At 42.8% G+C, this 68,150-nt stretch overlaps 9 protein-coding genes across 19 annotated transcripts in view; 5 read left to right on the top strand and 4 right to left on the bottom strand.

Moving 5' to 3' along the window:
* LOC105029856 (gastrula zinc finger protein XlCGF26.1-like) overlaps positions 1-4,012 on the top strand; it is a 6,738-nt gene extending 2,726 nt beyond the window's left edge. For both annotated transcript variants that reach the window (XM_020045019.3, XM_034294562.1), the window contains exon 3: positions 1-4,012. This exon is cut by the window's left edge and continues 234 nt beyond it. In XM_020045019.3, the coding sequence (XP_019900578.3) occupies positions 1-1,044 (1,044 nt within the window). In that variant the 3' untranslated portion in view covers positions 1,045-4,012.
* Positions 4,013-4,659: 647 nt separating this feature from the next.
* Positions 4,660-11,054, top strand: LOC105029848 (zinc finger protein 585A-like). Its single transcript, XM_010903406.5, has 3 exons — positions 4,660-4,757; positions 6,202-7,030; positions 7,253-11,054. Exons 2-3 carry the CDS (start codon positions 6,335-6,337, stop codon positions 9,950-9,952), a joined length of 3,396 nt encoding a protein of 1,131 aa, XP_010901708.4. The 5' UTR covers positions 4,660-4,757; positions 6,202-6,334; the 3' UTR covers positions 9,953-11,054.
* Positions 11,055-14,061: 3,007 nt separating this feature from the next.
* Positions 14,062-22,472, bottom strand: parn (poly(A)-specific ribonuclease (deadenylation nuclease)). Its single transcript, XM_010903404.5, has 26 exons — positions 22,271-22,472; positions 21,980-22,057; positions 21,719-21,798; positions 21,414-21,481; positions 20,691-20,772; positions 20,539-20,599; positions 20,245-20,410; positions 19,451-19,513; positions 18,975-19,013; positions 18,801-18,843; positions 18,599-18,679; positions 18,243-18,299; positions 17,872-17,949; positions 17,688-17,731; positions 17,514-17,556; positions 17,340-17,415; positions 16,922-17,032; positions 16,677-16,746; positions 16,514-16,569; positions 16,114-16,200; positions 15,943-16,017; positions 15,594-15,768; positions 15,304-15,437; positions 14,924-14,990; positions 14,525-14,670; positions 14,062-14,269 (listed from the first exon to the last, which is right to left on the bottom strand). Exons 1-26 carry the CDS (start codon positions 22,287-22,289, stop codon positions 14,226-14,228), a joined length of 2,043 nt encoding a protein of 680 aa, XP_010901706.2. The 5' UTR covers positions 22,290-22,472; the 3' UTR covers positions 14,062-14,225.
* A 778-nt stretch (positions 22,473-23,250) lies between these two features.
* LOC114828641 (oocyte zinc finger protein XlCOF6-like) lies at positions 23,251-30,434 on the bottom strand. 5 transcript variants are annotated; one of them, XM_034294351.1, is made up of 3 exons: positions 30,373-30,426; positions 25,837-26,505; positions 23,251-25,691 (listed from the first exon to the last, which is right to left on the bottom strand). In XM_034294351.1, exons 1-3 carry the CDS (start codon positions 30,424-30,426, stop codon positions 23,823-23,825), a joined length of 2,592 nt encoding a protein of 863 aa, XP_034150242.1. In that variant the 3' UTR covers positions 23,251-23,822. The 5 variants fall into 5 exon arrangements, with proteins under 5 accessions (XP_034150242.1, XP_019900589.2, XP_034150245.1 ...); XM_020045030.2 differs by lacking the exon at positions 30,373-30,426 and adding an exon at positions 27,271-27,336 and having other exon boundaries at positions 25,837-26,362; XM_034294354.1 differs by having other exon boundaries at positions 23,252-25,691; positions 25,837-26,362; positions 30,373-30,434.
* Positions 30,435-30,614: 180 nt separating this feature from the next.
* LOC105029854 (zinc finger protein 91) lies at positions 30,615-38,019 on the bottom strand. Its single transcript, XM_034294350.1, has 6 exons — positions 37,961-38,019; positions 36,723-37,727; positions 35,428-36,411; positions 32,980-33,954; positions 31,603-32,418; positions 30,615-31,140 (listed from the first exon to the last, which is right to left on the bottom strand). The coding sequence occupies exons 2-6, from the start codon at positions 37,548-37,550 to the stop codon at positions 30,637-30,639; spliced, it is 4,107 nt and encodes a 1,368-aa protein (XP_034150241.1). The 5' UTR covers positions 37,551-37,727; positions 37,961-38,019; the 3' UTR covers positions 30,615-30,636.
* A 120-nt stretch (positions 38,020-38,139) lies between these two features.
* Positions 38,140-40,342, bottom strand: LOC117594895 (oocyte zinc finger protein XlCOF8.4-like). The gene is made up of 2 exons (XM_034294355.1): positions 38,379-40,342; positions 38,140-38,231 (listed from the first exon to the last, which is right to left on the bottom strand). The coding sequence occupies exons 1-2, from the start codon at positions 39,543-39,545 to the stop codon at positions 38,220-38,222; spliced, it is 1,179 nt and encodes a 392-aa protein (XP_034150246.1). The 5' UTR covers positions 39,546-40,342; the 3' UTR covers positions 38,140-38,219.
* Positions 40,343-40,775: 433 nt separating this feature from the next.
* Positions 40,776-50,545, top strand: LOC105029846 (zinc finger protein 91). 2 transcript variants are annotated; one of them, XM_010903402.3, is made up of 11 exons: positions 40,776-41,170; positions 41,476-41,608; positions 42,623-44,044; positions 44,172-44,233; positions 44,365-44,641; positions 45,162-45,584; positions 45,886-46,724; positions 46,813-47,020; positions 47,220-47,495; positions 47,688-47,921; positions 48,422-50,545. In XM_010903402.3, exons 1-11 carry the CDS (start codon positions 41,162-41,164, stop codon positions 49,330-49,332), a joined length of 4,794 nt encoding a protein of 1,597 aa, XP_010901704.2. In that variant the 5' UTR covers positions 40,776-41,161; the 3' UTR covers positions 49,333-50,545. The 2 variants fall into 2 exon arrangements, with proteins under 2 accessions (XP_010901704.2, XP_010901705.2); XM_010903403.3 differs by having other exon boundaries at positions 40,777-41,170; positions 48,425-50,545.
* Positions 50,546-50,997: 452 nt separating this feature from the next.
* LOC105029844 (zinc finger protein 91-like) lies at positions 50,998-59,153 on the top strand. Of its 2 annotated transcripts, XM_010903400.3 has the most exons (6): positions 50,998-51,083; positions 51,346-51,526; positions 54,350-54,455; positions 54,833-55,690; positions 55,802-57,538; positions 58,252-59,153. In XM_010903400.3, exons 2-6 carry the CDS (start codon positions 51,518-51,520, stop codon positions 58,587-58,589), a joined length of 3,048 nt encoding a protein of 1,015 aa, XP_010901702.2. In that variant the 5' UTR covers positions 50,998-51,083; positions 51,346-51,517; the 3' UTR covers positions 58,590-59,153. The 2 variants fall into 2 exon arrangements, with proteins under 2 accessions (XP_010901702.2, XP_010901701.2); XM_010903399.3 differs by lacking the exons at positions 50,998-51,083; positions 51,346-51,526 and adding an exon at positions 53,281-53,776.
* A 2,141-nt stretch (positions 59,154-61,294) lies between these two features.
* On the top strand, positions 61,295-67,738 carry LOC105029853 (zinc finger protein 585A-like). Of its 4 annotated transcripts, none has more exons than XM_020045040.2 (5): positions 61,295-61,417; positions 61,720-61,882; positions 63,123-63,971; positions 64,640-65,959; positions 66,384-67,738. In XM_020045040.2, exons 1-5 carry the CDS (start codon positions 61,358-61,360, stop codon positions 66,722-66,724), a joined length of 2,733 nt encoding a protein of 910 aa, XP_019900599.2. In that variant the 5' UTR covers positions 61,295-61,357; the 3' UTR covers positions 66,725-67,738. The 4 variants fall into 4 exon arrangements, with proteins under 4 accessions (XP_019900599.2, XP_019900598.2, XP_019900597.2 ...); XM_020045039.2 differs by having other exon boundaries at positions 64,637-65,959; positions 66,387-67,738; XM_020045038.2 differs by having other exon boundaries at positions 64,637-65,959.
* Positions 67,739-68,150: the final 412 nt, after the last annotated feature.

Below are 68,150 nucleotides of genomic sequence, written 5' to 3'. Positions count from 1 at the left end.
GGGAAGAATTTAGGAAGCCAAAAAAGCCTGAAGAGTCACATGCGCATTCACACAGAGGAGAAACCTCACGAGTGCTCGGAGTGCGGGGAGACGTTCCGTCTTTTAAGAAGCCTGAAAAAACACCAGAAACTTCACTCCGGTGAGGCTCGAGTGACAAAGAAAGTCAGCGTCCTGCAGCCATGTCCTCACTGCAAGACGACGCTGAACTCCAAGAAAGAGTTGAAGGACCATCTGCGCATATACCACACTGAGAAAACCCAGCTGTGCTCTGAGTGTGGTAAGAGGTTTTCCAGCACCTACGCCTTAAGAAAACACCAGAGATTACACACCGGGGAACAGCTCCACCTCTGCCCTGACTGCGGGAAGACCTTCTATACCCAGGCCCACCTGATATCTCACCAGAGAGTCCATGCTGAACACAGGGATAGACCCCATGTTTGCCCCGTCTGTGGGAGGGGATTTACGGCTGCTTCATCTTTGAAGTCACACCAGAGCATACACACCGGAGAGAAACCTTACTTATGCTCTGAATGCGGGAAAAGTTTCAGAACTTTAGGACACTTCACAACACACCAGAAACAGCATGTAGAAGCAAAGCCTTCTTTCCCTTGCCCTACTTGCAACCAGTGTCTCTCAACAAAGCGCAACCTTGTGTTTCACCAGAGAATGCACACTGGAGAGAAGCCTTACCACTGTTCTCAGTGTGACCGACGCTTTGTTAATGAGCAGAAATTGAAAAGTCATCATCGAGTACACACTGGAGAGAAGCCATACCTTTGCTCCCAGTGTGGAAAAAGTTTTGCTCTTTCCCAAAATCTTAAAAAGCATCTTAGGGTGCATTCAGGTGAGAGGCGTTACAAATGTACGTACTGTGAGAAGACTTTCATTTCCTCATCTGGTCTGAAATCACACCTGCAAACCCACACTGGAGTAAAACCATGCCACTGTCCTGACTGTGGGAAAGGTTTTTCAGAGAAGAGAGCTCTAAAAAATCACATGCTCACACACAGTAGAGAAACTGCTCCGACATTCCAGTGTCTGTAATAAAGCACTCACAACACTTTGAAGAAACACCAGAAGATTTAAACTAAGGATGAAGATGTATATCTGCCACTGGTCTAACTGTAAGTCACTGTAAGATCTATTAAACTATTATACATTTGAAAAATGTATATCTAGCTACCTTCTTGGATGACAGCTGTTCAAGGAAGAAAGTGATAGTGGATGATTTTGCTAGACAACTTCTGTTCTGTCTAGCCTGAAATCCTGAACCAGTTTTGTGCTGACATTCCACACATTGTACTCTGCCTCATTGCCAAACGTAGTTTCAAAGCTAAACAGAATAACTGGTGCCCAAGCTTTTTTTCATCCACTCCCAGTGTCCTCTGTAAAAATTATTTTATTTATACCTTCACACTTGTGCTGTTTGATATTTTCTTTTAAAAGTGTATGTGCCTACTGGGTCCCTAGATTGTCTGCCATTGGCATTTCAGATGTTACAAAAGGTCAGAGCCAAAACACTTTCAAAGGCTGCCTTCAGTCACTATGGTTCTGAGTTCTCATTTATCAGTCATGTATAACCACAGGCTGAAGTCTGTTTAACTTAAAAAATAACAAATATCGACCAGGTGAGTTGACAGACGATTTTAATTATATACTAAAATGTATTACATTAAATGTATCTGATGTAGCATACATAGGAAACGTAAGAATAGCCAGCTACAAGTCAAACTCACCCTGGTAATGTTTTTTACGATTACAGTACTACTAGCTGGGCTAGGAAACAAAGCAAATAGCATGTACAGACGGCATCTCGCCTCTTTATCCCCAGAAAGTTAGCTAGTTAACCAAATTGGCCAATCGTTCTTGCCTGGCAATTAGTTATTGTCAATTACTAACAACAACATGAGGTTGTTCAAGGCAGCTAACATTTTCTTTGCTGGCAAATTGACGTTATTAGAAACTGGTAGTAGTAGCAAAACTTGCGAACAATGTCTGCTGGATAGATGTACAGTTAGTAACTATAGCCATGTCTGCTGTGTCAGTATAGCTAGCCACATTAACACAAATAGGGCAATTACTAACAACAGTGTGAGGTTAGCTAGGTAGCTAGCGTTTTAGTTAACTTAAACATTTTTACAGAAGAATTTCCACATCAAAGTTTAATGCATTTTGCTCCATGAGTTCCATCCATTGTGGATAGGCCTCTGCACCAATGTTCACCCTGAACGGCGTCCATCAATTTTTTTAAAATACAATTGTCTAGCATCTCTTGCTGCTTCATACACAAAATGAGAGTAGCCACATTTTGTCCAGCCTCAGTTATGTCTGATACGTCAAACGCATCACTTCCTGTGCGCGGGATAACATTTCCTGCCACTGCTAGAGCAGACAACTTTCTTCCTTAGGAGCAGTACACTGTATAGAGGTTTTTCAGATATGGGCTTGGGACCATATGGTAGGAATTCATCCACCATCCAGATTAATAGAACAGAGTTAATTGCATAAATAATTACGTACTTCAGCTTTAACGTTTTTGAATTGCACCATTGTATTTCATATAAAGCATTGTATATTCCCCTTGGGATTTAATTGGAGGATTTTAAGGCAAGATTTTGACCATGTATGGTTAATTAGGGGGGTTTTGAAATGAAATAGTCGAGGTTGTGGACTAGCAACGAGGCTAAGGATTTGGGGGGTTTGTTCATTGTGATCTCATAATGTTGTGTGTATAAGACTCTTCTGCTAAAAAAAACTCTCTAAATTCTGTTGTTAAGCTGCATTTTAGAATAGTTTCTATGCCATATTGATGAATGCCTGCCAGAGGAATTCTGAGGGGAATCCGAAATTGTTGACAGGTCTTTAAGTCCCAGTGCAGTTATTGTAATTCTATTTTCAAATCATCACTTTGTATAATAACTGTGTTAATTTAATTACAATGTATTATTAATCATGCGACCCCTCGAAATGCTCAGTATGACCATGTGGGTGTTACAAAAATATATTTTTACCCAGCTCTGATCGGACGGTTGTGAGGCAGACCCATTTGCACAGCTCTTACTCAAAACAAAGCGTCATTCTAATTTTCTCAGTGTTATTTCAACCTCATTGGCAGCTTTTTATGAAAGCAGACCAATCATTTTTTGTGCCCACTGGTAATTGGACCAAACCGATCTTTTCACAGCTCATATTGTTCTGAGCTGATCTGATTGTTGTATTGAGAATTTTACCAGAATATCTTCTGACTGCACTGGGCCTTTACCCCCCCACAACCTTAGCTGTGCTTTTTAGTTGTCTTGACAATATAATCTATTTAATTTATTTGGTTTTCTTTATTTATACACTTGATAAAGGCTATATACATCATCAGTGTGTCCACTTTGCTGCATTATTCTCTCATCCACTGATATTTTCCTCTTTTAATATATCACCTAATTCCTCCTTTAAACTTTTTGTGCGTCACAATATCTTATTTTGTTAGTAAAGTACCTTGTAGGTCATATATTTTATCAAATGTGTTTTAGAACTTTTGTTTTAATAGGAATGTGTTTTACATTTCATTTGATAGAATGTTTGTACGCTGATTGTGTGAATTCTGTCTGTACTGTGACGAACGAGGTTAAATTGGGATTTGGGAAGTGGAGTCCGACTTTCCAGTTTTATCTAAAAACAAACCTAAACTGCTGGCCAGTGGAAGTACTGGAGCTCATCTTCCCCTAGGTCTCATTTCAACCATAGGTGGTGGAGCTCAGCTCCTGTTGGCTCCTGCCCAATTTAGCCCCTGATTGTTTCTGTACATTCCGTTTTTTTGTCTGTGGCGAATAATCTGTTTATGGTAGTCAGATTCCTGTACATGCAGATGTTTTTAGCCAGCGCAGGTAATTCTGATTATCTGTTCTGTCTGTTTATTGGAGATTACTATTACAGTTGTTGATATGATGTCGCACATGGTTGTAAATCCACAACTTCATTTTGATATAACTGTTTGTTAATGTTTCCAAATAAAAATGTGTTTTTCAAATGACACGTTCTGTTTTTGGCACCCCAGAGTCTGGTTCGGATACTGGGTCATGAATTAGAATTCTGAATGTTTTTCGATCTTGATAATTTTTCTTTAGAGATTTATATATTTTTCCCAATTCATTCATTTTAGCATACAGTGTATTCCAAAGAAATTTACATATATTGATTTTAACATGGCTAGCTAGGAGAACCCAGACCCAATAAAAGTAAGTAATCCTTTCTGAATAGTTAACAACTTGAGTTTCAGAAGCCAGAACCTTTTGATAAGTTATTGTAGAAATTAGTGAAGAGAGTTAAGTCTTTGTGACTGAAAACATAATCACAGAATTTTACAAAACATCCTGTGTAAGCACGTAAAGTGACAACTGCTGATGTAAAAGGGCATTATAAAATACTGTTGATTCAAGTTAATTTATTTCATTCATAAATGTATTTGCACAGGTATTCAATTATGGTTTTTATTTTGCCATTATGCTTTACATGGCTAAATGAAAAACATAAATGATAAATTATTCATATCCTCAAAGAGGAAAGCCATCTTACTATTCTCAGCTCTTACGTCTGACGGTACCGATACCCTCATTTGTCCTTTCTCGGCGTTCATAGTTTCTGTTAACCTCGCCCCCTTTCATCTTCTCGAACGCGACCAGGGCCACTCGCAGTAAAAAAAAAAAAAAAGAGAGAGTAGGTGACTGGTACTGAGTACATCAAAATGTATATGTTAAATCGTGCTGGTAAGTCAAGGATTACGTTTCGGCCAACGGTCGTAACTGGTTATCCACATGATGTAATTGATAGTTAGGTCTACATAACTGTTAGCTGACAAACGTTAGCTCGTAAGCTAAACTGTGTTTTTGGACTTGTGGCTGAAATGTTTATAGCGCCTCATATGAACCTGAGCTCAGACGGATTCGAAAAGCCAAAATGTTCTTTACCGTTGGCAACAGTGGGATCCGTTGTAAATATCTGTAATCAGTGGCTTGCTGTTGTAATTTGTCTTTAGCTTTTAGCTAGCTCCTTGTTAAGATAGTTATGCTTCCGGGTTGGGTACTTTGACAATAAAAGTCCTTATTTTATTAACTCGTGAGGTGGGATATTTTATTATTTCGAAGGTCACAGGCATCCATTTGTTAGATCATTTCATATAAATGGTGTCATGATGTAACTATTTTTCACCTGACCTCAATCTGCATTCATAACCAGCATGTAAAAATCAAAGTCATCACGTCCTAAACACCAGTTGGATGAACATTTCCTTTAACCTCGATCGTTGAGGATTTATTCGCATAAATAATATATGGTGACATTTTTAACAAGTATTCAATTTTAACCCCGTTTCTGCCGCTCAAATCTTTAAGCAAACAACAAACGTGGGTTCCTTTCAAGCCAATCCCATGCTTAGGCTGCTGCATTCGTTGACAGTTAGTCTGTACTTCATTCAGCAGCGGTTCAGACCTGTGTAGACTCTCATTGTAAGAGTAGCGCTATAAATGATGTTGCTTTATTGAGGATGCCCACGCGAATTTAGTTTCCCATTTTTTAATGAACAAATATGTTGGTAAACATTGGGAAGTTCATAAAAATATCAGGGAAGGTCATCATGTGATAACTGGAGAAAAGACATGCATTCAGTTGCGATGTTGCCACAGTCCCTTTTACTTGCCTTGTGGTTTAGAAGGAACAGACATTGTGAGTTAGACTACTGGTCTAACTTGTGTGCTATGAGGTTTCAATGGGACACATGCTGAAAGTGGTTTGTAAGCGAGGTAAACTCTAAAAGCAGTTTTGTCCTCATTCACGTTTCATGGTATAGCTTATCAGCATTTATCAGTTAAATTATTTCACAGAATTAGTTTTACCTTTTATGCCATCAGTACTCAAAATAATATTGTTTTATTCCTGTGTTAAATGTAAGCTTTATGTACTCAGATCTATACATGGAGGTTTTCCGTACACATTTCTGAAGCAGTTTTTCACCCTGAGAATGTTCAACTCCCCTGAGAAAGGAATGGATTATACTAAATATTGCTTTGTTAAAAAAAAATGAAAAGCCTAAGTCTTGGTGTTTTAGGCTGGGTGTATGTTTTATGCGCCAACTTTAAAATAGCACAGCCCAATACGGTTAGGGTAAATGATTTACATTTTTTTGTCTTACACAATGTTCTCCTATTTCCACAGAGGAAAACAACCTGTAAAGGTATGCTACTGCTCTTTTGAAAGTAAGAACATTTGGTGCTCTGAGACTTGTGAATACCCACGGGAGTGGTTCCATTAATTTGTTTTTCAAATAAAAACATTCCAAATCAATAAAATGGACCGAGGGAAAGGCGTGTTGATGGATGAAATTGAAAAAAGCTTATGGAGTTTAACTGAAGACAATCTACGGTACCTTTGTCAGCAACACAGACGAGACGTCTCTGAGGTGAAAGGACTGGATCACCGCTCGTTGCGGCGTAAAATCATGGAGGAAATGTGGGAAAACACGGATTCAATGAAGTCAGAGGAGCAGGGAATGTCTTGGTTACTCCAGCTGAAAGAGGACATCAGACGGATACTGGAAGGTGGAAGTGGTGGGGCCTTGAATCCCTGCAGGTCCAGTAATAACAATACTGATGGTGGAGGCGCATCTGTAGACTGTGATGAACAATGGAAAGGAGAGGGAGGAGCCAAGTTACCTAGCTCACGTTTTGAGGCGGAGCCAGTGAGTCCTAGCCAATTGGAAGACGACGCTCCAGATTGCGACATAGAGGACAGTGATTGGTTACCTAGTAATGGGCTGGAGGCAGAGCCTATGAGTCCTAGTCAATCAGAAGATGACGCTCCAGATTGCGACATAGAGGACAGTGATTGGTTACCTAGCAATGGGATGGAGGCAGAGCCCAGGAGTCCTAGCCAATCTAACAACGGTGACACAGCAGATGACGAAGAATGGGACAGAGAGGTCAGGGATTGGATGGCTAGCGATCAGGTGGAGATATCTCCGGAGAGGAACACACCAGGGCAGAGAGTGAGTAATTATTTTTCCAACCATAAGGTGTTTCTCAAATCCTTCAGTGAGTCAGCACCTTCTATAAAATAACTTTAAGAAGCATATCAGAGTTTCTCCTTAGACTTTCTCCATCTATTTTAAGAAGGAGGTTGGATAATCAAGGAAGAGAGAAATGTAGAGTTTATTGCCAGGTAGGAGAGCATTTCCTAACCTGGCTAATTCTATGTTTGTGGTTTCTAGGACCAGTGCGACCTACCCCCCTCCGCTCTTCAGAAAACCCCGGGCAGTGATTGGCCAGACAGCGTCTCACTGCACGGTCTGAAAGGGCTGTCTGTGAGGCTGATGGACTGCAGGAAAACACTGGGGCTGAAAACGCGCCAGAAAACACACCCCTGTGTTCAATGTTGGAAGAGTTTTGCAACGGAAGACATTCTGGAGCGACATCTGCTAAATCACACAGAGGAGAAACAGAAAAATATGTGCTGTAAATGTGGCAAAGTGTTCAGTACGTTTTCCACCCTCACAAGGCATCTGAAAACTCATATCACAGAGAAATCTCACTTGTCGGACACCACATGTTCCGAATGTGGGAAGACATTCAGTACACATTCTAGTGTCAAGAGACATCTTTTAACTCACACTGGAGAGAAACCATATGTTTGCTCTCGTTGTAAAAAAGGTTTCAATGATCCAGGGAACCTAAAGAAACACATGAGGAGAGCTCATCCAGAAGATGAGGTGAATGTGGAGAGGCTCTACCATGAACCATGTTCCCACTGTGGGAAGATGTTCACCACAAAAAAGATTTTAGAGAAACACCTGGTAAGCCACACTGGAGAGAAACCTCACCAGTGCTTAGACTGTGGAAAGGGATTCAATGAATTGTCTAGTCTTAAGAGACACCTGAGAACGCATACTGGGGAAAAACCGTACATTTGCCCTCATTGTGAAAAGAGTTTTAATGACCCAGGGAACTTAAAAAAACACATCCTAAGAACTCACTCAGCAGAACACTCTGGAAATACGCGTTTGGAAAACAATCTTGGTTCCTTAGAACAGGATGAGCCTGTGAAGAAATCAGTCCTTCATCCATGTTCTCACTGTGGAAAGAAACTGTCAACAAAGACAAGACTGAAGATTCACTTGAAGATCCACACAGTAGAGAAACCATACATCTGCCCTGACTGTGGGAAAAACTTTGCTTTCCGTCCCTCTTTGACCAAACATCAGAAACTTAGTCATTCAGAGCACGGAGCAGTAAAATGTCATCCCTGTTCGTTCTGTGGGAAAGTTTTTAATCAACCAGGAACCTTGAAGACACATCAGAGAATTCACACTGGAGAAAAACCCCACCTCTGCTCTGAATGTGGGAAGAGTTTCTCTTTTCATTCATCTATGAAAAGACATCAGGCACTCCACGTGGGCGACAATGCTAAGCCACATGTCTGCACTGTCTGTGGGAAAGGCTTCAGAAGTTCTGGGTACTTAAAAAAACATCAAACTGTCCATTCTGAAGAGAAATCTCATCTTTGCTCTGATTGTGGAAAGACTTTTGCATCCTTATTCACCTTAACGCTTCATTCAAAAACACATCATATTGATGGAGATCTGTTCCAATGCTCTGACTGTAAACGGCAATTCCCAACAAAGGAAAGGCTGAGAAGCCACCAGAGAATACATACAGGAGAAAAACCTTTCCACTGCTCCCAATGCCACAAACGATTCTCTCATTCAAATAGTTACCAAAGGCACCTTCGTATGCACTCTGGGGAGAAACCCTTTGTCTGTCCTCTCTGTGGAAAGAAATTTAATGATTCTTCTAACCTTAGAACACACGTTAGAAGACATAATGGAGAGAAGTACAAATCACAGATCTCTGAGCCATGCCCTCACTGCGGGAAGAGGCTGGCTTCAAAGGCGGGGTTGGAGACTCACCTTCGGACTCACACCGGAGAAAAACCTCACCTCTGCGCCGACTGTGGCAAGAGTTTTACTTTTCATTCAGCCTTACGAAGACATCAGAAAACACAACATGTAGAGCATGTAGCAAAGCCGCATGTTTGTTCTGTCTGTGGAAAAGGCTTTAAAGAATCTGGAGCACTGAAGAAACATGTGTTGACACATGAAGAGAAACAACACCTCTGCTCCGATTGTGGAAAGAGTTTCAGGTTACTTCAGGCGTTGTTGAATCATCAGAGAACCAAGCATCAGAAAACAAATGACGACAATGAGCAAGTAAGAGAGAAGAATCCATTCTGCTGTCTTATTTGCAGCCAGGAATTTAGTTCAAAGCATAGATTGGTAATCCATGAGAGAAAACACACTGGGGAGAAACCTTATCAATGCACCCACTGTGACAGACGCTTTGCTGATAAGACCAATATGAGACGGCACCAGACAGTACACACAGGAGAGAAACCGTTCAAATGTGTTATCTGCGACATGAGGTTTTCTCAAGCGGCTTCTTTGATACGGCATCGCCTAATACACTCGGGTGAAAAACCGCACCACTGTACTTACTGCGACAAAAGTTTTTCTCAGTCAAACACGCTGAAAACACACATACTAACCCACACTGGAGAGAAACCTTACCAGTGTACCGACTGTGGAAAGCGTTTCACGGAAAAGAAAGCCATGAAGAAACACCAGCGTGAAACCCATGGGACAGGAACACATAGCAACGCACAAGTGTCAGAGGTGCACAACTCTGTGCTTGATAAAAGAACTGCATTGAATCAAGACAGGAGCCCCCGAGAGAAGTCTTTCCAATGCCCTGACTGTGGCAAGAGTTTTTCAGAGAAGAGCAGTCTTAAGAAACATCAGAAAACACACAGGGGAGACAGTGCCCCCTATTGGTCAGGGATAATGCAGAGATTGAGTCAAGACCCACAAAAGTCTCATACTGAATCAGATTCTGACCAAGATTGGACCTCCTTGTAAAGACTTTGTCCCCAGGTCTATCTGCTCTGCTTTAGCTGGCATCTATATAGTAGGTATTTTACCGATGTTGGAGGTGGAACAGCATGAGAAAGCAGCCTGTTTGGTGAATGGCACTGCCACTGGATGCACCCAGTCACATTTTTAATCATCCCATTATGCTTTTTTTTTAGGCTGGTAGAAATTTGTATTTACTTTAAAAGGGCTTCAACTTTTGTTGTTATGATTTGCTGAAATGTGAGGCACTAGCTACAGAATAATGTAAATGGTGGACTGCACATTTTGCTGAAAGTAACTTTATCAGGCCCTAATTTCAACACTAACAACAATGGGCTACGGAGTAGGCCTTCTACGTTGGTAGGCTCTGTAATATCACTGGATGTGTCACCAGCAATGTCACCAATAACTCCTCTAAATCTGAATCTCCAATACGGTTACAATTAATGTCACCATGCAGTCCTCCAGTATCTTTGTGTGAAGAGCTTGGTTAAAATCTGGGCTGGAGTTGAATGGTCAACGCTTAAAAGCTTATCCATTTTTAGATTTATATTTTTTAAATTAAATGTATAGAGAGGATTCTAAAACATGGTTACATTTGTTAATTCCATGGCTTTGACTAGGAAATTCTGAGGCGGAGCTATGCGCTATTCAAGGATAGCTGCTTTTTTTCAGTTTGTTGAAAACTGAAAAAAAAGCTCCATGGAATTCTATTCAGATTTCATGAATTTTTCTGTGTGTATTCCGATCTTAATAATTATAATAATGCATTTTATTTACATAGTGCTTTACAAGGACCCAAAGACGCTTTATAAAATGAACATGGAATAGAAACAAGAAATACCATCTAAAATTCAAACCCTGGTAGTAGCTCAGGCCTCAAGGTTCCTAGGGGGAGGTTTATGAAAAGCTGTGCTGTTATGCAAAGGTTTAATTGCATGGCCTTTTAAATTGAAGGGATGAAACTTGGAAAGACTTGAAAAGTGTCAGTTGTGCATCTACACTATACAAAAATAGAAATCAATATACGTTGATCAGCCATAACATTATGGTTTGTTGTGTTCCTCAAACTGTTCCTGAACTATGCAGTTTTGGAGATGCTCTGACCCAGTCGTCTAGCCATCACAATTTGGCCCTTGTCAAAGTCACTCAGATCCTTACGTTTGCCAATTTTTCCTGCTTCTAACACATTAACTCTGAGGACAGACTGTTCACTTGCTGCCTAATATATCCCACCCACTGACAGGTGCCTTGATAATGAGATTATAAGTGTTATTCACTTCACCTGTCAGTGGTCAATGTTATGGCTGATCGGTGTAATTTCAATAATTCTACATATAATTACATGCCAATGAAAATTGGTCAATTGAAATAAGTCCTTTAGGCACAAATCTATGGATTTCACATGACTGGGGATACAGATATGCATCCTTTGAGCGGAAGCATCCCTAAACATTCTCAATGAGTGACTTTGGGTGAGAATGCAGGCAATGGAAGAACTAGGACATTTCCAGCTATTCCAGGAATTTGTGTGACTGAAGAAGTGCCGTAGCAGAGGGTGTCCCAGGGCTGGCGTCGTTACTGCTTTAAAAGCAGAGCAGACCAAGCAGTTTGAGCCTTTCCTGGGACATCATGCAATACAGTCATGTGAAAAGGTTAGTACACCCCCTGGAAAGTTTTTTTTACTTTACTTCAACAGTATTGACAGATAAAGGTAAACTAATTTAACAAAGGACACTGAAAGGCTATATTTTGCAATCATCAAAACACCTAGCTAATAGATGGTGTTGCCCCTTTTGGAAGAAATATAACTCAATGTATTCAATTTTTAATGATCCAGTGGACAGTGTAATAATGTACTTGGAATTGCTTGGAAGTGGCTTTGTAAACTCCAGACTCATGGGCATCAATACTCCTTCTTCTGAGGGCCTCAGATTGTTCTTTTGATCTTGGCATCATGCATTACCACACCCATATGGTTATGACCAAACCAGACTTTCTCTATAGAAGGCTGGACCCTGCCCAAGTCATTCTAATCATTTGAGTCTTTAAACCATTTCATGGGGATGGTAAAGATGGGGGTGTACTAACTTTTTGCACAGCTGGTTTGAAAGTAAAAATAGGTTTCTTAAATATGGTTGGAACTGAGCTCAAATATTGGGGGAAAATAAAATAACATTCCAGGGGGTGTGCTTATTTTTTTCACATGGTTGTGCAGTAGATCCCCAATCCCAGTTCCATCATGCAATAAGGTTGTGTGGCCAACACTTTTCCTCCTATTATAATTAAGCAGTAAGACTGTAGGCAATGTGGCGAGTGGCTTGTATGCAGAATTTAAAGGGCTGTTCTGAAACATGACGCAAAGGATTGACATTTGCTGTGGTATATTGTGCAATATAATCGGTCAGACTTATTTCCATTATGAACCACTTACCGTTGCAATAAGAACTAAGAGGTCAGTCCCACAACATAGTTTTCAGCCAACCAGCATTCAGAATTCGAATCACGTGGCTTTTAATTCAGCATTAGAAATCTCTAGGCCTATTGTCAGATTGCATGACTGAATTATCCAAATCCTCTTTTTTTAGTTTTGGCCAAGCACATTTTATATTGATTCCTAAAATAATCTGTAGTGTGATTACATCCAGCTGTGTTACACGAAATAAAAATATCAATCAAGATGACTACCTTCATTCGCATAAACACTAAATTGTAGTATTTTTAAATGTCTACTCTGTCAAAATCCTACTAGTGTTGTTTGTACCTCAGTTTATGACACGTGCTTGTGTAAGCCCCTCCCCCCACCAACCTTTGCACTCAGAACACCGGTTTGTCCGATTTCTGGGTCGATAGATCTATAGCCTAGAGCTGGAAAACACGGTTTACGTTTGTAATGCTGTAGATGGAGCAAGTATTTAACCCAAATTCATGTTGAAAATAAAGAACATGAGTAACCTATTGTAAAGTGATGTAACGTTGCCATGGATATAACGTTTAGGAGATTTTCAAAGGATCACCGCGAAACACCCGGGTACTAAGAAACATTCTTTAATTTTTCCTGTTCGTAAGGAAATGTTTTGTTTTACATTTTCATACAAAAAAAAAAATAACGGCACACGCGTTCTTAGCGTTAACACATTTAGCATTGAAACAATCTTTGACACGGTTGCAGGGGTTAGGGAGAAACGACAGCGAAAAGACATCAAAATAATTTGAACAAAACGTTTTTTTTCCTTTTACAAAAGTAATAATACAACTACACGGTCTTGCCATGTGAAAACACCAACCACACGCCAAAACCACTTATTTTTCTAGTTCTATAACAATCGACACCCTATTCCCTTAATAGTACACCATTTTGGACCAAGCCCAAAGGGATCCGCACAGCGCGGTCGTATTAAGTAGTGCAACGTACAGGGCATAGGGTGCCATTGGGAATGGACATCAATGGTTTGGCGGGGTCGACAAAACCAGGGGAGGCCATGACTACACATTTTAAAAAGAGGACAATTATTTAGAACTACAATTAAAATGGTATTACAGCATCCTGACGACATCATACTAGAATCGGCTAAGGGGCACTGGGGCCTTACAAGCACAAAGACATTTAAGGGATCACAACGGAACGGGGCTTCGGGGAGACGTTAACGGTTAAAACGGGTTTGTAGGTGTGAAACGTGTCGAACTGACAGGCAAATATCATCGGCGGTGGTACTAGTTTGACCTGGCGTTCGGTGCTGCAGAAACGCACACACACACGCGATGAGGTCGCGACCGAGGGGCATGTCAAATCTGCTCTTAATAATGGAAGTGCTGTGTCAAGAACATATGCGTTCCCTCTCCATTTGTATCAGAACGGTCGTCTACAGCGCCACATGACAGGAATAGCATCTAGCAAATGTCTAACAGTGGTGGTCGGGGGGAGAACCAGAAGACGAGATGTCGTGTCCCAAAGGACACCATTTCTTATATAGTGCCCTATATTTGACTGACGCCCCAACAGGCCGTGCTGAAAAGCTCACTATACAGGGAATAGGGTTTCCATTTAAGACTTTCTTTTTAAGGAATAGTCTGCCGTAACAAATGCAGAGGACTTAGTCATGGCTGCTTATGGCTTTTTTTTTATATGGATTCTCTCAGCCAGTCACATAAGAGCAGTTCAGGCCCAGTTCCAAGCCTCGTCCGTGGTTGAAGGAGGTCAAGGGGCCAAGGGTAGAAAGTAGGAATCAAGGCGGTTGGGAGAGCACCCTGGATCGGAGCCGTCAGCCCACGTCCGTCACTACCACACCTGAGGAACGTCGAACAGCGACGTGGTCTCCGCGTCTGAGAGGACAAGAGGGAAAAACCGTCAGTGGACTTGTGCTTTTCTGTGCTCATGTACCATGTGACTGCCTGCAAAGGTCAACCTGAGCATTCGAAAATGACATGAATAAAATTCACCACTGACGGACAGTCATCTTGAAAATGTGTTGCTGTGAAAACTCTCCTTCCTTTGTGTACTTCCTGGGTGTTCCATGTACTACTGACTAAACGCTACGCAGCACATTTAAGAAGGCTTTCAAAACGGACACCACTCACCGTCCGTCTTCCTCTTCTTGACCTTGCGGCCCTTCTTGCTCTGATTGGCCGAAGGCTGCTGTTGCCAGGCGCCTCCTGCCGTTTCACTGGTTTCTTCCGCCGTCTCTTCCTGGATTGGACTCATGCTTGACGAGTCCGATCCAGACCTAGAAAAGGGGAGAGAGACGCGTCAGGCTCACGGAGTCCTTGGGAAACGTTCACATTTATAACGGTTGAGGTGTTACAGGTAAACCAGGGCTGCAAAGTCACATCTCTCTTTGCACTACAGTAGTGAACATCTGATTTTCCCGGCTGTCAAATGGCCCTGTGACCATCCCCCAAACCGGCAACACATATTGAACCATATTTCACACAGAACCGCTGAACAACTGGAGGCTTCTGCGCCAAAAGTGGACTTACTGGGTCTTCAGCCATCCTTCGGACGTTCGGCTGTCCACCACGCCAGCATATGTCCGTACACACAGCCCTGGACAGGACACAGCACGTTCATGACAGGACAAACACCACGTGTTTCATACAGCTGACCAAGAGTTCTACATACGCCGGGCCATGTTAAAGGGGTCGGACACACGGCACACACCCATTTCAAATTAATCACTTTATTAAAAACCAAACTGACATTTTATAACGTGCAGCCAGTTAAAAGGCCGCAGCTTATTAAGGTTGGCCAATCAAAGCAGCACTGCAGGTCAGACGGGTCGTGTGTAGCAAGTGACAAGTAACACTTCAGACTGTGACAAGTAACACTTCAAACATCCCATCTTCTAGTGTGTGCATACCATCAGTCTTTATCTTCTTGCTGCCCTGGTCGGGGTGTGTGTGAGTGTGTGTGTTGCCACTCCAGCCATCCGTGGGTGTGGTCTGAGCTTGCTCCTCCTGGATGGGACTAATGCTCCGCTTCCCTGAGGATGACCTGATAGAGACAAGAAACAGACATTTTTAAAAGCCCACCTGAGATTTAACAGACTGTAGCGGTAACCCGGGGTGACACAGACACTGCCTGCCTCGATGTCTCTGGGCTTTACACCACCAGCCTTTCAGTTACAGCCGCAAACACCGGACTGCCTACCTGTAATCCCCAGCGGCTGTCCCGGGGACGGGGGCGTAGTGTGGTTTAACCCAGCCGTCTTCACCCCAGGCCTGGGAACCCTGGGCCTGGTTCTCCCTGACGTGCCGTCTTCCCTGGAGGTACTCCGCATATGTTTGGATACGGTAGCTCTCCGCATAGCGACTAGTGTTCATCGCTAAACCCAGAAACCCCACAGAAGGGAGTCAAGAGGGCAAAAGATGTTATACCAGAATAATCTTTAGCGTAAAACTCATAACTCGTTTTAGGATCTTTCTGTGCCAGCATCACTGTTAAAGTAACACGGAGACCTAAGGCGACAGGCTGGGGTGACATCGAGCCAGGGACTCACCGATCTGCACCTGGTCCGTCTGACTCAGACACACGAACGCTGACGTGTCATCAATCCACGACACCTGGATGTTACCTGGAAGACATGAACATCAAAGATGTCATCAGAAAGCACCAAACACCTGGTAACGGCGTGCTACATCAGAAGAGTTGGTGTGTGTGTGTCTCATACCAAAGGCACTGAAAAGCTGGTAGAGGTCACTTGTCTTCCACTCTTTAGGAAACGTCACATAGAGGACATGATCCCTCTTGGGCTGGACTGGTGGGAGGGGAAAGAGAAGGGAATGAAATAAGGGAAAGGCCACCATTGATAAGACAATGACCCCTAGTTTGGTTAAACACTCCTGGTTGGAGGTTAAACCTACAGGAGGGAGGTTTCTCCAGGAACAGGGTTGGAGGTAAAACCTACAGGACGGAGGTTTCTCCAGGAACAGGGTTGGAGGTAAAACCTACAGGAGGGAGGTTTCTCCAGGAACAGGGTTGGAGGTAAAACCTACAGGAGGGAGGTTTCTCCAGGAACAGGGTTGGAGAGCCCTGGCGTATATGAAGTGCAATGGTTCGGTTTTACTCACGGTCTGGACCACTGATGTTGAGGTAGGGAATATCTATTATCCTCATTAGGAACAGTCTGGCAAAGAGACATGAGATGTCAATGTAGCATCATATGGCTTCATACAGCTGACAAAGGGTTCTACATACACCAGGCCACGTTAAAGGGGTCGACTGCAATCTTACTTGTTGAAGAAAGGTTCTATGAGTTTGGACCGAGCCGGGATGTGGCCTTTGGGAGGCGTCAGGAAAGTGCCTGGAGAACAAGAGAATGAGGAAGTGTGACACGGGAACGGATTACGGTCACCGACACGCTGGTTGCCACCAGTGATCCAAAATGGTCGTCCTTCCACAGATTAATAGCAGTTCTCCGTAGAAACGCTCGCCCGGTTTTAAAGTGACCTGCTAGTTTTGAGTGACGCGCCACTTACCTAGGTAGTTGGCCATGGAGATGAAGCAAAGGCCCGTGATGTAGGCATCGTAGCCTGCCTCGTGAAGCTGTTCCTGGGCAGTGTCATAGCTGGGAAACCCCCCTGCTGTCACTGGACCAGGGGGTGAGGGGACCGGGGAAGAAAAGATGGCAGGGGGCAGGGGACAAAAATTGAATTTGATAAAAGGGTTAAACACCACCATACCGTTTTGAAGCCATGACACAATTAAGTATATGATGCCTGAAAACAGTCCCTAAACACAGAAACCAACAGCTGTAGTCATTTAAATCATACAAAAAGGGCCATTAGATTAAAGATGAATAGGTCAGTTATCGTTTAAATACTTCCTGGCTGACTCCAGAGCGAAGGGGGCCGTTTCCCCGCCTTACCCTGGGATTAACAATAAGAGTTCCCTCACCGACTTTGGGGGGTTTGAACGGACTCTCCTTCAGCTGTTTCTGTAGCTCTGCTAGAGACGTGTTGTTGATCAACTCCTGGAGGTGTCAGAGTTACCGTGTTACATTTAATAAGTAATCGGACAATATTACAACAGGGACACTGTATAAATAAATTAATACAAAAAAAGTACTACCTTAAAAGGTTGGGTGGTGGCCATGAGCTTAGTGTCCAACAGTCTGCAGAGAAGGAGATCAGTAAGAATAGAACAGACGCTTCACCGTTCACTGGCTTCAGAACCACACATACTCATGGGGGCAGCAGTTAAGAGCCCAGACAGATGTACTAGTGTAGCAGGGTATGGATTTACCTGGGAAAGACACACTGAGTGACCTCTTTGAAGTCGTTCAGGTCCTGGGGGTGGGGGAGAAAGAAAATGGCGTCATGTGTGGAAACGTGCAGATTCCTGAGCATTCCGCCTGGTAGGATGGCAGAATTCCAGAGCATTCCGCCTGGTAGGATGGCAGAATTCCAGAGCGAATTGTGTGACGTACCTCCGGCAGAACACAGTAGAACTGATGGATCGTGTGCATTACGTCCAACAGCATGTTGTGGCCGACCACCAACTTTCCCTGGGTCAGGAGGAAACAAAATCACAGCAGAAGAAACCACTCGCTCAAATACTTCTGTTTTAGTGCTGAATTGAGAAGACAGTTGGCTAAAATAGTGAAACCTAAAACATATAAAAAAAACATTTTATACAGTGGGGTACAGCCCATGTACTGCTGCACCATGGGCTTGAATCTAACACACCCATTCAGCAATTATTTCACACTTCACAGCAAAAAACGCCCAAAAATATTCTTTAAAAATAAACAAAACAAAAAGGGGGAATGAGCTGATGGCTGTTATATGGGTAACTCACAGATTTGGAGATTGCGTGAATGACCCGGGAGAATCCCACCGCGTCGTTCAGCTCCTCCTGTTCAAAGAGAAAGGGGTCACGTTCACAGAGAAACAACTACTGGCTAAAGGGAAACTAAGACAAGATTCCTTGTGTCCCACATTTAAAAGCAGACCTCCTGATATGGTTTGTTCGGCAGGGTAAAAGTTGGGAACATTTCTAAAATACATGAAATCTTTGCTTTTTAAAGATTGTAGCGGGAACTTCGGCACTGTTCATTAGTTGGCTGTTTAGAGATTTTTGACCACTGCAAAAGAGAAATGCTCTTTAATATTTTACGTTGTTTATTTTAGAGGTTGGTGGAGACAGAAACCCACCTGTTCCCTCTCCTGTTTTTGCCTTTCTCTCCTCTTCCTCTCCTCATCGTCCACCTTACTGATCTGAATGTAGCGTTCCTTCTGGAATACATCACAAAGACACAGGAAATGTCCACAGGTTGAACAAGGCGTGGCTAGCTCTGGAACAGAAAGACATACTGAAAGACTGAGCCCCAGAGGAGAGATGGGAGATCATATGTACCTTGTCTGTCTCCAAAGTCTCCACGTGCAGCCCCTTAGGAAACCTGAGGTCAGAGCAATATCACCTTAAATGTCAACATTAAACATATGGATAAACCGATATGTTACACCTCAATACCGCTACACACTGTAGCACGAAAATGAGACCAAACACAGCCTCTGAATCTTCACTCACTTCCAGTTGAGTGTCTGATAGATGAGCTTCCTCTGAAACCTAGGACGGAGAGCAGAGGTGATAAGCTGGGAACTCCCACAGTGTGAATGCACAGTGTACCATTCCACACCACCACAGAACGTCTGGCAAAGCTACAGGCTAATCCCCAAGAAGGTACGGCAATTCTGCACCATGGAGGGGGTGGGGATCCATGGAGGGGGTGGGGATCCATGGAGGGGGTGGGGTTCCATGGAGGGGGTGGGGTTCCATGGAGGGGGTGGGGTTCCATGGAGGGGGTGGGGTTCCATGGAGGGGGTGGGGTTCCATGGAGGGGGTGGGAAACCATGGAGGGGGTGGGAAACCATGGAGGGGGAGGGGATCCATGGAGGGGGTGGGAAACCATGGAGGGGGTGGGAAACCATGGAGGGGGTGGGAAACCATGGAGGGGGTGGGAAACCATGGAGGGGGTGGGAAACCATGGGAGACATGTCCTTTACCCGGTGCAAGGATCCAGATCCACCGTCTTCTCTGAGGTAGTGAACAGAGACTCCACCTTCTCTCTGTAGGGCACAAGATGGAGGACGACTTAACATACGCCAGGGACCACGAAGCGTGTGTGAATGAAGAGCCCAAAACCAGACTGACACACCACGCTGGTGTTCCTTTTATTCTAGCGGTTACCAGGAGCCTTACGGAGATCAGGAGGGTCTTGGTGGACTAAACACATAACATGATCTTGATAAAATCTCATCGTACTTTCAGAGAAAGATGCGTCCTTTCCAAAATGAAATTCAATGAACTAACCAGGACTAGTTCCTTTGTGAACAGTATGTTGTCCAACATCTTCACATCCACGTGATCAAAACTATTTTTTTTATGCTTTTGGTGAAAGATATTAAACCGTGTTCTTTCATGTCATATTGTGTTTACTGCCTGGCTCATCTAAATTAGCTCAGTTGTGTCAGACAAATCATGCTAGTTTTAGAATTTCAGTTTACGTTAATAGTGCTCATTGAGGACTGCATTCTTGCGGTAAAAAAAAAAAAAGGACCTTAAGCAAACGAGAGTTTGTGGATCTGGCCAACACACAATCAGATTAGCATGGAACTGGTCGCACCAAGCTCAATGACAATCAAACATTCAACGTTCATGTCCCAAACTGACCCACTCTGGGGCTGGATAAATCAAGGCCAACTGACTGCCCTGAAAAAAAGGGAAGGAGCTTAGAGTTCCAAACCAATTAAATTACGCTGATGTGCTCTGATGCATTTCCTTGTGTGCCTGAACTCACATCACACGCTTAATGTAATCCCTGTGCTCCTCCGGCACGCCGCCAAGACCCTTGTTGGCGTTTGGGGAGATGTAGGAGGTCGTTCCAGAACCGTTACTCTGATTCCGCCTCTCCTCATACTGCTCTCTCAGCTGCACTTCCTCTTCCTGGTTCAGGTACGGGATCCCTATGGCAACCAGGAAATGGAAATGCTCAGCGATTGTGCCCTATAGCTAGGTTGGCGTTAAATAAAACATTTTTTGGACCGAGACGCATTACTTTTTTTTTTGTCAACCCCGACAGAAAGCCACTCACCGTGACGGAACACTTTGTTGAAGTCAAAACCCTGACTGGCCAAAAAATCAATGCTGGAACTCTGTTTACAAACAAAACACCATAATTACTAAAGTCATCATCCCTGCCCCTATACCAGTCTCTTTAATCCTCCATCCCCGTCACCACCTTACCTGACAGATGAACTTTATGTCCGGCGAGGTTCTGTTGAACGGCTTGGGGAATATATAAAAATTAAAAGTCTTAATGACGTACCTGTGGGGACAAGAACAGACAGGGAGAGAGCTGAGTAAGAGGGCAGGTCCCGGATCTGCTCCGTTCGTGTGGAGGCACGGGGTCATGGGCACAATGGACATCCAACTGCAATCGAGCCGTTTTTCCAGCTATACCTGGGAAGTGAGAAACCAGCCTGCTTTTGTCCTGTATAAAGTTGCACCTTTCGGTTTGCTCAAGTTCCCTTAGTTTTACAACTATGCTTTTGTGAAACGCAACCACTTTGTTCCTGTTGCTCCAAGACTTTTGTCCAAAAAAAAATGATACTTTTGTCAGCTTTCCTCAAAACCCACTGCACGAGAAAGCCGGGAAGAAATAAAGACATCACGCAATGAAAGAGTATGAAATTCAGAGAACGGCCATGACTTCAGGCAAACAAGGAAATGGTTGCAGTTATATAATCACTAAAGATTATCAAATCTAGTGTGAGTGGCAGTGGACATTTAGGCTGGTATGTTTTTCCATTTTCCAGGTATAAACTGAAAACGGGCCACAGAAGCACCAACTGTTGACACAGCAAGGCCTTAACCGTTTGCCCCAAGGTTTCCTTGGCCAAGTGATGTTTGCAGTGGCAAGGTCACATCCAATCACATCACATCTAATACCAGAGAAGTTCAACTCACTCAGACGCTGCTTCGTCATATGTGAACGTGCACAGTCCAAACTGAAACAGCAGGAAGTCCATGGAGTGCTGCGGCATTGTGCGAGAGAGAAAAAAAAGTTTGTTGGAGGAAGGTATCTGTACTGAAGCACGTGACAGGCAGGCACATGTTCATATTGTGTCCCTCGAGTTGCCTTCATGTGCTGCGATACAACTACTCAACTGCAGTCAAGAAAATCGAGAAAAACGGCAGTACTAGCTGCCCAGCTATATTAATAATATCCATTTATAGTTACATCTAACTAGTAACAGACTCCACACCGTTACCTTCTTTAGCTTCATGTACCGCTCCTCTGGCGTATCCAAACCGTTAGTTAAAGCGCTGACGTTCGGCCCATCACTAATACCTGTGGAGGTTGAGTGGTGTATTAGTGTCATATGACTTAAGTAGAAAAAGAGGTGTCCGATCGAAGCCCAGAGCGTATGGATTCGTGACCACGGAGACGATTGCCTACCTAGCCACGATGTAGCTAAAATTATTTCTAGGCGAATACCTTATGTTTGTTACCTAGCTAAATAAGGGCTTACCTGAAAATTCTCCATCGATAGCAAGAAAATCTGCTTCTTCTATGGCGCTATACACAGTCGTTAAACTGTCTTTAAAATCTGGAATAAAAACAACAACAATGAGCCAACATGCCTTTGCGGTTCACTCAATCGAGTAGGCTAATACAAGCTAGCAGGTTAGCATCCGCAGTCTCTCAAGCGGAATCACTTTTCCAATTCATTGCTAAGAAATGAAAACAAATGTTTCACAAATTGTCATTATGATAGAATGGGTGTGCATTGTCTATAAGGGTGCATATATAGGTAACTTGCTTTGTCGAGTCACCTCCATCCCTGCAAAAAAAATAATAATACAATGTAGCAACCCGCTGCTACTACTGAAGTCGTTTATAACCTTATCCCTTACAGTTCCGGCGTGGTGACGTTTTTTTTGAAACTTGATCTCTCTTCGCTACTACAAAATATAAGCCGTACGCGAATCGCGATGACCAGTTCTTTCAACGAATCTGTGGGCATGTTAACGGAACTGAATTGTTGGTAACATTGTTCCATTCCCTTTGAAATTACAGTTTAGTCACGTAACCGATGTACACCCAAAACAAGAACCGAGGTGGCAGGGTAGCTTATGATAAAGAACGTTGGACAAGCAAACGAAAGGGGCTTCGTATTAACTCGGAGCAACCTGAACAAGGCAGTTAACCTTAAATACACACTACTATGTCTTTTTAGTCATTACATCTGTTAGATACAATTACACATTTTTTCAGCTCATTAAGGATCAATAACCACCAATAACAATATAGTTTTATTTGTCACGCTTAAGATCTTAATCTAGGTAAAAACCGTTAAAATGACTCCAACACCGCATTAGCCCAATGTCACAATTTGTATTAACATCAATCGGTATTGTACAGCCATACATTCAAAACCGCCTTTGAAACCGATAAAATACAACAACTCCCGGGTTTCAATGTCAACTCGACAATCTCGGGGTAGATCACAGTAGAGATCACATTTGGGTATCCACGCCATTGTCAAGCCTGCATCTACAGGGGCAGCCCCCATTGAGGCCTTATTCATATTGAAGCCATATTGATATAGAAGCAATTCATTTAATTGGCTGATAAGGTTTAATCGTCATCACCCAGCTGGTGTAGGTAACATGAGCACCACTGACTTAAAAATGCAGTTCACCATTCTATTTTCCATGTTATACACACAGGATCACAGCCTTTCTTGCAGGCTACAGAAAATCTAACAGGATATGAATGGTGTATGCAGTCCGCTAATTGCTGCTTAATGACGGACTTGTGGAGGTTTCATATTATTCCATATACATACAAAATCTGTTTAGAACTCCACAAGTGCATAAGGCACTTTTTGGATTAGGCATTTCTATAGTAGCTCAAGAACAGGACGACAGATTTGTAGAGAATGCCCGTCATGTTTGGTTTAGGGCAAATACAGATTTATTGGGTTGAATTTATTGATGGCAGATATACCAATATTTAATATAATAAAATGTGTAATTGAAGACAGTTCTGTTCATTTCAGAATATTACTTTTATTCAAATGGAATGCGAAAGTCACGATTTGTAATTACAAACTTTTTTTACTCTTTGCTGCCAGAACATATCCAAGCATTTGGGATAGACAGAGTGCAGGACAGTGTTCCAGTACAGGAGACATGCTGCAGCCCCTGGCTTCGTCCTCCAACACACGACTGCAATGAAAACACCATGTGAAGAAAAGTACAAGGGGATGTAGACTTAATGTATGGCTGCTGTATCTAAGCAAAAACAATAAAACTCTAAATTAACCCTTCCCTTTCTGTACGGGGTTAGACAGGTTAAATCTAGTCAGATCACCATGGACTCTGTTGCGGATAGGGACATGGGAAGGAGGCGGGCAGAGTAGGTCTGTGGGTGTCCTGGTGCTTCCTCAGACTGCTCAACTGGGCAAAAGCTTTACTACACAGACGGCAATGGAACGGTCTCTCTCCTGTGTGGGTCCGAAGATGGTTTTTCAGTACATTTCCATCAGTGAAACATCTCCCACAATCGGCACATCGGTACGGCTTCTCTCCCGTGTGGATTCTCAAGTGACTTGTGCACTGGCTTTTACTTATGAATCTCTTGTCACAGAAAGTACAACCGTAAGGCTTCTCACCGGCGTGGATCCTGAGATGAAGTGTTAAGCTCCCAGACAGAGAAAAACTCTTCCCACATTGAGGGCAAAGGAAAGGTCTCTCTCCAGTGTGCTGCCTCTGATGAACGCGCAAGTTAGTTTTATTGGAAAAAGTCTTGTCACACTGTGGGCACTGGAATCGGCTATGAACACCATTGTGTGTCTTCTGCAGGTGATCCTTTAGAAAAGCCTTCGTAGACAACTTATCCTCGCAGTGGGGGCATTGAAGAGGCTCTTGATGCTTACGGATGGGACCTAGTGTCTCCCCCTTGTGGTTCTTCCGGTGGTGCCATTTTAATGCACTAGTTTGACAAAACTTCATGCTGCACAGTGAGCAGTGGTAAGGTTTCTCTCCTGTGTGCGATCTCATATGTTTCTGAAAATTTCCACCATCGCTGTAACTGTTCCCACACTGACTGCATACATATGGTTTCTCCCCTGTATGAATTCTCAGGTGTCTTTTAAGATTGGCAGCTACAGGGAATCCCCGTCCGCATTCCGAGCACACGTGGGGATTCAGCAAGGGATCAGTTGCCGGATGTCTGGTTTTTGTGTGCGTTTCCAGTCTTGTTGCACTTACAAAACTCATCTTGCAATGACCACAGCGATAAGGGTGTTCAGTGTGAAAAATCTTCTGGTGATGTTTAAGGCTTTGCTTCCCATTGAGTTGCTTCCCACATTCAGAGCAGGGATAATGTTTAGCTGTGCGTGGTTTACCCGTGTGAAATCTCATGTGTTTCTTCAGGTTTCCAGAATCATTAAAAGCTTTTCCACATTGAGGGCAAACATATGGTTTCTCTCCGGTATGTATTCTCAGGTGTCTCTTAAGAGAGCCTGCTTGATCAAAGCCCTTTCCGCATTCAGAGCACACATGACTTTTTCCCGCCGTTACATTTTCTTGCCTTCTCTGCAGGTATTGTTGGTGTTGTTTTAGATTTCTTGCCGTTATAAAACTTTTCCCACAGTGGTCACAGATATGCAAGCTGTCACCAGAGTTGGATTCCAGTCCTTCTTTAACATTAGGGACGCTCCTCTGATAGGCCTTCCTCTTCACAACAACTTTCTCCCCTGAGTGAGTTTTTCTGATGTGTCTCTTCAGATTTCCAGAATCACTACAAGCTTTCCCACAACAAGGGCAAACGTACAATTTCTCCCCAGTATGAGTTCTCATGTGTCTCTTCAAACAGCTAGTCTGAACAAATCTTTTTCCACAGAGAGAGCACACATGACTTCTCTCTCCACTCAGATATAGTAAGTGTGTTTTCAAATTGGTTGTTGAAACAAAATCCTTTCCACAGTGATCACAGATATGAGATCCTGACTTATTTTCTGACACAGTTATGTTGTGCTGTTCAGCATTGGACAAGATGCAGGAACTATTATCAGAGTGCGTTGTCTTCGGTACAATCTGTTCACTCTGCCCCAGCATTTTCCTGCAGTCGACCAGGTGCACAGACACCCTCTTCAGACCCAGCAGTAAGGCCGTCCTAGGAGAGGCACAACCTGGGGTCTCTAGGAGGGCAGAGGGGGACAGAGAAGACGTGTCCTGGAAATAAACAAACGCAGACAGAATAAAAAAAAACGTATCTGATGTTGAAAAACTCTTTCATTACTCAACAAGATTTCAGTGATGAGAGTGATCAAGGAAGGACTATTGATATACAGCACTTAAAGACTGAGACGATACTCACATCACTCTCTCCCTGCTCTGTTGTGTTTCTCACTGGAGATGACGCCGCCTCCCACTCTGCATCGCTCGGCATCCAATCACTGTCCTCATCGTCAGATATTTCCTCATGGTCTGAATCATCATCACTGGTTTTGGGCTCCAGTTCACTGCTGGGCAACCACTCCCTGTTCTCCATGTTGCAGTCTGCAACAGCATCATCATATTCATTGTCGCCACCACATTGGCTGGGACTCACTTGCGCCAACTTCACCGCGTTGCCAGGAAACCCAGCCTCTGCCTTTTCATTTTTTTGTTCCTCACAGTCTACATCTTTATTATCATCGTCATCTTCTTCAGTCATCCTGGGACTCTTTGTTGCACTGCTACCATTCTCCTGTAGCTGTCCGATGTCCTCTTTCAGTTGCAGTAGCCAAGACATTCCATGTTCGTCTGACTTCAGCGACTCTGCATGATCCCACATTTCCTCCATGATCTTACGCCTTAACAAGCGACGATTCATCCCTTTAACTTCCGAACCATCTATTCCACTGCGTTCGCACAGGTGAGACAAATGATCCTCGGTTAAATCCCATAAGCTTTTTTCAATTTCATCCATCAACGCTTCCTTCTCTGGACTGAGCGGATTCATTTTGGATTCACTCAATCTGCAGCTAAACACTTGAGAGAAGGGCTGTAAGAAAATAACAACCCGTTACAACGCTAGCATCTCTAGCCTCACATCACTGATAGAACACCTGTTTAGGGCGTTGTGACATTTGCAGTCATCTTGCCAGGGAATAGGGTCATGGCTCAGGGGCAGCTGCTTCAGGAGATGAGCGGTAGTGTCAGCTCTGCAGCCCATTAAAGAGCCATTCCAAATATCCTAAGCCAGCTTTAAAGAACATTTACATTGTCAAAGTAAATTTGGCCCTTTTCAAAATGGTGTTTAACCAAGCAACTATCCAACGTGTCCACAGTAGTTTCATATTGTAAAGTTTTTAGAGTAGACAAATGGAAATCTTAAAGAAAGGCTTTCTTGCGGGGGACGTCCTCTAGCGTCCATTCACTGAATGGGTTAACGGACTATGTTAGCTAGATACAGAACTCGCTAGCAGTTTGTGTAGGTAGAGCATCAAAAACACATCCACAAACTAAAAATGCAACAAACCTGGACTCTAACTAGCATAATACTCGTTATATTACAGTCCAAATACAATTCCGCTTAAAATGATTAAGCTCGACATCTAGCAGCAGTTTGCAAGACAGCTACAGAAAATCAATCTAGCTAGCTAACTATACACCTGGACCTACCCGTCTAGCCAGTACATAGCTGTATAGCTTTGTGTAGCTAACTACCTACTAAGGTAGTATAAGTTGTTTCAGTGCGCATTTATGATGTTAATCGTGCGCTTGTAATAACTTGTATGATTATTCTTTTCAGTGTTTTCAAATTTACCCTTTGAACACGACTCCACTAGTTCTTCTTGGATGGCTGATCGCATCCATTGAAGGTGCATATACCGCCACCTACCGTACCGGAGGTTGAGACCGCTCACAAACTGCCTTTCCTAAATCCCCCCCTCAGACTTGGCGCCCTGAGAAATCGACATACAGCCTTAGCCATCCCACTCCCCTTCCCGCCCCCCAGCAACCCCTCTACATCCCACTTCCTCCCCTCCCCTCTAACCTTCTAATACAACCTTTCCCTCTCAACATCATACTGTTCACAATACATCAACACATGTTCAACCGTTTCCTCCACTCAACACCCTTCACACAGCCCTGTTTCATGCTTACCTATGACCTTCAATGATGCGTTCAGTCCTGTATGCCCTAACCATAGTCGACACCACATCACCTCTTCTCTCCTACACCCCATATTCCTCACCGCCTACCCTCACTGTCCGCTGCAGCCCATAATACCCTCTGCCAACAGTCAACACCTACCCCGGTACATACACCCCCACACCAACTCTTCCACTCTCCAGATCCTTTGAGCCATCTGTATATATCTGGAGAAACGTGTCGTACCCCTCACCAACATACCTTTCCACACATCGATCCATGCACCCCTCGTCCCTCTCCTTATTTCCCTCTAACAAACTGACATCCACCCCTGGCTTTGGAAACAACCAATGTGGAACATCACCCAGAGTGACTGTAGGCCCCACTTCCCTCTCACTCAATCCATACTCCTCCACCAACTTCCCAATCACCCACCCAAACACCTTTACCTTGCCCACTTCCCTCTCCCAGCAGTCAGCCACAGCCTTGACTTCTGGATGCCCCTTCACCCTTCCCCTTTAATCTGGCCCTATACGCCAGTGCCAGTTTATCCCGCCTCATCTCCAGTGGCATCTCCCCAACTTCCACTTGCAAGGCCTCAACCGATGTTGTCTTAAACGCACCTACATACAGCCGTAACGCAGTCACCTGGACCACATCTAAACATTTCAACACACTGCCGTAACGCAGTCACCTGGACCACATCTAAACATTTCAACACACTGCCGTAACGCAGTCACCTGGACCACATCTAGACATTTCAACACACTGCCGTAACGCAGTCACCTGGACCACATCTAAACATTTCAACACACAGCCGTAACGCAGTCACCTGGACCACATCTTGGCATTTCAACACTGATTTAGCTGCATACCCATAAACAAAACACCCATAGTGTAAAATGTACCTAATCAGCATCTGATACATACACACCAGCGTACCTCTATCTGCTCCCCAATCATACCCTACTACTGCCCGCATAAGGTTCATAGCCCTTCGACATCTCACAGTAATATACTGCACATGGGTCCTCCAGGTCAACTTATCATCAAACCACACCAATCCCTGCCCATATAGACACAATCTCACCCCTTCAACCTTTCTCCTAGAATACAACATAAAACACGACTTGGCCACTGACATTCTGCACCCCCAAGTCAATGACCACAACTCCACCCCTATAACTGCTTCCTGTATTTTCTTCATCACCCAGTACACATTCCTTCCTCTTTTCCACATTGCCCCATCATCTGCATACAAAGCCACTCCCATCCCTGGACCCTCTGCCCCAAACACGTCAATGATAATCACCTCAAACAACACTGGGCTGACCACACTCCCCTGCGGTGTGCCATTAGTAACCTCAAACTCCATGGACCTCCCCCACCTTCACCCGGAACACCCTTCTAAACAAAAACCAGCATGTATTTAATGGGTGGATTCTACACCAGTAGTCAACCAATTCCAATTTAGCACTGTATACATTGGATGTACACATTCCCTCAAAGCTCGAGACTCCTATGACATTGTGTTGTGTGACAAATCTACACACCTTAGAGTGGAATTTTATTGTCACCAGCAGAAGGTCCACATGTGCAATTATCATGCTGTTTAAACTGCTTATTGATATACCATACCCATCAGGTGGATTAACACATTTTTGCTCAGGATCTTTTAGAAATGAGCTTTTTGAGCATATAAACCAGGGCACTAGGTATATACAGTATGCATATCTGTACATGTTTATAAGTATGCAGCCCCTTTCCAACAGTGTCCAGCTGACCCTAGGCTACACATTATTTTATTTACTTAACTAAGGGTGCTGGAAATTAGTAGCCTAAACTGTTCAAATTGTCAGAAAGTACACAAGTGGGACCCAAAAACAAACACAGAGGCTGAATGAGCTTCGAGACAAACATATGCTAAAAAGAATGTCAGCTGTAGACTGGTAGTGAAAAAGCCTTAGCAGCCGGGATGGCAAGCTGGCAGTAAAAACTAAGCTGGCCTGGACCATGACGACCGGTTCCCAGACACACCACAGTCAGCTGACCTCACAACGGAGGAGCAAGATGAGTCAACGTTTTTAGGTTTCATATCAACTCGACTCGACACACCCATCATCATCTTCATGTCAAATGTTGAGCCCATGGCCATTCTGTTTACATTCAAACTAGGATTTGTTCCACTTCCCCACACATCATACTCAACACGTTTGAGGGGATTTATTTTATTACTGTGAAGTGTAAAAATATATAAACAATACAAAACTGAAACATGATAATTGCCAAGTCTTCACCTCTGAGTTACTGCTTGGTGAAAGAACCCTAAAGAACAAGCCAACAAGATATCTCTGGAGATGTTAGAGAATGTAAACTTTGAAACCCACAACAGATCTAATTTGTTAATAAAGCTGTAAGCTTAAGTCTGTTTACACTTTTTTTTTAAACAGAGTAAAACAAGCATATTTGGGTTTTGCTCGAATACAACAGCTGAACTAAACTCACTGAAAGTTGTTCTTCAAAGAATCGTTTCTATGATTGATCCATCCGGAAATATATATTTTTAAATAATTAAATTCCCTGGCTTGGAAATGTCTAGTCTGATTGGTTATGAAAACAATCAGTAAACACATCATTGCTAAGACCTGATTGGCTGACGGTCTAGATTCCTAACCCATCTGAATAGTTAGTATCCTTTTAAACTCCAATCATCCTTCTGATCTCTGACCAAAGAGGGAGTAATTTCAAAGCTTTGTTTTCAAACAGATCTTACCAATGAAGCGCATATCATGATTTTAGTTGTTTTGTAGTCTTCTTGGCATTTCATCAAAGCCTACCAGTGAAAAACATTTGCACTTATTAGAATGACGATTTATTAAACATTACAAAAGCCACGGTGGCTGGTTGATTAAAACGTTAATTTACCACTGCTCACCTTTTCAGCAGGTTTTGATAATTTTAGCATTTCATGTCATGTTTGATCTTTTCTCAATCTGTCACAGATATGGTGGACATCTTCCGAGTGAGTTTCCTTATGTTATGGATGCTGATCTGCTGAGGACTTTCTCTCCTGATGAGTTCTTCTCTGGTGTCTCTTTAAGTTTCCAGAATCACTCCAAGCCTTTCCACAATGATGACATTCATATGGTTTCTCCCCAGTATGAGTTCTCAGGTGTCTTTTCAGACCGCTGGTCTGAACAAATCTCTTTCCACAGAAAGAGCAAACATGTGGTTTCTCACCTCTGAGATACAGTAAGTGCGTTTTCAGATTGGCTACAGAGACAAAAACCTTCCCACAGTGATCACAGATATGGAAGCCAGACCTACTTCCTGAGATGGTTTTGTTGTGTTGTTCAGCTTTAGACGAGCTATAAGGACACTTTTCTGTACGCGTGTGTGTTACATGGTCCCTTGGCACCAGCATTTTTCTGCAGTCGACCAGCCTCACTGAAACCCTCTTCAGATCCAGCAGTAAGGCTGTCCCAGGAGATGCACCACTAGAGGAGTGTGGGCGGGCAGACTGGGTCCAGTAAGGAGGGTCCTGGAAATTACACAAAATACACTTAATGAATCAGGGATGTAAACTCGCTTGCCAAACACACTATCAACTAAAGATCCTAGCAAAAGTATTCAAACCCCTAAACGATTCTCTTGCTGTCATGAATTATAAATGGTACAGTGATATTTTGTTCTGTTTTATTTTAAAATACTGACACTCAAAATCAATAAAAAATTATCCTCAGAGGAAAACCCCTAACAAAAAACCATTTGGTTGGACAGTTACCTGTAAAAGGATGAAATAATAAGGAATGTTACTCACTGTTTTAGTAGTGTTGGAAACACAACATAGAAAACCAAAGTTGACTCAACGATATGGTAAACTACATTTTTAGCACATCTACATATGACTGCAGCACTGGTGTGCTAAACATGTCGTTTTTCTCGCCGTCTTGTATAAAGCAGCTTCATTCTGACTGGGAGCTTAAATACACAGGCCTCTTACGCTCTGCTCTGGCTTCTTTAAAGCCGCAGCCACCTTCCAGTCGCTAGCCAACCAATCCCTGTCCTCCTCGTCCCATTCCTCTTTGCAGCCTGCAGTGTCAACATCATCGGTGTGGCTGGGACTCAAGGGCTCCGCTTTCAGAACGTTGACGGGCAACGATTCCCTGTCCCCCATTTTGCAGGATAACACAACATCCTCATCAGTTGGGCTGTGACTCATGACTACACCTCTGTCTTCCTCCTGTATCCTGGCATCCTCTTTCAGCTTTGCTGATTCCATTGAATGCGTGTTGTCCCACGTTTCCTTCCCATCTCCAGAAAGGTCACTCCTCTGATAGGCCTGCTTATTTACAATTACCTCCTCTCCTGGGTGGGTTTTCCTGATGTGTCTCTTCAAGTTTCCAGAATCACTCCAAGCTTTCCCACAACGAGGGCAAACATACGGTTTCTCCCCAGTATGAGTTCTCAGGTGTCTTTTCAAGCAGCTGGTCTGAACAAAACACTTTCCGCATAGAGAGCACATGTGTGGTTTCTCTCCACGTAGATACAGTAAATGTGTTTTCAGATTTGTAGAAGAGACAAAATCCTTCCCACAGTGATCACAGATATGAGAGCTAGGCCTACTTCCTGAGATGGTTTCAGGAGGATGCAACATAGAACAATTCTCTCCTGTGTCATTTGTCTTTTGAATTATATGTCCAGTGTTCCACAGTGTTTCCTCACAGTCACCCAGCTGCCCAGGCCCTCTCTTCAGACCGTGCAGTGAGGAGCTACTGGGGGAGGCGTGACTCGGGGACATCGGGAGGGTGGAGGGGAGCTGGCAACGTTTGTAAAAACAAAAGACAGAATTAATCAAGGTGGAAAATACTTGTATTAATACAAGTGATGTTTAAAGAACTTCCAAAAACCCCTCAAACTTAAATCTCAAACAGACCATTTCTAAAATACTAGAAATAATGTAAAACTATTGAGAAGAACAAGCTGGTCAATTAGGGGTCTGTTCACATGAATATTTGTAATTAAAGGTATATGCCAACCCTATTCTGTTACTGGGGCACATCCACACCCAACATAAGAAAGAGGCTTTTTAAACACATTCTAATTATGTAAGTCACTTATATTTTACGTAATTCGATAACCGGAAAAACTTGAACAGTCACTTCAAATCATTAAAGGTGATTTCAAAAGTATTTCCCTAATTTATCATTCTGCATTATATGGGCTTCTCAAAAAACCTTTAAAGGTTGAAGTTTACAAGGAAGACACTTGAATCATCTTATTCAATGCATTTCTAAGAGTTGGAGGAATCAGGAATGAGCGTGATCAAGGAAGGATTTTGTTGTGAAAAATAAGCCTTAAAGACCAAGACAACACTCACATCACTCTCCCCCTGCTGTGCGCTGCTCCTCACTGGAGATGGCTCCGCCCCCACCCCTGTCCAAGGCCACCTAGCTCCTCCCTCATCGTCACACTTTTCATTCCAGTCTGCAGCACCATCATAATTGGATTGTCTGGATTTCAAGGACTCCTCCTTCAGTCTACTGCTGGTCAACGAATTCCTGCCGTAGTCTGAACTGTGATCATCACCGCATTGGCTGGGACTCATGGGCACTGTCTCCACACTGTTGCTAGGTAACCCAGCTCTTCTCTCTCCGTTTGGCATTTCATCACAACTTGCGTCGTAATCATCATGATCAGCTTGGCAGGGACTCAGCAATGCACCTCTACTTTCCTGATGAGTCCTTCTGGTCTCCTCTATCAGCCGGAATGACCAAGTCATTCCCAGCTTTGCTGATTCCATTAAATCAATGTTGTCCCACGTTTCCTCCACGTTTCCAGAACGGTCACTCCTCAGTTTGGCCTGCCTCTTTACAATGACCTCCTCTCCTGGGTGGGTTTTCCTAATGTGTCTCTTCAAGTTTCCAGAATCACTCCAAGCTTTCCCACAACAAGGACAACTGTACGGTTTCTCCCCAGTATGAGTTCTCAGGTGTCTTTTCAAGCAGCTGGTTTGAACAAATCTCTTTCCGCATAGAGAGCACATGTGTGGTTTCTCTCCACGTAGATACAGTAAGTGTGTTTTCAGATTGGTTGCTGAGACAAAATCCTTCCCACAGTGATCACAGATATGAGAGCTAGGCCTACTTCCTGAGATGGTTTCAGGAGGATGCAACATAGAACAATTCTCTCCTGTGTCATTTGTCTTTTGAATTTCATGTCCAGTGTTCCACAGTGTTTCCTCACAGTCACCCAGCTGCCCAGGCCCTCTCTTCAGACTGTGCAGTGAGGAGCCACTGGGGGAGGCGTGACTCGGGGAAATCGGGAGGGTGGAGGGAGACTGGGAAAGCTTGTCCTGGAAATAAAAGACAGAGTGAATCACTCATATCTGTACTGAAATGTTTAAGTACCCAGAGAAAATCTAGCTTTAAAAAGTAAATTTCTATTGATTCATATCTACATAAGGCTCCTGACATCCAGTTCTCTTATTTGTAGCCAAATGCTTTGAGATAAATTCCAGAAAAAAAACAACAGCCAATTTTTCTTTCAATGCCTACCACAAAAATACAGTCTTGTAATAAAGTAAAAAAAGATACCAAAAGGCAGGACTGATATTGACACTTTTCCAGGTAGTCTATTTCCTACAGATACTTATCACCCCACACAATATTTGTCTTTATGTAAGACATCTGTCCAGATGGTGGACTTGCTAATGCAAATGCAAGACCTGCTAACGCAAATGCAAGACCTGCTAATGCAAATGCAAGACCTGCTAACGCAAATGCAAGACCTGCTAACGCAAATGCAAGACCTGCTCAGAGGTCAGTGATGCAAGTGGTAACTTGGTTCATGAGAAACTTTTGATTTAGGCAAAATATTAAACAAAGACCACCCTTTATTTCCTCAGAAGCCTATGATCTCTGTTTATCCCTCTCACAACCAAGAACCTGTTGTAGGGCCAGTTTGGCAGACACAGACCAGGCCTCGTCATGGACTAAAAGTGCAAATTTGCAAATACCCGTTCTACTTACTCCAACATGTTGAGGGCAGAAAGAAATGTGATTAGTACAGGTGATCACCCAATCGAAAGGGAGTGGAGGCGGTGTTCATGAACGCTTCAAATTACATCAAGGAGCGCACAACTCTGCTAACATCTGCGAAAGAGTGAATAATAATGAACATTTCTTATGTGTTAAATGTGATATAATGTAGCTAACATTCAGCAGTGAAGTTCTGGTCTAGATTTCATTCACTTGCTCTTTCGGGTCCACCTTGAAATGTTAATGAGCACCCCCTCCTCTTCATTTTGATTGGGTGTTCGTCTGAACCAATCATATTTCTTCTGCCCACAGATCATCTTTGAGTAATTATAACTGGTATGTGCAAAAACAATAAAGGTCAAAGTGAATTCCTGCCCACAAAGCCCCCCCTTAATGTTGCTCATAAAAAAACAACCCAGAGTGAAGTATGGACTATCTATCGTGAATAGGATTCCCTTTATGGCCTATTGGCTTCCTCCCCTTCGTTTGTAACTTTGGTGACTAGCTATTAAGAATTTCCTATAACCCTTAATAATCCAGCCTTCTTCTCAAAAAACATTGGAGGTCAAAGTACAAGCGGAAGAACCTTTAATCTTCTCCTTCAATGCTTTTATAAAAGGACGGCGAGGAGTAAAAAAGTGTGATCAAAGAAACACTCTTGAAAACACGGCTAAAAGACGGGAACAAAATATACATTTGGTTGTTACTTGGCGTATGCCCTGTCCATGGCTGTTTCTGTGTTTAATAAAACATCTGAAACAAGACTTAAAGCCTCAGACAATACTCACACCACTCCCCCTCTGCTCTGAGGGGTCCCGTACTGGAGATGACTCTGTCTCACACACGCTCCGAGCCCGCCTGTCACTTCCCTCATCGTCACATTTTTCATGACAGTATGCAATATCAACATAATCGTTTTGGCCAGGACTCAAGGGCTCCTCCTTCAGTCTGTTGCCAATCAACCGATCACTGTCCTTCACATCGCTGTCTGCACTGGGATCATCATCGCATTGGCTGGACATCAAAGGCATGGCCCCCTGTTTGTGGCTAGGTAACCCAGCTATTCCCTCTCTGTTTTTTTTCTCATTGCTGCCTCTAATGTCGTCATCATCATGAGCTTGGCTGTGACTCGTCAGTGTACCTCCACCTTCCTGATGAATCCTTCTGGTGTCCTCTTTCAGTCTAAGTAACCAAGACATCCCCTGTTCCCCTGATTCCACTGAATGCGTGTTGTCCCACGTTTCCTTCCCATCTCCAGAAAGGTCACTCCTCTGATAGGCCTGCTTATTTACAATTACCTCCTCTCCTGGGTGGGTTTTCCTGATGTGTCTCTTCAAGTTTCCAGAATCACTCCAAGCTTTCCCACAATGAGGGCAAGCATATGGTTTCTCCCCAGTGTGAGTTCTCAGGTGTCTTTTCAAGCAGCTGGTCTGAACAAATCTTTTCCCGCATAGACAGCACATGTGTGGTTTCTCTCCACGTAGATACAGTAAATGTGTTTTCAGATTGGTTGCTGAGACAAAATCCTTCCCACAGTGATCACAGATATGAGAGCTAGGCCTACTTCCTGAGATGGTTTCAGGAGGATGCAACATAGAACAATTCTCTCCTGTGTCATTTGTCTTTTGAATTTCATGTCCAGTGTTCCACAGTGTTTCCTCACAGTCACCCAGCTGCCCAGGCCCTCTCTTCAGACCGTGCAGTGAGGAGCTACTGGGGGAGGCGTGACTCGGGGACATCGGGAGGGTGGAGGGAGACTGGCTAAGCTTGTCCTGGAAATAAAAGATAGATTTAGTTGAGTGTGAAAATGTACAGTCATGAGGTCAACAACTGTTCCGTAAAGGACTAAATAAAATATGACACTCAATGCTTCACGTCATACTGTCGAGCCCACATCTGAACACACCGCAATTACATTGTTTCGCTAATATGTTGCAGCCATGGAAACCCGTATCACCAGAGGTGGGTGAGAGGGGCTTTAACACAAACCTCCAACCTTTGCAGAAACACAATCTACTTCTGGAGAGTAATCAAGGTAGGACTGTTGAGAAACACAGAGCTTAAAGACCGGAACAATACTCACAGCGCTCCCCCTCTGCTGTGCGCTGCTCCTCACTGGAGATGGCTCCGCCTCCACCCCTTTCCAAGGCCCCCTAGCTCCTCCCTCATCGTCATATTTTTCATTCCAGTCTGCAGCACCAGCATAATTGGACTGGCCGGGATTCAAGGACTCCTCCTTTAATCTGCTGCTAGTCAGTGAATCCCTGTCCTCCATGTCACAGTCATCAGCTTCATCATCATCGTCACATTGGCTGGGACTCATAGGTATGGTCTCCATCCTGTTGCTAGGTACCCAAGCCCCTTCCTCTTCATTTGGTTTTTTATTGTCTCCAATATCATCATCATCATCAGCAGCAGCAGCAGCAGCAGCAGCATGGCTGTGATTCATCAATGCACTTCGACCTTCCTGAGGAATCCTTCTGGTGTCCTCTTTCAGTCGGAATGACCAAGACGCCCCCTGTTCTCCTGATTCTACTGAATCAATGTCGTCCCACATTTCGTCCACATTTCCAGAAGGGGCACTCCTCTGATAGGCCAGCCTCTTCACAACAACTTCTTGTCCTGGATGAGTTTTCTTGATGTGTCTCTTCAAGTTTCCAGAATCACTCCAAGCTTTCCCACAACAGGGGCAAACATATGGTTTCTCCCCAGTGTGAGTTCTCAGGTGTCTTTTCAGACAGCTGGTCTGAACAAACCTTTTCCCGCATAGAGAGCACATGTGTGGTTTCTCTCCACGTAGATACAGTAAATGTGTTTTCAGATTTGTAGAAGAGACAAAATCCTTCCCACAGTGATCACAGATATGAGAGCTAGGCCTACTTCCTGAGATGGTTTCAGGAGGATACAACATAGAACAATTCTCTCCTGTGTCATTTGTCTTTTGAATTATATGTCCAGTGTTCCACAGTGTTTCCTCACAGTCACCCAGCTGCCCAGGCCCTCTCTTCGGACCGTGCAGTGAGGAGCTACTGGGGGAGGCGTGACTCGGGGAAATCGGGAGGGTGGAGGGAGACTGGCTAAGCTTGTCCTGGAAATCAAGGTTATTAATCAGAGTGGGAATTGCTCTCCTACATGTTAATGAATTTCCCAGTTTTTGATTTATTATTCTTAATATGTAAACACAAATAAAAATAACACAAAAAACCCCAATGAAAAATATATCAAAGAACACCAAAGGAAGATGTCAAACTACTGAGAAGAGTAAACAGGCCAATCAGTGGTCCTGTGAAAACTTAACTGGCCACTCAATGGTCTACTCACATTAATATTTTTGATGATTGGTATATGTTGACCATATCCTGCAACTGAGATACACCCACACCCTTCTAAAACAGAAAATCTACTTTTTAACATACTAATACAATTTTGTAAGTAGATAAATAATTTCTTATATATTTCATGGAAATCTGGAAACACTGAAAATTACATTAAATTACAAGAGGATTTCAAAATGATTTTCTTGATTCTTTATCCTTGATTACAAAGGTGATCTTAGTTTTTCTTTATTCTTCATCCGAGATTATCCGAACTTCTAAAAAAAATGTAAGTGAAAGTTCAAGGGAACATTGAATATTCTAAACCAATGCATTTATAAAAGGATTTCGGGGAATCAGGAATTACTGTGATTAAGGAAGGACTGTTGAGAAACACAAGACCTAAAGACTGAGAAAGTACTCACACCACACTCCCTCCGCACAGAGGTGTTCCTCACTGGAGATGATTCCACATCCACCCCTTCCTTAGGCCACCTAGCTCCTCCCTCATCGTCACATTTTTCATTCCAGTCTGCAGCAGCACCATCATTGGATTGGCCGGGACTCCAAGACTCCTCCTTCAGTCCATTACTAGTCAACCAATCCCTGTCCATGACATCACAATCTACAGTGTCATTCAAATTGGATTTGCCAGGACTCAAAGGCTCCTCTTTAAGTCCCCTGCTAGCCAACCAATCTTTGTCCTTCATGTCACAGCTTACAGCCTCCTTAAGACCTTTTTTAACCTCTTCTGATTGGCTGGGTCTCATGGCTGCATTGCTACCATCCACCTGTGTGTTTCTTAAGTCCTCCAAAAAAGACATTCCTTGCTCTTCCAAAGTGACTGAATATGAATATATTGAATCTGCATTGTCCCGCATTATATTCACGTTTCCTAAAGGGGTGCCCCTCTGATAAGCCTGCCTCTTTAGAATGACGTGTTCTCCTGGGTGAGTTTTTCTCATGTGTCTTTTTAAGTTTCCGGAATCACTCCAAGCCTTCCCACAATGAGGGCAAACAAACGGTTTCTCCCCAGTATGAGTTCTCAGGTGTCTTTTCAGACAGCCTGCCATTTTGAATGCCTTCCCACATTCAGAGCACACATGTGGTTTCTCTCCACTTAGAGACGCATGTGGTTCAAGAAACATACCAATTGAGTTGGGAACAGTCACATTGATTACATTCTGTGCCAGTGTCTGCCTCTCTGCAGTGGATTCCTTCAGTCTGTGGCTAGGCAACTTCACTCCTCCCTCATCCCACGTTTTGTCATAGTAAGCAGTATGATCATCTTCATCATCCCCTTGGATAGGACATCCACCCTTTAGTATCCTTCTCATGTTCTCCATCAGTCGGAGTAACCACGACATCCCATGTTCATCTGACTTCATCGACTCCGTGTGGGTCCACATTTCCTCCATGACTTTACGCCGTAATAAACGATGATTCATCCCTTTAACTTCGGGTCCGTCTATTCCACTACATTCACATAGGTAGCGTAAATTGTCCTCTGTTAAGTGCCATAAACTCTTTTCGATTTCATCCATCAGCACTTCCTTGTCTGAACTCATTGTGTCACAGATGACTTGGAACATAAATTGATAACTATTTAAACAATAACTAATTATTTATGAATGGAGACGTCACAAATGCAAAATGTCTCTTTTCTGTGTGTATTTAGTCTTCTCTCCCTCCACACCAGGAGGTTCAGGAAACATTAATATATGAGTCATCATAGGACACAAATTCCAAGGATCATCTTAATGTGGACTGAGCAGTGGAACAGCTTGTTAGGTGTTTCTGTGTAAATAACAGAACATTTTGTAAGCAAATCCTATAGGATTCTTATTTTCTATGAAAGTCCTGTAATGGAATTCTAGTAGAAATCTCACACTATTAATTCATATAAAAGTCCTAAAAGCCCAAAACTAATCTGATAGGACTGGTTCCTATATATAACAACCAATCCATTTTGAAAATTACAGTAGAAAAAAATAGATCCAACCGATGACAGAAAATCTAGGGATTGTCAATAAAAAGAGTGACCTTTAAGAAACACGAAATATAAGAGGACTTGTAATTTAAGTAAAGCTGCAAATTGATTCCTAATTCTGTTTGCTAGCAAGCTAACATAAACATTAAGTAAAAACATGATTGAGTTCATTATATCCAGTTACTGCCAATCCACCGGCACCAGTCGGTACCTGACAAAAATATAATTGAATTTTTTCATTATATATTTTGAAGAGTTTCGTTTCAGTGGTGAGCAAGCGCTAGATGAGGGCTAGCTAAAACGTTATGAGCTAGTCTGAAGACCAAGTTCATAGCTAATGGAAATGCAACCTTTCCCTGTAACAACTAGCCTACTACATCGTTTGAATACATAACCTAGTACCGAATTTTTAACTAACCAGTTAATTTGAAATCCTCCCATTCTTCCCTTTCTGTATGAATAAGGAAACTAACGAATAATTAATTTAGTCCGTATTGGGGTATTGATCAAATGTCTTCTTCCGGGTAATACGCAAGGCTCGACGCTGATTTTAAATGGGTTTGAACGCATTGGCGCAATATCGCGAGATTTACGGGAGATATTCCGAGATCTTGAATTTTGTGTCTGCAACGAGACATAACCCTAAACATTACTACGGATGCACAACAAATATTTATGACTATGGAAGACTCAATTCCAGATCGGATTTTAGAATTAAGTCTAAACGCAAAAAAATTTATTCGCGCAAATGTGTTAGGTAACTGAAACAATAATTCCTAATATTGTAATTAAATTACAATATTATATTTCAGACGTTAAGTATGCATTTGATTTCATGGGCAGCTTACGCACAGTTCCGCATCAGCCTACCAGCACTAATTACCTCCTGCCTATCTTCATCATGCTAACATCTTTGAAAGTGGCTAGTTGTTCCCCGGAAGTAGTTTCAGTCAGTTCAGTTCAATAATTAGATATCCTAGCTAGCTATTTACCAAAACATTGCAGCTGGACTTAGATAATTAGATACCTTCACTGTACACCCTGCTATGAAGTAGTTATGGAAATGTTTAACCAGACAGGTGCGAGACCATGAACGAGAAGCAAGCTCAATATGCTTTGATAGCCTAGCCTTTTTTTTGCGAAATTGCTGTGGTTTCTATTACCAACACATTCAACGCTTGTTACTGCTGGAGAAGAACATTGTGGCATCGGCTCACAATGTATGAGGTGAGAAGTGATCGAGCTTGCAAAAGTTATCTAATTGTCCTTAAACAGACTTGTGTCTGTCTTTCCCATAATCATAAACAGCAGTAGTTCGATAGAATATAATGTTAGGCAGCGTTATATACCTAACCAACGTTAGTTACTTGTCTCTGTCCTGGCGAACTTTTCTTTCTCCATTTGCTTGTTCTTCACTATATGGTCACTTATACAATGGAATAATACATATCATATTCATCAAGTCAGTAGGTTAAATTAAAACGAAAAAAATAACTAGGGTTATCTCAAACTGTACTCTCACTTTTGCTCAGAGTTTTGATGAACCCCAGCCGAGCCAGTCAAGTAACCTGGGCCCTGACTGTTACCATGGTAACCAGGTCGCGAGTGGTCCAGGGATGGTTCCGGGAAACGTCGAGTACTTCAGTGACCATCCAAAATCGAGAGGTACGTTGATTAAGAAGATATTTTAGTCGGTGGGGACTTGAAGCTTGGTAACCCTGACTCACCTCATAACTGATTCTGATACTGACACATTATAAACTCATTATCCGGCCACTGATAAACACAAAGTCAACATGAAAAATCAAAAAAATTCCCATTTAATTACAAATACAAAACATAAATATTCACCCCTTTTTCACCCCTTTAGTCTAATTGGTAAAGGCACATTTGTCTGTTATTACAGCCATGAGTCTATTTGGTAAAGGCACATTTGTCTGTTATTACAGCCATGAGTCTATTTGGTAAAGGCACATTTGTCTGTTATTACAGCCATGAGTCTATTTGGTAAAGGCACATTTGTCTGTTATTACAGCCATGAGTCTATTTGGTAAAGGCACATTTGTTTGTTATTACAGCCATGAGTCTATTTGGATAAGTCTCTACCAGCCTTGCACATTTGGACAATATTTGCCAATTCATCTTTTCAAAATTTCTCAAGCTGCTTTGGTAAACTGCAAATTTCCAAATATTCTCAATGTGACTAATGTCCGGGTTTTGTCTGGGCCACTCCAGGACATATTTTAAGCCAGTTCAGTGTGGCTCATTTTATTTTAGAATGTCCATGAAACATTCAGGTTGTGCCATATTCTCTGCATGTCTTGATAATGGACCTTACTATGCTCCAGTGAATACTAATTATTTGGAAAAGATCTTAAATCCTTCCAATGAATTTTTTTTTCAAGAACCTTATTCTGGATATACTTTGAATGTTTCTTCAGCCAATCAATTATTTTCTGTTTTATATTTTTTATTTATTCAGAACAATTTCCAGATTTAATTATTTGGTTTGGCATTGATTATGTTGTAACATAACAAAATGTGGAAAAGTCAAGGTGGCTGAATGCGCTTTAGAGCCACTGATGTGCTAGCTAGGAGAAGAATTAGTGTGCACCCCTTGAGGTCCACATGAACACGTAGAGTTAGCGCCTGACTTCCGTCTTCTTAAATCCCTGACAGGAGAGAGTTCCGGCCATCACTCTGACAGCTCTACCTCAGGAGAACCTGGACCAGAAGAGAACCAAACGAACAAAACCGCGAACCGCTGCAGGGAGTGCGGAGAAGAGTTTCCTACCCAGCATTACCTAAGAAAACACCGGCACACGGCACACTCAGGAGAGAACGCCAGTCCCAGTCCAAAAGCTAGGAGGAGTTACAGATGCCTGGAGTGTGGCAAGGAGTTCCCCTGTCCGTCAAAACTGCGACGGCACCTTTTGACTCATACGGGCGAGAGGCCGTGCTTCTGCCCTGACTGTGGGAAGAGTTTCACTCGCGAGGAACATCTGAAAACGCACCAGCAGTTTCACTGTTCTAACGGGGAGGGCAGCCCATCCGCAACGGGTGATCCTGAACGAGCTAAGAACTGCTGCCCAGAGTGTGGTAGAAAGTTTTCTAGTGCCTACAAACTACGCAGGCACCTGTTGACGCACACTGGAGAGAAGCCTCACTCCTGCTCCGTGTGTGGGAAGAGTTACACCTATCTGCACACTTTGAAATTACATGAGCTGAAACACATCGGGCAGAAGTCCTACAAATGCATTGTGTGTGAGAAGAGCTTCAGCCAAAAGGGCAATTTGAACAAACACATGCTTCTGCACACTGGCGAAAAGCCTTTTTCCTGCTCTGTCTGTGGCAAGGGCTTCACCCAGAAAGGTAACCTGACTGCTCACCAGCTCTCGCACACAGGAGAGAAACCTTACTCCTGTCCCATTTGTGAGAAGGGCTTCACTCAGAAAGCTTACCTTAAACAACACCAGAAACTGCACACCGGAGAAAAACCTTACTCCTGCTCAGTGTGCAACAAGAGGTTTACCTTCTACACGGCTTTGAAGAGACACCAGCTGCTGCATGCAGGAGCCAAATCAGACGCTGGGAGCTTAAAAGCGGAGTGCCAACAGACACAAGGCAAGCGGGTGGAGGGGAGTCCCTCGCCATCTGCAGCAGAGCCTGAACAGCACGGGGACAATCACACAGCCAAGGAGGCTCGCTGCTGCTCAGAACGTGGGAAGCATTTAAAAACGGCGTCGGCTCTGCAGGCACAGGTGAGCATTCACGCAGCGAAGAAGTTGTATGTCTGCCCAGACTGTGGGAAGACGTTTGTCACGAAAAGAAGTTTGAGTGTGCACCAGCGGTGGGCGGTCCATCGTGAAGGGAAGACCATACCACCGCCACAGACGTTGTCCGACAACCTGCAGACCCTCTGCCAAACACTCAGACTTAAAGCCAAAGTTGAAGGGGAGAGGGCTGAAGTTGAAGAGGGGGAAGAGAAGGAGAGTCAGGAGGAAAAAGAGGTGGAAAAGGAAGAGACGTGTGATGCAGAGGAAGTCGGAGGACTTATTAATTCTGACGGGGAAGAAGTCGACTGGGAATCAGCTCAACTCAGTGAGTAGAGGCAGAGCCCCAATCAAGAATCAATCACGAATAAAGAAGAATCAATAATGAGTAATAGTTGCTGAGTTTGTCTACTAGGTGCCGTGATCTCACTTGTTATACAAATCTATCCTCACAGAAAAAAAGTCTGTTCATCACTCTGGCTGTAAAGGAAGCTCCACTACATCGCAGATCAACAGGGTAGGAGGAAAATAATGACACATTTGTCCTACAAGAGAGAACATTTAACATAATTTTCGATGGCAGGTTTTTAAACGGTTGCGCTGAAGAGGGTTTACAGTTGTTATGCTTCCCTGTTGTTTTCATGCCAGGATCCTGACAGTCAGTCCCTGGACCCTCAACACAGCCAGGAGGAGGACAATTGGAGGCCTGGGATGAACAGTCATGTTGTAGAGGAGGAGGAGATGGGGGAGGTGGATGATGATGATGATGATTTGGATGAAGATGAAGAAGAAGTAGAGGAGTGGGAGGAGGAAGAGGAGGAGGAGGACGAAGACGAGGAAGAGGAAGGGGTAGAGGAGCAGGAGGATGTTGGTGATCTGATGAATTCAGAAGTAGCAGAAGCTAGTTGGGATACTCCTTATCTTGGTGTGTGTCTGTCTCTGTGTATTAAAATGTCTGCATGCAGCACTGAAACTGGATTTGGATAATAAGCTCTGCTAAAAAACTTTTGTGTACATTTCTACATTTACAGTTAGGCTTAAGTGCCTTGCTCAAAGGGAACGTAACTGATTTCTCACCTTGTTGACACAGGAATTCGAACCAGCAATGTTTCAGTTACTGGTCCAGTGCTCTGATCACTAAGTAAGGTGGCTGGAGCCAAGGACAAGGAGGAAAAAAAGCTGTAATTGAGCAAGACAGTTAACCCTAATTGCTCCTCAGAGAGTGGGGGATATGAGTGCTCCTCAGGGAGTGGGGGATATGAGTGCTCCTCAGGGTGTGGGGGATATGACTGCTTCTCAGGGAGTGGGGGAAATTACTGCTCCTCGGGGAGTACCCCCCACATGGCACCCTGCAGAGTACAGAGACAACAGCTGAGACGGGAATGTTAGAGGTGGAAATAGTGTCTCTAGAGCCAACTGACCCCCCGCCCTCTCTTTCCCCACAGGAATGAGTCCTAACTCCTGCCAAGGTAGCGAGGGAGCACCTTCTACCTCAGCAGCACCGGAACAGGGGAGCAAACCGAAAAATAATCCAGAACAAAAGCAGACAAAGAAAGAAAAGAAACTGAAGGAGAAGAATCCGAAGCCAAAGAACGCTAAGATGACCCACCGCTGCTTCAAATGTGGAGAGGGCTTCTCCCGTATTTACGACATGCTGCTACACCAGACCATTCACATTGACGGGACGGCCATGTTTAAAACCAAGAAGGTTCACCGCTGCTTAACATGTGGCTACGAAGCGTCCGATGCACATAAACTAATGATGCATGAGCGTATACACACTGGGGAGAAGCCGTACCAGTGCTCTGTGTGTGGAAAGAGATTCGCTCAGAAAGGAAATCTAAAAATACATCAGAGTGTCCACAAGGGTGAGAACTTGGTCCCAATTAAGGGGCTGTGCTGTCAAAAGATGTTGTTCAGCTTAAACGTTAATAAAATCAGAATTTTAGATGTTAGTCACTGGTTTTTTGTTTAAATAAATGTTTGGGTAAAAGAGGTCCCAGAGTTGGCAGAAAGTGTCAAGAAAGCGTCCATTACTCTTAAATGAATGCTTGGGAGTAAGAGGTCCCAGGGGTGGCAGAAGATGTCAGTATAGCATGCATTATGCATTGGTCTGTGTCTAGCTAAGCCTTAACAATTGTTAATCTCACACATTGTTTCCTTGCGCAGGTGAAGTCAGAAACCCCAGTTTCTGGCCGGATATTGTAGAGAGGCTTCCTACAATTAGAGTCCCTGACCAGTACCGTGATAACAACACCTCTACGCCAATGGAAGTCAATGAACATTACCATGACAATCACACAGCCAAGGAGAACCACAGATGCTTACGCTGTGGTGAGGACTGCCAAACTCTTTCTGGGCTACAGATGCATATGACAGCTCATACAGGCGAGAGCCAGGCTTACCAATGCCCTCTCTGCGGAGTGAAGTTCTCCCAGAAGGGTCTTCTGGACGACCACCTGATGATAGCACACTCCCACGAAAAGCCTGAGAAGCCTCACCCCTGCCCAGACTGCGGCAAGAGATTCTCCAGCAAGAGCTACATCAAAATCCACCGGAAGATCCACACCGGTAAGATTTCGTACCACTGCGCCCAGTGCGATAAGAGCTTCCTTTCAGCAGAGGGGCTCAAGAAGCACGAAAGCGCTCACCGGGGTGAGAGGCCGTACCGCTGCCCTGCCTGTGGGAAGTGTTTCAAGCAGCAGTCCCAGTTGACCTGCCACTTCAAGATCCACACAGGAGAGAGGAGTCATCTCTGCTTCCTGTGTGGGAAGAGTTTCGCCAGAGAGTTTGACCTGAGGGTGCACCTGAGAGTCCACTCCGGAGAGAAACCCTACCAGTGCCATGATTGTGGGAAGAGCTACAGGTACCGAGCTGGCATCAGGTCTCACATGCAACAGATGCACCCTGGAAAGCCCATAGCAGAACCCACCCCACATATCCCTGTTCTCTCAGGCCCTCGTTATGGCACCGGGGGGAGGAGTCTTTCAGCATCACTTATTAGGAAGGTAAGAGAATAGGTAAAATTTTTTGCGCTAAGTGCATGCCATCCCTATAAAATGTATTTGCACTCCCATTGTTTTGTTCTTGTTGTAGGATCCTGCTGACCAGTCCAGCCTTAAAGCCAAAGAGAGCCAGAGTTTGGACCAAAGCCATGACCAGAGCCCTGTCCTGACCCCACAGCCCAAGACCCGAGAGGCAGAGGAGGAAGAAGAAGAGCAGGAAGAGGAAAAGGATGTGAACATTGAGAGTTTGGGTAATTCTGAAGAAGATGATGTCAGTTGGAAACCTCCTCCTCGTCTTGGTAAGTGAATCTAGATTTTTACCAGAAAACATTCAGTTGTAGCTTTGTTAACTAACGTGTGTTTTAAAATGGTTCCCTATCACTTACACATAGAGGTCTAGTAAAAGTGGTGCTCTAAAAAAAAGTTATAGGGGGCTTGGGACCATGACATTGCCTTTTTTGGGACCATGACATGTTTTACACAATTTATTTCACACAGCAAAGACTTTTGGCAGTGTTTCCTCTACATCAGGAGTTCCCAAAACACTTCAGAAAAAACCCACGAAACAGAGAAACAAAGGAAAAGAGTCTAAACCGAAGCAGCCAAAAGCCAAGAGGTTTAACAACCGCTGCTGCTTCAAATGTGGAGAGGGATTTCCCCGGGAATACGAGCTGCTGTTACACCTGCAGACACACCTAGATTACAGCTGCTATGTGTGCGGAACACCTTTCAACAGCAAGGACCTACTCCAGACACACTTAAAGGAGCACACAGGTAAGGACCAGTCCATCTATATAGCATTGCCACGATGTGCCTTACACAACCCCTCGCCAGCGTAATGACCTTGAAATCCTGGTAAGTAAATGAGTAAACACAGCAAACCCTTTTGGCAGTATGTGTGAGTACACCATTAAGTAGGGCACCATGTGAGTGCAGCCTGTGTGGCCAAACTGGTCTTTCTTTCAGACGGGAGTGTGGGTGTGTTCTCTGGAGAAGCGGGAGGCCTAGCCACTAGACAGCACAGAGGGAGAGGCAAGAGGACTCACCGCTGCCAGACTTGTGGAAAGGAACTTTGCGACGCGTCCAAACTGAAGCTGCACATGAGAATACACACCGGAGAGAAACCGTATTGTTGCTCCTTGTGCGGGAAGGGATTCACTCAGCCGGGGAATCTGAAAACGCACATGAAGACACACAGAGGTGAGAGAGTGTAGATAGTCATTTTAGAGACGATGATTCAATCTGATCATGTTTTTTCTAGGCTTTGCCGCTTCCTTGCAAGAATTTTAATTTGTGATCCGGCTTGTACAGCACTGAGCGTGAATGTGATCTCCATGAATGCAGGAATACTGTCTTCGTATGCCAATTAGCCTGTAGAACGAGATCAGAATTTAACCCAGTTAATATGACAACACAGATGAACATTGATGTTCACCCTGTTTCTCAGTTTAAGTTTTTTTTGTAAATGTTCTATTAAGAATGTATCAAGGATGCCAGCCATGTTTGTGGTATTGTGACAACTTTTCATCATATGAAACAATGACCGCGGCAAAGTTAGAAGGAGCTGCTGCAATGAGGCAAGGCAGTAATTGGGAATTGGACATTACGAAATTGGGAGGGAGAATATTTAGGGTAAAATTAACACAGAAACAATGATGACTACAAAGGGCATTCCTCTCTAACTTTGTTTATTCTCCTAGCAGATGGGAACCCCAGTTTGTTGTCCACTAGTCTGGCAGCTCCTTCTACATCACAAGGTCCTGAACACCAGCAGGAGAATCAGAACCACGTCACCACCCCAGCACAGGAGAACTACAACTCTCTTGTTTGTGGGAAGAAATGCCCGGATTTACAGTCTCTCCAAAAACACATGAACTCTCACAATGCTGGAGAGAAGACTTCTTTCTTCTGCTCTCTTTGTGGTGAGGAGTTTTCTGAGAAGGCTCGGTTAGAAGAGCACCAGTCCACGCACAATGTAAAGAAACCATTTCCCTGCCCCGACTGTGGTAAGAGGTTCCGCAGTAACTACTACGTTAAGATCCACATGCGAATGCACACTGGAGAGAGGCCCTATCAATGCTCTGAGTGTGGGAAGGGCTTCATCACAGAAGAAGGGCTCAAGAAGCATGAGAGTGCTCACAGGGGAGAGAGACCCCACCTCTGCCCTGAGTGCGGAAAGAGATTCAAGCAACAATCCCAACTGACATGCCATTTCCGGACGCACACCGGGCAGAAGAGCCATCTCTGCCCTGTTTGTGGGAAGAGCTACTTCAGAGAGTTTGACCTCAAGGTTCATCTGAGAGTTCACACAGGGGAGAAACCTCATCAGTGTGAGGAGTGTGGGAAAAGCTTCTACTATCTCCAGGGGCTCAGGCAGCACCAGCGCACCCACGGTCCCAAGCCCATCGGACCGACACGCCAGCTAGGCAGACCCAAGCAGTCATCCAGCACAGCCAGACCAAATCAGTTGCCCAAGACCGGAAGGTCCAGGCCAGCACCTAGAGGAGATAGATTCATGCCTTTGGTCAGAGTGGAGAGGCCTATGGAAATAGGGCTACCTAGAGTTGAAAGTGATCTAGAGGGGCCTCAGTGGCCATACTGGCATGGTTAAAGGGGCCGGTCAACACAGGGCTTTCAATGCCAGTATTGTTTTGATTCTGGTTCAGATGTTTGTATAAAAACATATGCACTTACTACTGTGAGTCGCTCTGGCTAAGAGCATTGACTACATTTTACATGTACTCTGAGAGGTTTGGAGCATTGGACTCATCAATAATATCTATATCTATGGCTTAATCTATATCCAGGAAAACAGCTGTTGCGATCCTTCTTCCTCCCCTGTGAAGAGGCACAACGAGTAGTGGAGATGTTAACTGTTGGTGCTCGAGAATTTCATTTGTAGAGGGTCCACATTAATATTCAGTACTTCTTTCTAGCTATTTCATTGAAATAGAGGGCCAAAATCAAAGTTTAGGAGTCTGTAGTTAGAAATACATTAGTCCTTCATGTTCATTTTCTTGGTGAGGGTTATTAAAAGAAGTATATAATACTAGTGTTTTACTATTTAAAAAAATAATAATTCCTCAATGCTGTATTTTGTTTTTATGTCCATATGATGAGTTGAAATGATTGTTTTACAAAAATAATATGTTTTTAATTATATGTAATAGTAACATTTTCATTCAATTGTCTGACTCAAAAGCACTTCATTTTCTCTGTTTGAGTTGAAGTTCTCACGGTGCTAAGAAACTCACTGTGACTTGGAGCCTGTGTGAAATGTTTACATCACACAATAAAATATGTATCTATTCACTATAGCTATATCATGATTTAAATAATTTCACAAATATCTCTTTATAATTTTTAAAATGGCCAAGCTAAATTTTGTTAAGCACTGTAACACACTGGAGAGAAACCGCACACTTGCTCTGACTGTGTCAAGAGGTTTGGATGCACTTCATCCCTGCTTACTTAATGAAACACTACCAGATACACATTGAAGAGAAACCTTACTCTTGCTCTGTCTGTGAGATGAGTTTTGCAAGATCAATTAGTGAGGAAAGGAGAATGTGATTAAAAATAGGCATTCTGATTAGTTTAGATGGAAAGGTTGATTTGAATTGCCACTAAATGTGATTTAATTGTTTGGTTTCTGTAAGTTCACGTCCGCGGTAGCATACTGTTGAGAACACAGTCAGAACTATGAGGTTTGATTGAATGTAATCTGGTTCTGGAATTTATTTTACTAATTTTTGATTTTCCCTGCTCAACAGTAACTTAATGGTGGTCAGTTTTCAATATAGGTATACGTAAATAAAAAATCTTGACACTACAGTTTTGTGATCTTCGTATTTCAAATATATTTCCTGAATACTAGCAGACAAGAGCATGCAGACTTGGGTAGTTCTAACTTCACATTGTTACTGTTTTAACTAATATAACCCCTTTCTGTTACAAAATTGTCTTCACCTCAAAGTACATTCAAGGAAAACACAACCTCGTTTGGGTCACACTGGGCTGCAATTTCAAAGCAAAGCCTCAGGGTCGTGCGTCCCACCGATGTCCTTCAGTACAAATTTATTTTAGGTTTCGATCGCCAAAAGTGCAGTAAAATGGAGCCGTTTATATTACAAGTCGTGTCTCCAGAATAGCATGTCCCTTTCTTTACCGGTCTAGGAAAGTAAACAGCCAGGTATGAGTTGTCAAATAGCTTAATGGAAATTTTGCTAGCCCCAGCAGTTAGCTAACGTATCCTCGTGGTGGAGTTCCGTGGGAGGACCACTGTTATTTTACACTATGCTATAATCCAGTGAACAACGTCGTTAATAGCAAGGAGTTTCCGAATAATTCACTATGGATCAGGTGAGAATTGCACCACCCATTAAACCATTAATGCTGAACCGGTCTAGCTGGCAGTGTCCTGCGGTACGTATATACGCGGGTTGTTGTAATAATTAGAATTCGTTTAATGCTAAACAAATTATTAATGCTAAACAAATTATCTCAGTACACGTCATGACGCAAAACCTGCGTATAGTTACAGAAGCACAATAACCTGACTGATATGCCTGAAGAGGAAGATAATGAATGTAACTATATATTTTTTTTTAATCTCATTCTTTAGTTTTAGGTTTCTGCTGACCTATCCAACACGCCTCGTTCCTGCTTCTCTGATTCCAGTCCCCCAGAGTTACTGGTTTCTGACTATAATTACAGTGGCCTGGACAACTGCAGTGAAATTCCCAGATTTAACATTGTGGTGAAAGAGGAGCCTGAAGATGTAGAAGGGGGTGTGGATGGAACTGGTAAGTCCAGCTTTTAAACCAAGACATAACTCCGTCTAGCAATACTCCACTGTCCGTCCAACTCGGACTGAAGGGTCCTCAAGCACAGTTTGAGCTCTACTAGAGAACCGACAACTCTGGCGAATGATGTTAGTTGTAGAACCTAATATAATGGCAGACTATAATGTTTCTGTGTTCAGTCATGAATGATCATTGTTCCAGCTTCAGTTGCTCAATCGTCAACATTAATGGTCGCTGATGTTTCATCTGGACACGACTCTCTGTATCTGTATCTCACACCAGATGTAATGCATTAGTTGTTTAGACCTGACAGTTATTTAGGCCTGACAGATTTAAACAGACACCACCAGGGCTCGCTAAGGAAGGCGTGGATTGGAATTGACCCATTGACAAGTATCGTAATGGGCTAAGCCAAGGGCTTAGTTACAGTCCAAAACATTTTCAGAGACAAATCAAGGATTATTTTGTTGTGTAAAATTGATATCGATAGCTCGAGACGCCACGGTCCAAGGTAGCGTGCAAGCACATCGCTCAATTTATCCCTTGATTGACACCCACAATTCTGCATGGTACCTCTCAAACATGTCAAATGTTAGATTGAAATGCTACGGAAATGATTATGGAAACAATAAGTCAATCTATCATTTTATTCTCCCTCTAGCAATGTAAATACGCTCTAATAAGTGGCTGTGAAAGTCTTAAAAGGTTTAGTCTTTGAATGGACACTACAATCTTTTTCCTCTGCTTCCCTGCAGAAGAAACCCACCGGGTACCACTCATCTCCACTACAAATAGGAAAAAGAGGCTACAATTTGCATGAGCTCACCAAAATTGGACAGTTGAAGACTGGAAGAATGTTGCCTGGTCTGATAAGTTTCGATTTCTGTTGAGACATTCAGATGGTAGAGTCAGAATTTGGCATAAACAGAATGAGAACATGGATCCATCATGCCTTGTTACCACTGTGAAGGCTGGTGGTGGTGGTGTAATGGTGTGGGGGATGTTTTCTTGGCACACTTTAGGCCCCTTAGTGCCAATTGGGCATCGTTTAAATGGCACAGCCTACCTGAGCATTGTTTCTGACCATGTCCATCCCTTTATGACCACCATGTACCCATCCTCTGATGGCTACTTCCAGCAGGATAATGCACCATGTCACAAAGCTCAAATCATTTCAAATTGGTTTCTTGAACATGACAATGAGTTCACTGTAATAGAGCATCTTTGGGATGTGGTGGAACGGGAGCTTCGTGTCCTGGATGTGCATCCTAAAAATCTCCAACTGCAAGATGCTATCCTATCAATATGGGCCAACATTTCTAAAGAATGCTTTCAGCCCCTCGTTGAATCAATGCCACGTAGAATTAAGGCAGTGCTGAAGGCGAAAGGGGGTCAAACACAGTATTAGTATGGTGTTCCTAATAATCCTTTAGGTGAGTGTATAACGTTTGCAATGTTAACGTGACAAACTTAAGTGCAACTGCGCAAATACCACACTCTTATTGAGTTTCAGGAATGCCCTCGAGACGTTCTGTTTTAAAAACCTTTCAGAGAAGGTCTCAGTAACTACGTTTGGAAAACATGTTACAATGCAGCAATTGTAGCGTCAAGTAATGACTTTCGCTGAACGTTCGTTCAGATATTGTTGTGTGCACTGCGCTGAATACGAAAGGTATTCAGCGCAGTGCAGCAGACAGCGTAGGCCTCCCGGCCTGGTGGTGGCGCAAATGCGGACAGACGGAGGTAGCTAACCCGGACTGGGCCCAGAATAAAATGCTAATGCTGGTTCCTAGCTAGCCCCGGCTAGCCCTCGATTTAGTTTTTCTAGTGTGTGACACGTGTCCGAAATAATTTATTAGGGTTTGTGTTATACTTCCATATTGCCAAACCCGGACTGTACACGTGAAGGCAAAAATGTTTCAAACACTTTTATATTTTGATTTGGGGTGTTAAGAACCTGGCCGGTTTGCTATAGCTGCCTTTAGCCTAGCACGCGAACTATGCTTTGGATAATTAAATTACAGTTAGTCTAAAAGGTTAAGTGTTTGAGAAAGGTATTTTGGCATGCTACCAGTAGTAACGTGTTTAGGGGGTCCAAACTGACGAGCGGTTTGGCTTCAAAAGTAGTTAGCATGGCTGCCACTGATTAGCCATCATGGCCTCGTGGTAAACAAAGTGACAATGTTTATATTCCGTGCACTAAATAATCTTAAAGAGGAAACGTTTTCTGAATAATTCACGATGGATGAGGTGAGAAGCCCGTGTTAACTTGTGTTAAACCGTGTTGATGTTCTAACATACATGATACAGCCGGGTTGTATATTCTTATCGGTGGCAGTGTTGAAACATTTTATTAGAGGAGAATAACGGCAGTTACCTTTCAATTCAGAGAACTCTGCCTAGCAACTTGGCTTGCAATGCCTTCTCAAAGTATTCAGACCCCTGCACTTTCTGTAATGACAGCTTTTAATCTTTTTGGGTGTACCAGCTTTGCACACCTAGATGTAGACATTTTCTCCCATTCTTGAACCTCAAGTAATTCAGGTTGAATGAGGAGCATTAGTGAACTGGACCTCTCCAGGTCTCACCGCACCATAATCAAAAAGCCAAATGAGGGAATATATTTTGGTAGAATGGTGTTCCACCCCTGCTGTAGAGATCCAGAGACTGGTAGAATCTACGCCAGGGCACATGGAAGCTGTTCTGGTGGCCCGTGGTGGCCCAAAACCTGTTTTATTCCTTTAATTTTGTCACCCGTCCGTAGATGGGAACAAGCCATTGATTTAAAATTGTTACAGTTTTTGATCTCATTCTTTCTTTTAGGATTCTGCTGACTTAACCAACCATGGCAACTGTAGTGAAATTCCGAAATTTAACATTGTGGTTAAAGAGGAGCCTGAAGATGTAGGCTGGGATATTGATGATACTGGTATGTAATGGCATGATTAAAAGGGAGTTGTGCATTTCAAACCACTGTTTTTAGTTAAACTATGGAATATGGTTGGATACATGTTTATAGTTGAGGTATAGATGCCATGATATACCATTATGGACATTCACCTATATTTAAAACATTTGTCCCTTTAAAGTATTGCACCTTTGAATTTGCATTATTATTATTACTTTTGATAAATACTTATAAATACGTATACGTCGACAAAGAGCATGTACCTGAGCAGAGAGACAATTATAACTCTGAGGAATTGAATACTGTTCTAAAACATTAAAAGTGTACCAACCTTTAAAAAAGCAGGCATAAAGTTACAGGGGTAGTATTTTTCTTTGAACCATGTTCTGTTTTAACAGGAGAAAGTCCTGACTCCAGCTCTAGTCAAGAGGCATTCACAGAATCTGAACACCAAGAGAATCAAACAACTAATAAGTCTGGGTCTTTCCCAGAATGTGGAATACAGATCTCGCACCCATCTAATGGCAGTACAACAAAAACACAATCTGCAAAGACATCATCCATGTGCTCAGTGTGTGGAAAAGAATTTGCCTGCCCATCCAAACTGAAGAGACACCTCAAAACTCACACAGTAGAGAAGCCTTATCAGTGCTCCATTTGCAAAAAGAAATTTAGTGAAAAGAAAAACCTGCAAAGACACCAGAAAGAACACACAGGAGAAAAGCCGTTCAGTTGCTCTGTGTGTGGGAGGAATTTTACAGAAGCAGCAACTTTGAATAGTCACCTTCTTATACACACTGGAGAGAAACCTCACTCCTGCTCTACATGTGGGAAGCAATTCCGTCTAATTGGAGACAGGAACAGACACCAGAAAGGACACACTGGAGTGAAACCATTCAGTTGCTCTGTGTGTACAAAGAGTTTCACCCAGGCAAGAACCTTAATGAGACACCAGCGAATTCACACAGGAGAGAAACGTCACTCCTGCTCTACATGTGGCATGCTATTCCGCGAGAAAGGAGACCTGAACAGACACCATAGAGTACACTCTGGAAAGAAGCTGTTTAGTTGCTCCATGTGTGTGAAGAGTTTTTCTTCTTCATTATCTCTTATTGAACATCAGAGAACGCACAAAGGAGAAAGTGAATCTGTGGAACTGGAATCACAACGTCAGGTGTCTCTAGCTGAAGAAGAGTCTGGTCTTAATCTAGTACCGGATGTTACAGTGAAGGAAGAGGAGGACGATCCTGCTTCTGGTGAGTTATTAGGTTTTTTTCTACAATGGCTTCGATTTGTATGATTTAAAAAAAAAAAAGTATACTTTTGTAAACATGGGTTGTTTGGGTTATTTCATCTCTTTTCCACAGCAGAGAGACTGGACTCTAATGACAAGGTGAGTTCCTGTACATCAGGAGAACCTCAACGGCATAAGAGGAACCACACAGCAAAGGATCCCTACCTCTGCACTATGTGTGGAACTCAATTTAGTGGGAAAGGTGACCTGATCAAACACAAGAAAATACACACTGGAGAAAAACCGTTCCCCTGCCCAGACTGTGGAAAATGTTTTGCGGTTGCATCTGCCTTGAGAAGACACTTAATGACACACACTGTGACACACACAGGAAATAAATCTTACTCCTGCTCTATGTGTAAGAAGAGATTTACCACACAAAGAAATGTCTGTAATCACGAGAAGACACACACAGGACGAAAGCCTTACTGCTGTTCACTGTGTGGAATTACTTTCTTAAAATATATGTCATATTGGAGGCACAAGCGATTTCACACAAAACTAAACTTCAGAGAACATGAACAATCACCCACAAGAAGAAAGCCTTACTCCTTCTCACTGTGTGGAATGACTTTCTCAAAATATATGATATATTGGAGACACAAATGGTTACGTGTAGAAGAGAACCCTCACTCCTCTTCTGTGTGTGGGAAGCAGTTCCTTGGAAAGGATGCCATGAAGAAACACCAAAACTCTTACTCCTGCCCCATCTGTGGAAAATGTTTTGCTTTTGCTGGGATTATGAGGGAACACCTGCTAACACACTCTGATGAGAAACCTTCCTCATGCTCCATTTGTGGGAGGAGTTTTGCAACACTATCATATCTTACAAAGCACCAAAGCATGCACTCAGAGAAATGTTACGTCTGCTCTGTGTGCGGAAAGCAATTTCTTACGAACCGGAACCTGAAAGTTCACCAGAAGCTGCACACTGAAGATAAACTCCATCAGTGCTCTGTTTGTGGAAAGAGTTTTGCTAAAGCACAAACCTTGAGTAGTCACATTCGAACACACACAGTAAAGAAACCAAACATCTGCTCTTTATGTGGGAAGACTTTTGCAAGAGTGCAAAACTTGCGGAGTCACCTTCGGACACACACAAGAGAAAAACCTCACTCCTGCTCTGTGTGTGGGAAGCAATTCGGGCAAAAGGGAGACCTGAATAGACATCAGAAAGTACATACTGGAGAGAAGCCATTTAGTTGCTCTGTATGTAGAAAGAGTTTTAACCAAGCAAATACCTTGAGAAGACACCTTCTTATACACACTGGAGAGAAGTCTCACTCATGCTCTGTCTGTGGGAAGCAATTTCGTGAGAAGAGGGGCCTGAAAAGACACCAAAGAGTACACACTGGAGAGAAACCCTATCCCTGCACTGTGTGTGGCAAGACCTTTGCCAAAGCGCAAAACTTGAGGGGTCACCTTCGGACACACACAGGAGAAAAACCTCACTCCTGCTCTGTATGTGGGGAGAGTTTTGCCAGAGCACAATCATTGACTAGTCACAGCCTGAAACACACAGGGGAGAAACCTCATGCCTGCTCTTTGTGTGGGAAGACATTTTGTGAAAAGGGAGCCCTGAACAGACACCAGATAGTACACACCGGAGAGAAACCCTTCAGTTGCTCTGTGTGTGGGAAGAGCTTCTCCTCATCGTCATATCGCAACCAACATCAGAGAACACACATGAGACAGAATAAGACTTTTGATCAAGGATCACACCAACCTGTATCTGTAGTTGTGGAAGAATCTGATCTCCGTCTACTACTGGATATTAAAGTGAAGGAAGAGGAGGACGATCCAGCTTTTGGTGAGTTTAAAGGGGGTTATTCTGTTAAAAAAATGTTTACATCATTTTAGTGAATTTCAGCTTCAGATCAGAAACCAACGCTGTTAATTAGTCAGAAGTCGCACATGCAAACAGAACATAATGAAAGTTAAGTGTAAGCATTATCCAATGAAATGTAGTTGCATGTCATGGATTTTAGCCTGTCCATTTAGCTCTACACTATCTTCACCAGAGCCGTCTTATCAACCTGAAGATCTTAGAAAGGAATCGGTGCCCTTTTTAGGGTTTGGAATGCATCCTCCGTTGCCACCAAAAAGGGCCAACTGGCCCTTTTTGGTGGCAACAGACAGGTGAGAAGCCACCAATGAAAAACGAGGCATAAATTGACAATAGTAACCAGCCAACCCCAAGAAGCCACGCAGGTCTTAGTGGCAGGACAGGAGAACTTTGCACCGTCTTTTATCCACACCCTTGACCAATTTGTTTGGGACAAGTTGCAGTTTGTTTTGTTCTTAAAAGAGCAGCTGGTTAACAAGATGAACAGTTTTATAGAGTGGTTTCTCAATTTAGCAGCGGCTTTAAATTAACAAGTATGAAAACTACATAGTGACCTAGAGCACTGCTTTAATTGGGAAGCCTTGCTAATGCTTTAGCCTAACACTTTTTTGGTAAATGTGACACATCAGGGTATAGTGTTATTAAAATCTATCCATAATATCGCTTTCCCGCAACAGAGAGTCCAGACAACTGCCCTGACAGTAAAACGACTCCCTGCACACCCGGAGAACAAGGACAACGGCAGGAGAATGTCAGAGCTAAGAGCCCCTACAGCTGTTCAGTGTGTGGCAAAGATTGTCAAAGTGTATCTGCGCTGGAAAGACACATGAGAACACACACAGGAGAGAAGCCTTACAGCTGCTCTTTGTGTGAGAAGCAGTTTCGTCAAAAAATACACCTTCGAGATCACCAGAAAGTGCACACTGGAGAGAAACCTTATGCCTGCAACGAGTGTGACAAAAAGTTTGGTTTTGCTTCAGCGTTAAAAAGACATCAGAAGCTACACTCACGATAGCCTTGCTTACATACAAGTTAAAGTCCTTGTCACTTTGTATTTGACATCTGAGGTAGTAAATACTTAGATTTCCGAGGAGTGGTTAGTTAGCTGACTTGATGAGCCAAATTTGTCATGCAGCTCTAGATTGCAAGATATGTTCAAAACAAAAGAGTTGTTGCTTGAATAGGCAGAGGTCTAGCCATGATAAAGTTGAGTTGCTTTCTTGACATCTCAGTTTACTGTTAAGTTCTGTAGATCCTAGTTCTGGTTCATGTGGACAGCTGCCCAGTAGTGATGTCAGGTGCTGCAAAGGCAACAAACCAGAGGTGTTTTCACATTCCCAGGTCCAAAACAGAAGATGCGAAAAACTTGGTATTAAATATAGCTATGACTGCGGGAGATCAAGTTAGCGATAAAATCTGCTAACATAAAAAAACACTACAGCATGATGGGAGCAGTGAAGAGAAAATAAATGGTTTTGGATATAGTCGTTTTTATGTGTTGCGCAACAATGGGTATGATTTTGAATTGTATGTTGTGCAGTGTGCATCGGTAATTCCAATAAAATACTAAAATATCATACCTTAGGAGACTCTTATTGAATGCATGGAATTATACTTATAAAAAAAAAATTGGGACAGAATATAGATAGTTAAACTTATTTAAATATATATTTTTGTTGATATTTAGAAATATCCCAAGTTCTCAGTATTGAAGACCCGTCGAAGCATGGACTTCACTAGACCTCTGAAGGTGTGCTGTGGTATCTGGCACCAAGACATTAGCAGCAGATCCATTAAGTCCTGTAAGTTGCGAATGTGGGGCCTCCATGCATCGGACTTGTTTATCCAGCACATCTCACTGATGCTGGATTGGATTGAGATCCAGTCAACACCTCGAACTCGTTGTTGTGTTCCTCACACTATTCCTGAACCATTGTTGCTTTGTGGCAGGGCCTTTGTGGCAGAGGCCAATGCCATCAGGGAATATTGTTGCCATTAAAGGGTGCACATGGTCTGCAAAAATGCTTAGGTAGGTGGTACGTGTCAAAGTAACATCCACATGAATGGCAGGACCCAAGTTTTCCCAGCAGAACATTGCCCAAAGCATCACACTGCTTCTGCCGGCTTGCCTCCATTCCATAGTGCATCCTGGTGCCATGTGTTTTCCAGGTAAGCAACGCACATGCACCTGGCCATCCATGTGATGTAAAACGGAAACGTGATTCATCAGACCAGGCCACCTTCTTCCATTGCTCCGTGGTCCAGTTCCCATTCTCAAGAGATTAATGAGATTATCAGTGTTATTCACTTAACCTGTCAGTGGTCATAATGTTATGGCTGATGGGTGAATATATATGGATATAGATATATATACAGGGGCGCCGTATAGGGGGGAACAGTTAGGAAAATTCCAAAGGCCGATGACTGACAGGGCCCCCGAAAAAAATAGGTAACAGCTGGGCAGAGGGTGCCCAATTAGAGTTTTTGTCATGGGGCCCAAAATATGAGAGAGAGAGACTTGATAAGGATTGTTTAGGCTTCACATTTAAGGGCTAACTGTTTCAGAAGTTGGAAAAAGCATGAATTGGTAGTAACAAGCATTCCTGAAGATACCAGGAAAATTCCTGAGTTTCCAATGGAAGCCACCAATAAAGGGATGTCCTCTGTGGGTCCAGTCCAAACTGACTGGCCAGTAGATCCATGTGGAAACTGGACATTAAGGCCTTGGGGTCCTACCATGACCAAGATGTGCCAGTTATTCAACGAGTACGGCATCTGGCCCTACGGATCACAGCTTTAGCCGCCTCCCTCTGGTAGCTTCTCTCCAGGCCAGATACACTTTCCTCCTGTTTGTCAACTGAAGCAGAGTTGCATTCAGCCTTAGTCAGCCGTCTGCTGATTATGAGGAAATGGCACATTGGCAGTGGCTTCGATCTTAGCATTTTTCATTGATTGCAGCACACAGGCTCAACAGCGGACTGAAAGTAAAAAACAGTAAGAAGTCCTGGCTGGCTACAACTAAGATTGGCCATCTCACCCCAAAAGATGTTACAAATTCAGAACCGCTATTTATTGCAAGATAAGTGAAAATAAGTTATATCATTTTGGTTAAATTTTTTTATAAAATCCAGGAGCAACTCAAGTGCTACCTGTTTAGAAATAGGATGGTTTTACCATTTATAGGTGATGGTAATGAAAATGAGGCTGTAAAATTGGATGTGGTGAAACATGATCACATATTTAGTTAGGAGCCCGCACTTCTCTTTAGCTAAGTCAGGTTTTATATGTATTTCTGTCATGCCTATTTCATATAGGTTTTCAGGGGCAATAGAGAGGGAAGTGTAAAGAAATCTTGCAAACAGTTCTTGCCACATGTTCTCGCTTCATATGTCAACATATTTGATTAGGGGACACCAAACTGTGTACTCCTAAACACACTCTATATGATAGATTGTAAGAGGCTTTATTTAGTTTATTCAATTGACTGTATTTCATTGATTGCGATGGGGAGCATTTATTTAACCTAGGAACATTTTTGAAAACCAAATTGTTTTTAATCTTAAATTGTATTGTTAATATTTTGTATTGTTAAATATTTTCTTCTTATATTCATTAATATAGTTGCCGGGACTGACACTCATTTAAGTTTTATTTGGTAAACTGTTATTCTGAAATATCATGACCCGGAAGTACTTTCGAGGTGTTTCAAACAATGCACATTTTTAAATGGTTTTAGATATGTTTTATTTCAATATAATTTGATATAGTTTAAAGTAGAGTTTCATGTTGCCTAACTCGAACAATCAACTATTGGCTCAAAGACCACATCGTTTGCTGTCGGGGGTAGGAAAGCTTGGTTGCTTAGCCTAGTTAGAAATAGCTAGCCGAGGTGCATCATCGTTCTGAATAATCTATTTTTGAAGAATTCACGATGAATGAGGTGAGTTAATGTTAGCTTACGCCAACCCATTCAGAATGTTTTCTGTCTAAACTGACAATGATTTACGCTAGCTAGTTAGGTATAACATACAGCAGGGGGCAGTCATGTGAAAATGACTAGCTAATGCTAGCTAATGCTAAAACCGTCTGGTTGGTTTTACCTGGGTGATAGAAAGCTATTGATAACTTCTCAATCTTTATTTTAGGATTCTGCTGACCCACCCAACCCGCCTCTTTCCTGCTTCACTGATTCCAATCACCCAAAGTCACTGGTTTCTGACTGTAATTATAGTGGCCTGAACAACTGCAGTGAAATACCCAGATTTAATATCATGGTCAAAGAGGAGCCTGAAGATGTGGATGATACTGGTATGGAACAGTCAGCAATCACACAATAACAAAGTGCCCCCCCACCACCACTACCACCACCACTGTTTCTGGTAAACCATAACGTTTTGAAGAAACCGGCTAGTTTGAGGAGTTTTCCAAACCGAGATCGTAGAAATGTTTCCAAAACCTATTATTCAAACAGTAATGAAAGACAGTTCATTAATAAGTCAGAAACAGAAAGGGGAGTCGGCAGGCCGTCTGGAAACTGAGCTCATTAGGAGCATGCTTTTTCCACTTCTCGTAACGTAGGCTATTAATATCAACAATATCAAAACATTCGTTAGTTATGCTAGCTGACAACTAATCAAGATGCATGTTGACTACAGAAACTGCGGAGGTAGGGAACACCTCAATTACATGCTCAATTTTCCTAATTGATTGTCCTATAAATCCTTAAACAAACTGATAAATACCTCAAAAAGAGAGAGTTTCTACCTTTGGCTGGCTGAGTTTCTACCTTTGGATAACTAATTCAGGCCTGAATTAGTTAACCTTTTCCACAGTGATCATTATCCAACGTTTTACGTAAGGTAGCCAGCCAGCCAGCCCACCAACCAGCTGAAGGTGTACTTAGCATGCAGAGGTAGGGTAAAAAAAAGTCTGCCTGACTTCTGCTGCTTGAGCAGAAATAAAGTTACTTCAGGGAGATCTGCTAACAAAATGGTGAATTTCTCGAAAGGACAGAAATTAGTGTTTTCTTGGTTGTTAGTAAACCACAATATAGAGAATGCATAGTGATGCCCAACTTTTAATGAGAAATCATCGTAAGCTACCATTGCTTTGCAACCATAAAGACTAGTTGGCCAGTAATCTCCAGAGTGTACATAAAAACATTACCGCTCCCATTTTGAAATCCATGTCAGAAATCCATGGAATAAAATCAAACAAACATACCTAACTGAAATATTTTGTTTTAGTTCTATAAACATGGTTAATAAGTAATAAGCCAAATGTACAAAAGTGGCTCAGTTTCGTTCTGAGCCTGAATACATAAAAATCTAAATACAATTTAAAGATAAAAGGTCCACCTCGATTTTACTCCTTTAAAGATTTTCACAAGAAAACATTTTGTCTGTCAAAACAGAGTGACTCTCATAATAAGCAGATTTGTAATTGTGGTTTTGTAAGAATATGTGTGTTTAGCCAATATGCATCCATAAAATAAATGTATGACATTGACAGTAATTTAATTGCATAACTTTTAATTACTTTGTAACAGGGGAGAGTCCGGACTTCAGCAGTAGTGGTGAGGCATTGACAGAACCTGAATACCGGGAGAATCAACACTCTAAGCAGCCTTGGGTTGGAAGGAGCAAGGCTCACCCATCTAATGGCAGTAGACCTATGAGGACACACACACAATCTGAAAAGGTGCCCCCGATGTGTTCAGTGTGTGGAAAAGCATTTGCCTACCCATCCAAACTAAAAAGACACCTCAGAACACACACAGGAGAGAAGCCTTACCAGTGCTCTGTGTGTAGTAAGCACTTTAGTGAGAAGAAGAACCTGCAAAGACACCAGAAAGAACACACAGGAGAGAAGCCGTTTTGTTGCTCTGTGTGTGGGAAGAGATTTACAGAAGCAGCAACCCTGAATAGTCACCTCCGGATACACACTGGAGAGAAACCTCACTCCTGCTCTACATGTGGGAAGCAATTCCGTCTAATTGGGGACAGGAATAGACATCAGAAAGGGCATACTAGACCCTTCAGTTGTTCTGTATGTAAAAAGTGTTTTACCCAAGTGAAAACCTTAAATAGGCATATTTGGATACATACAGGAGAGAAACTTCACTCTTGCTCGCTATGTGGGATGCTGTTCCGTGAGAAGGGAGACCTGAATGGACACCAGAAATTACACTCTGGAGAGAAGCGATTCAGTTGCTCCTTGTGTGGGAACAGTTTTCTTTCTTCGTCATATCTCATTGAACATCAGAGAACACACGAAGGAAAGGCTCAATCTGTGGAACTGGGATCACAACATCAGGTGTCTGTAGCTGAAGAGGAGTCCGGTCTCAGTCCAGTACCAGAAGTCAGAGTGAAAGAAGAGCAGGAAGACCCTGCTTTTGGTGAGTTAATGCATCCGTTTGATTTATTCATGGTTTTTTTATTATAACGAATTAACATACTGATCAATGTACTTGAAGATACTGTGTATATTCCAGGCCACATTATCTGGTAGAGCAAACATAAATTAGTGCGGCATACTTTCATTTCAACGCATCAATTTCTCAAACATAATTTCTGAAAAGGTTTCAAAAGTATTGGCTCCCCTTTCGTAAAGCCTCCCATAAAAGCACTGAGCTTCTTCTTGTGAAGTATGAAAAGGTTGTTGCACACTTTTTGATGGGTCTTGGTCCACTCCCCCATGTAGCTCATTTCTATGTCCTGTATAGTCTTAGATTTGTGCTTGTTGATGGCCCTCGTCGATTAAGACCACGTTTTCATTTGGATTTAAGACTAAGAAGGCCATTGTAAAAAATATCTTTGTTGATTTTGATGTCTGTTTTGGTTTTAATGAAAATGTGCAGCTCCCACTTACATTTGAAGCCAAAATATGAAAAATTTTTTGTGTTCTTTTTGCATTCACTTTTGCCAATGCTTGGGATCTGTGTATATCTGTTTAAAATGCATGTATATATTGCATATATATATATATATATATATATATATATATATATAATGTGTGTGTATATATATAATGTGTATATATAATGTGTATATTTTTCATCAGCAGAGAGAGTGGACCACTGCTCTAATAATGAAGCCAGTCCCCCTACATCAGGAGAACTTGAACAGCATCAGGAGAACCACACTGTCGAGAAACCCTACCTCTGCATGCTATGCGGAAAGCAATTTAGTGTGAAGGGAAACTTAATCAAACACCAGAGAAGACACACTGGAGGAAAGCTGTACCCCTGCGCAGACAGCGGGAAATGTTTTTCTTTTGTATCAGTCTTGAAAAGACACTCGCTATCACACACTGGAAAGAAACCTTACTCCTGCCCTCTGTCTGGGAAGCATTTTACCACGCAAAACCTGAGCAATCATAAGCAAACCAAAACTGGACAAAAGCGTTACTCTTGTTCACTGTGTGGAACGACTTTCTTAAAATATATGGCATACTGGAGGCATAAGCGGTTTCACACAAAACTAAACTTCAGAGATCATGAACAATTATGCACCAGACGAAAGCCTTACTCCTTCTCACTGTGTGGAATGACTTTCTCAAAATATATGATATATTGGAGACACAAGTGGTTACGCATAGAAGAGAGCCCTCACTCCTGTTCTGTGTGTGGGAAGCAGTTCTGTGAAAAGGATGCCTTGAAGAAACATCAGAAAAATCATGCAGGAGAGAAGTCTTACTCCTGCCACATCTGTGGAAAAAGTTTTAATTTTGCTAATGTTTTAAGCCAACATCTGCTTACACACTCAGAAAAGAAACCCTATTCCTGCTCTGTTTGTGAGAGGGGTTTTGCCAAAGCAGAAACATTGAGTAGTCATTTTCGAACTCACAGTGTAGAGAAACCTCACTCCTGCTCTGTCTGTGGAAAGAGTTTTGCCAGAGCACAAAACCTAAGGAGTCACCTTCGGACACACACAGGAGAGAAACCTCACTCCTGCTCTGTGTGCGGAAAAAGCTTTGCCAGAGTGCAAAACTTGAAGAGTCACCTTCGGACACACACAGGGGAGAAACCTCACTCCTGCTCTTTGTGCGGGGAGAGTTTTGCCAGAGCACAATCGTTGAGTAGTCACCTCCTAAAACACACAGGAGAGAAACCTCACTCCTGCACTGTGTGCGGGAAGCAATTTGCTGAGAAGGGAGCCCTGAACAAACACCAGAAAGTTCATACTGGAGAGAAACCATTCAGTTGCTCTGTGTGTGGAAAGTGTTTTTCGTCATCATCATATCGCAACCAACATCAGAGGATGCATACAGGAGTGAGTAAAGCTGCTGGCCAGGAATCACTACAGCAGGTTTCTTTTGGGGAGTCTGGTCTCAGTCTAGTACTGGATATTAAAGTCAAAGGGGAAGAGGAAGGTCCTGCTATTGGTGAGTTAGAAGGGGGTTATTTTTTTGTATACAAATGTTTTATGTTTACAAACTTAAGCTTCAATTTTGGAACTAACATTGCTAATTAGTCAGGGGCCATGACTGCAAACCGTAGAACATCCTGAAGTATAAGTGTAAACATTAGCTAATCAGGTATAGTTGCATGTGGTAAAAAGCTGGTTCCATTACATAATGCTATCCATTTAGTCCCATGTAATAATACAAGCAGCCGTGCAGTCCTATGACAATGTTTACCTTCAATTTGCTTTTATATCTCAACACCAAAAATACTGTTAAGAATCGTTCAAATTAGTGGTTCAGCCCACACAGTACCTCTTTAACAGTTGGAAGCATGATAACCAGCAATGTCATAACCTTTCAGGGATTTGAATTACTTTTAATCCATACTACCTCTTTCCCAAAGCAGAGAGAAAAGACCACTGCTCTGACCATATAGAGAGTCCCTCCACATCAGGAGAATGTGGACAACGGCAGGACATTCTCACAGCTAAGAGCACCTTCTGCTGTTCAGTGTGCGGAAGAGATTGCCAAAAGCTTTCGGCACTGCTAATACATATGAGAATACACACAGGAGAAAAGCCATACACCTGCTCTTTGTGTGAGAAGCAGTTTCGTCAAAAAATACACCTCCGAGATCACCAAAAAGTGCACACTGGAGAGAAACCTTATGCCTGCCCCAAGTGTGACAAGCGATTTGGTTTTGCTTCAGCCTTGAAAAGACATCAGAAGTTACACACACGATAATCTTGCTTACACAAAAGTATAAGTCTTGCCAAAGTTTGTCACTTCATGTTTGACTACTGGGATGATATAGCTGTGGAAAAACCACAGAAGAATGAGAGAGGTCTATATGCCAACGAGTAAACATTTATTATCTACAGGATATGCAGTGCCCTGGACAATTATTGGGACATTAGGCAAATACAAACATAAAAGGCTGTGAAAATTTTTAATTGTTGTTTATTTGTCACCACACATGTATACCTCTGTGAAACAGGATGTCATGGATGACCACTTAAGAGTTCCCAAAGACTCAGATGAAAATTTAAATATACATTAGATTTTGTTTGTAATTTTCCCTACAGGTGCCAATAACTTTCATGATTTTTGGAGTGTAAGATCAAGCTGAATAACAACAATGGCCATTTTTTTTTCACACCCTTTTTTGTTCGTATTTTGACAATAATTCTGGAGGGAACTGTGTATACAGGGCCGCTATCATCCACCTCAATTCTGAATAGATCACCTTCTGTATGGAAGTTGTCCTGAGGATTCTAATTTAATTATTCAGATTAGGTAAATCATTCAGATTAGGTTAATCATTCAGATTAGGTTAATCATTCAGATTAGGTAAATCATTCACACTCTGTCCAGTGCATCATAACTCTTCCTAGACAGTAATGATGTGAGTATACTACGTCTACATAGCAAACTACATATTTTTTGGCATTAGCTTTAGCCAGGTGGCTAACACCGGTCTCCACTCATAACGACCTTTCAAGAAGCCATATAAGATCTAATGTTTGCCTGCTGGCAAGGTTGCCGTACTGAATGCTATTTACATTGACCATTTCACCCAGGTTTTAGAAAAGATGCATTGATGCATACTAAGTTTATTTGAAAAATGAACAACCAGGCGGTGGGCGGTCTCACTGAAAGTCACCCCATCCCTGCTGTGATCTTGGTCAGAACAGGTTGAGATTCATCTCAACAAGACAGCCTGTATAATTGACATAAAATCAATAAAAAAATGTACATAGACACGTAAATGTGTGATATCACTGGTGCTAAGTATATACATTTTTTATAGATATTTCGAAAAACCTTTTACTCTCTGTATTGAAGATTTATTCTTGGTTTATGATACTACATTTGTTTAGTAATTATTTATTTAGTAAGTAATTTAGTAGACGTTATAATACAGATAGATTTATAATAGTGAGTTCATACATTTCTATGCCTTTTACAAATTGGGCCCCCAATGGGAATCTACCCAACAACCCTGGCATCGTAAGCGCCATGCTTGACCAACGGGCCAAATAAATATTTCCTGAAGAATTACTGTATGTAAAAAACTTGAATGTTAAAGAGAGATGCCAGTAAGACCTTTGCATAATTTTGTTAAAATGGATTTTGTCATGTTGATTGTGTTCCAATTGAAGGAAAAACT

The sequence above is a fragment of the Esox lucius genome, chromosome 9 (assembly GCF_011004845.1).
Source record: "Esox lucius isolate fEsoLuc1 chromosome 9, fEsoLuc1.pri, whole genome shotgun sequence".
NCBI lineage: Eukaryota > Metazoa > Chordata > Actinopteri > Esociformes > Esocidae > Esox > Esox lucius.
The sequence above is the reverse complement of the archived record's forward strand: the minus strand, read 5'-3'. Positions and strand labels throughout refer to the sequence as shown.

Excerpts from the sequence above, each read along its gene's own strand:
- LOC105029848 (XM_010903406.5), top strand. The coding sequence starts at position 6,335 with ATGGACCGAGGGAAAGGCGTGTTGATGGATGAAATTGAAAAAAGCTTA. Across the intron at positions 7,031-7,252 it reads GGAACACACCAGGGCAGAGA|GACCAGTGCGACCTACCCCC; the intron begins GTGAGTAATTAT and ends TGTGGTTTCTAG.
- parn (XM_010903404.5), bottom strand. Across the intron at positions 19,514-20,244 it reads GATTACATTAAGCGTGTGAT|AGAGAAGGTGGAGTCTCTGT; the intron begins GTGAGTTCAGGC and ends TGTGCCCTACAG. Across the intron at positions 14,991-15,303 it reads CAAGAAGATAAAGACTGATG|GGCTGTGTGTACGGACATAT; the intron begins GTATGCACACAC and ends TGTCCTGTCCAG.
- LOC114828641 (XM_034294351.1), bottom strand. The coding sequence starts at position 30,426 with ATGAAATGCCAAGAAGACTACAAAACAACTAAAATCATGATATGCGCT. Across the intron at positions 26,506-30,372 it reads TCATGATATGCGCTTCATTG|CCCTTCTCTCAAGTGTTTAG; the intron begins GTAAGATCTGTT and ends ATTTTCTTACAG. Across the intron at positions 25,692-25,836 it reads CAGAGCAGGGAGAGAGTGAT|GACACGTCTTCTCTGTCCCC; the intron begins GTGAGTATCGTC and ends GTTTATTTCCAG.
- LOC105029854 (XM_034294350.1), bottom strand. The coding sequence starts at position 37,550 with ATGTTGTATCCTCCTGAAACCATCTCAGGAAGTAGGCCTAGCTCTCAT. Across the intron at positions 32,419-32,979 it reads CACAGCAGGGGGAGAGTGAT|CTCCCCTCCACCCTCCCGAT; the intron begins GTGAGTGTTGTC and ends AAACGTTGCCAG. Across the intron at positions 31,141-31,602 it reads TAAAGAAGCCAGAGCAGAGC|GACCCTCCTTACTGGACCCA; the intron begins GTAAGAGGCCTG and ends TGTAATTTCCAG.
- LOC117594895 (XM_034294355.1), bottom strand. The coding sequence starts at position 39,545 with ATGTTCCAAGTCATCTGTGACACAATGAGTTCAGACAAGGAAGTGCTG.
- LOC105029846 (XM_010903402.3), top strand. Across the intron at positions 44,234-44,364 it reads CTACATCGCAGATCAACAGG|GATCCTGACAGTCAGTCCCT; the intron begins GTAGGAGGAAAA and ends TTTTCATGCCAG. Across the intron at positions 47,496-47,687 it reads ACACTTAAAGGAGCACACAG|ACGGGAGTGTGGGTGTGTTC; the intron begins GTAAGGACCAGT and ends TCTTTCTTTCAG.
- LOC105029844 (XM_010903400.3), top strand. Across the intron at positions 54,456-54,832 it reads CTGGGATATTGATGATACTG|GAGAAAGTCCTGACTCCAGC; the intron begins GTATGTAATGGC and ends CTGTTTTAACAG. Across the intron at positions 57,539-58,251 it reads GGAGGACGATCCAGCTTTTG|AGAGTCCAGACAACTGCCCT; the intron begins GTGAGTTTAAAG and ends TTCCCGCAACAG.
- LOC105029853 (XM_020045038.2), top strand. The coding sequence starts at position 61,358 with ATGTTGCCTAACTCGAACAATCAACTATTGGCTCAAAGACCACATCGT. Across the intron at positions 61,418-61,719 it reads CACATCGTTTGCTGTCGGGG|GATTCTGCTGACCCACCCAA; the intron begins GTAGGAAAGCTT and ends TCTTTATTTTAG. Across the intron at positions 65,960-66,383 it reads AGAGGAAGGTCCTGCTATTG|CAGAGAGAAAAGACCACTGC; the intron begins GTGAGTTAGAAG and ends TCTTTCCCAAAG.